Raw genomic sequence first — 72,089 nt, 5'->3', positions numbered from 1 at the left:
TCATGACTGTTTCATGAGACATGACTCAACATTCATACCAAACCTTTCATGAATGTGGAAGACAGAACGACGACAACTTGTCAAAATAAAAGTCCGTATTTGTGTATCTTTGTAAATATTTCATGAATATCTTATGAAGTCGAATGTCACTTTACTATACAAGTTGTGAAGTATTTGTAATCACTGAGTTAACACTGGGAGGTAAATTAGCCTACATTCAGCTGACCCGTATTTGTGTAACCTGGAACGGTTGGACATTTCCAGTAGCAAAAGATGAGAAATCATCTGCAAAGGTTACATCATAAAACAAATATATTTTTTTATGAAACAAAAATTATTTGCTTGACCATGTTCTGTCTTTGGCACTGGAGTAGCCCGTTGACTTAGATGTGACATGATCAGGTAAGAGGTTGGGACCAAACAGCAATGCTGCTTTGCGACTTTGGACTTTTATTTTGACAAGCTCTCATCGTTCTGTCTTCCACATTCATGACAGGTTTGGTATGAATGTTGAGTCATGTCTCATGAAACAGTCATGAATGCTTTATGTGCAGTTTATGACAGCTGCTATGAATGTGCTATGAACTCACCCGTCAAGTAAAGTGTTACCGGGAACTGTTGCCTTCATGATTTCCTTTTACAAGTTTCTTATAAGAAGGAGATATCAATTTCAACAATGACAAGCCAGCTGGAACCTGCCGCTCTCTCCCCCTCTCGTGAGCGCTCAGATGCGTTCCCAATTAAATGGAGTAGCAAAACGTTCAAGTTAGATCTGCTGCAAAGGAGATAACGAGTAGGCATATCATCTTTATACATCATGATGGTTTAACATTGACAGTGTAAACGTTCTCTAAGAAGAGTGAAAAGCAGTTTGCAGTAAAGCTAGCCAATGTCGTCTCTATCGCAGGGAAAAAATAGCAAGCAGTCTGATACCCTAATTAAATGCTCGGCGGGCCTGGATTAAAGTGCTTGGCGGGCCGGAGTTTGCCCACCCCTGGCTTAGTGTGTATATGTGGGTGATGTATCTGTGTGAATCTGTGGGTGTGGGCGTATGTGTATGCATGTATCTGTGTATGTGCTCTATATATTCAAGTGTGTGTGTGCGTGTGTGTGTGTGTGTTTCTGTGTATGTGTATGTCAGACATCCGCCAACATCCAGTGATGTATGTGATGTGTGTGTGTGTGTGTGTTTATTTGTGTGTATGTGCATGTGAGACATCCCCTGACATCCAGTGATGTGTGTGTGTGTGTGTGTGTGTGTGTGTGTGTGTGTGTGTGTGTGTAGTGTGTGTGTGTGTCTGTGTGTGTATGTGTGTGGTGTGTGTGTGTGATTGCTTGTGTCCGTGTGTTTTCATGTCTGAGCTATGGCAGGAATGCGGCAGAGGCAGGGTCAGGCAAGGTCAGCCCCAGGATGTAAACAGCACCGTTTTCTCTCCCTCCGTTTGCCTTTTTCTTCTTAATGGACTGATCCACTTAAAGCAACTGGGGAGGGGGCACAGGGGATCAAGCCTAATCTTTGCATCTCAGTGCACTGATCCTCATTGTGTGTGTGTGTGTGTGTGTATGTGTATGTGTGTGTGTGTGTGTGTGTGTGGCGGGGGGGGGGGGGGGGGGGCGTGCAGGATTCGTGGGAGTCTGTGTTTGTTCACTAGACATCACTGGATGTCAGTGGATCCACACCACCGCATCTGTCAGGTGTGTGTGTGCGCGTGTATGTTCATGTATATGTATGTGTATGTGTATGTGTGTATGTGTGTGTGTGTGTGTGTGTGTGTGTGTGTTTATGAACATGTTAGTATGTGCTTATGTGTGTGAGTGTGTGTGTGTGTGTGTGTGTGTGTGTGTGTGTAGGAGGTAGGGTGAGGAAGGTTAATCTTTAAACTCGCCGTCAGACCCGACGTGAGCTGTAGCAGGGGCAGCAGCCCAGTGTGTTGGAGCTCACTGGGGGACAATGGGGGCCCTGTTCTCCTCTCATGTCCCACTGATTAGAGGGCAACAAACACACTAATTGGCTGGGTTCACATAGGAGGGAACACTTGACAGACGGGGAGAGAGGCTTACACTGACACACACACACATACATCTGCACGCTACTTCACTTTCACAGCCAAAGGGTGGTTGGTTGGCGGGGATGGTGGCTGGTGTAGGTGTACAGATAGACAGTGACACACACACACACGCACACACGACACCAGTGCCTTCTAGGCCAGATCCCTCCCAGATTCAAACCTGATTCAAACCAGATTCATGCAAAATGAATGACAGATTCAGAATAGATTAAAGACAGACCAGGCAAGATCAGATTTGGCCTAGATCTGTGCCAGAATCAGATTCAGATCGGAATCAGCTCTAGGCGACACCAGTGCTAGATCATAGCAGCACTGGACCAGATTCAGTTCCAAAGGCAGCCACTGTAACAGTAGGTTAACAATTTCGGGCAACGAAATTTTGCCTCGGGGCTGTGGACGGCGAAACAGAATATAAACAACAATTCATGCTGTTGATGATGATCATGACGATCAAGACATCATATATTTCATTCCTATTGTAGCATATAGCCTTGCTGCCTGACTAGGCTTACAATAAAGTGCAATGATGTCCGAAAATGCTAGCAGTTAGCCTCAAAATGAAACTTTCGCCAACCCTGTTTTTGCTTGCCTCGGCAACTCGCTCTTATTTTGCCGGAGCAGGGCGAATTTCGCCTCCATTCAACCTCAATGAGAGCGAAGCAAAATTTGCATCAATGGAAACACACCATAACGTTGGGATTCAGCAAGCAACTCAGCATGGCTGTGGGCTAGTCAGTAGGCGCCTGTGGGCTAGTCAGTAAGCGTCCATGGGCTAGTCGGTAAGCGTCTTTGGGCTAGTTGGTAAGCGTCTGTGTACTGGTCGGTAACCTTTTCATAGATATGAACACTGACAATGACAATACTAGCATGGTTTGAACACAGACCCTGTCAATTAGAACTGAGTGTGGGTCTGGAAAAGGTTAATTGACTTATGATTTCCAGCAGGGGCGTAACTAGCAGTGGAATTAAACTTAAATTGGTGCATTAAACTCTTACAAAATCGTTTCAGAAGTGCAGAAATCTTGTAAACGAAAGTTGTAAATGCAGTTGTTTACTCAATTACAAAGAAATACACGTTCATGCCGGATTAGTGATTGTATTTGTGTGCTTGGGTTTTAGGGACATTGGGAATGGGTTTCAATGGCCTCTTGGCCAGACAGACCTGCAGAGCAAATCCCAAATTTGCCAAAGGTTTGTATGGGTATTCCCAGGCTATGATGATACAGAAGTAAAGTGCAAGAAAATGACCACACGGACAACAACCTAAACAACACAACCCTGATGATCTCTCCCTTTGCGCAAAAATGACTGCACTCAGAAAACAAAACTGTTTGGGCAGAGTTCCTTTGTCTACGAAGCAAAAAGCTGGTTTCTGCACCCCCCCCCCCCCCCAGTTCCAGGGTGTGAGGATGTTTTAAATTAGGCCCCGTGTAAGAGAACACCCTCCCCAGAGACCAGGCTCTAATGGGGCATATTTAGGGTCCGTCTGACAGGGCCTTGACACTCGCCTTCTTGGTCGGGTTCGTATTCCACGTTAGGTTTACCAAACCATAAAATTATGTCTGCAGGGAGTTGGAACCATGAGAAAGCTCTGGCTGTGAGTTGTGGTAGGGAGAAGGGGCAGATATAGCCTTCTTGTGCCATCTAGTGGTGGTAGTTAGAAGAAGTGTGATAATGGGAGTCACACTTAGTTCAGTAGACAGGTGACATCACTTACCTGTGAAATAAAATTGAAGGCAAGATGTGTCTAAGATGTGCCTGCCTATTATGAAGCATGAAACTGAGAGACAAATTCTAGCCCAATCTCTACACTGAAAATCAAATAAACAGGAATGTCTGAAAATGCTGGACCACAGCATTTTAAGCTTTGATATATATATATATATATTTTTTTAAGTATATTTTTGGGGGATTTTCATGCTTTTTTAATTTTGACAGGACAGTGGAGAACGACAGGAGGCGAGTGGGGGTGGGATCTGGAGGGGACCACGGGGTGGGAATTGAACCCAGTTCGCTGGTGTATAGTGCAGGTGCCCCAGCCAGTTGCGCCACGGCTGGGGCCAGAGTTTTGATATTTTCATCATATTTTCAATATATGTTTTTTTCAGTTCAATTTCGTTTTAGTGTTCAGGGTACATGAATGGTTATATAAAATTATTAAAAAAAAAAAAAAAATAATAATTCACTAATTTAATTTTTATTTGTTGTTATTAATGTTTTAGTTATGATAGTTTTAGTCATGTAGTTATGATTAGTCCAGAAAGCATTCTAAGCCTAAGAAGTTAGTAAAATCTCTCATTCAAATCAAGTCTACTAGGAGTGTTTTTTGAAAGCATTGTAACTTACAGTAAGCACTGCTTGAAAACCCTTTAGACTTTAGATCTGTGCTCTTAGGCGCTATGGTGCAACTGGTTACCTCACTGGGGTCCACATGCCCACCGGGACCCAGGTCATTTTCCTATCCATCTCCTCTCTCTCTCCCACACATTAAACCCCTCATAGAGAACAACCTTCATCACTGAGAGTCATCGCTAAATGGAGGTGGGGCACCGGCCTGGATCATTAGTGTTTGGACATTTTCACGTTTAGTTGTTTTTTTTAAATGTAGTCTTTCATTCATTTTTTTCTTTATTTCAGTGAAAGTTAGTTTCAGTTTTAGCTTTACAGGTGCATATAAGTCATTTTAGATTTATTTTCAGGAATTTACTATAGTTTAAGTTGAGTTTTTATTTAATTTCAGCATTTGGTTTTGAAGTATAACGAAGAGAGCCGTGATTTATAAAAGTTGAAAAAGGTAAGATGAATGAATGCATGACAGATGCGATATATTTAATTCACTCTTAGGGCTGATTCATAGTCTACACGAGCAACGTGTCAATGTGCCCCCATCAGAACCCTCCTTGCATAGCTATGTACTGTACATTCGCCTTGCTTGCGTAGACTATGAATCAGGCCTTATATTAGTCCTTTTTATTAGGCTAGTGCCTCTCAAGAATTTAAACAGAATAGGACAAAGTGGTATAACAATCACAGTGCAAATCGAAGGGACAACAGAAAACAACATTTTCAACAAAGATTACAACTGTAATCCTTTATCATTTAGTTTGTGTAGGGCAGCAGTGGCCTACTGGTTAGAGCATCGGACTTGTAACCGGAGGGTTACCGTTTTGAACCCCAACCAGTAGGAACGGCTGAAGTGCCCTTGAGCGAGCACCGTTGTAGCAGGCAGCTCACTGCGTCGGGATTAGTGTGTGCTGAGTGTGTTTCACTAATTCACGGATTGGGATAAATGCAGAGACCAAATTTCCCTCACGGGATCAAAAGAGTATATATACTTATACTTTATATACTGTTGCATTTTGTTTGTTGTTTGCATGTTGTTGGTTTTTTGTCATTTACAAAACTAGATGTACCGCATAGCGGTACAAAATATGACCGCCACTCAGTCCTGGACATCCTTTCCGCGAAAATAAATCACACTAATCAATTTGTCTCCATCTTTTACTCCATCCCCCACTCTTGAAACTTTTGTGTATGCTTGTTTGGCATGCCTGTGTGTGTGTGTGTGTGCGGCTGCACAGAAAGTAACCTACTGGCGCTGAAAAGGTGAAGAGATTGTAGAATAGCCAAAGAAGTTGTAGCATTGTTATAAAACCTTTAAAATCTCTAAATAAGTAGGGCAGTTCACCACAGTTCATCCATTGCAACTGGATTGATGAAAGGTCACTTACACCTGTAGGCTACATTGTATTTGGGAAAAGCAAAAGGTATCAGCATAATGAAAAGCAAAAGGTATCAGCATAACCATCTCTGTCAGTTCCATGCCGTTTTCAACAGCTATCAAAAACAAAAGTAATTTTTTGGATAGATTGATTTTTTGTGAATGTTTCTTCTTTTGCATAAGATTTTAGTCATCTTTAGTTCATGTGATACTTTATTGTCAATGCACAAATTAAGTAACAGTAGTCTGAAACTAAATGCTGTTTTACAGTGGTGCAAATAACTGACATGTCCAAATGGGCCTAGATGAAATGCGTCCCTAGACTGTTCATACACATTTTAAAAATCAAAAAATAAATAGCGGGCAGATCAGGCTGGGTTCACCCAGCCTAGTCCATAGGCGCCCGATATTGTTTAATTTTCCGATTGAGATATCCACGCTCTGGCTATTCTAAATGCAAAAATGCATCAGGGAGTTATGACAAAACTGTAACTAACAAACTAGATCCTAATAGAAAGCTGTTAGCTTCCCTAAGCTCAGTGTTGTATAAAGTACTAGAAAGCAATACTTGAGTAAAGTATTGTACTAGAAAAAGACTTTGGTAGAAGTGAAAGTTGCCTTTTAGAATATTACATAAGTAAAAGTCTTAAAGTATCTGATATATACTGTACTTAAGTATCAAAAGTAATTTTCTGATATTTAATGTACTTAAGTATTTGAAGTAAAAGTAAAAAGTAAAAAGCAAGCTGTTTTATTTTGAACTTTTATGCTTTCTTATAATAAAGCATAAAGCATATTCAGGGTTCCCATATCTTCTTAATCTCACTCATCAAATCAAATCACATTCTTTTGTTGGACTTTTTAGGCACAATTCTCTGAAATGAAAAATAAATAACTTATTTCTTTCACAAAAAAAAATGACCTGCTTGTAGGGAGAACATTTTGGTCATGTGGCATGAGCATTTCTAGGGCTTACTCCCCAGGTCACCGTCACTCACACACACACACACAGGCCACCTATGTCCAGCAGCTAATATGCCAGTCATTAGTTGAAACTGAAAAGGTGTCTGTTCATCTTCAAAAGAAGCTGGTTTTCAAAGTTGCCAGAATTCAGTGCCCGGGAGTTTCAGGCCCAAGACCGACCATAGTGGTGGAAATTGGATAAATTAAGCAAACATTTCAGCTCTTACTATCCTGTAGTTTTTATTAGTACCATGGTTCAACAAATGTGTAAAGGTTATATAATAATTCACTTCAACTGAGAAGTTAACACAAAATATTCCACTATTCCACAAGTTACCAAAACAGAAAGAAAGAAAGAAAGAAAGGCCCAAAAGTGAAGCCAGGGATGGATTACTGCACGGGCCTACCGGGCCCAGGCCTAGGGGCCCAAGGGGTCAGGGGGCCCTGAAGCCCAAGCCTTTGCATGGAATAATTGCCTCAATATCAACAAATCAGGATGTAGGCTATGAATCTGATTGAATTTAGTATTGGCATTCCCCAAAATGCACCAGAATACAGGAAATCACATCAAACAAATTAAAAATTTTCTGGGGGAGGACCCCCAAACCCCCCCTCCCACATATATGACAATAAGTGGGGGGCCCTTAATACATCTGGGCCCTGGGGCCCGAAAGTTCATAATCCGCCAATGAGTGAAGCGGCCCAGAGAATTCTCCCGATTACCCACCCCGGGCCTGATTCAGTCTTACTCTTCTTGGACTGAAGACAACTCCTGCGATGCTATGGGATAAATAGCCTTTCACAAGCCGCTAGGGCAGGTAGCCGATGTACAAAAACATTTCTTGCAAATACGGCCACGGGTGTATGACATTATATTCACCACTACCCTGTTCACCGAGTTCACCATTATCTTCGGGGTGGTCGTCTATGATAACGGGAGGTCCTCCAGTAGGTGCTCGTGCTTCCATGACGGTTTCAGTTGTGCATCCTCCTCCTTTAGCAACAAACAAGAACTGAAATAGAGCGCGCAGCGTGCGGAGCGTGCGTAATGCAATCTAGGAGCAGTGATTCGCCAAACCTCCCTTATTGCAGTCGCACACATTTTTTCTAATTTTATGTTTTAGTAACGAGTAACGAAGATGCTTAGTGGAAATATAACGGAGTAAAAGTATACATTTTATCTAGGAAATGTAGTGGAGTAAAAGTGGAAGTTGACATAAATTTAAATAGCGAAGTAAAGTACAGATACGTGAAATTTCTACTTAAGTACAGTAACGAAGTATTTGTACTCCGTTACATTACAACACTGCCTAAGCTACAGGTAGGCCTATAAGGTAGGCCTATTTACAACATAAATTGTCAATCAATAGGTTATGCTGGCGACACAAATAAAATCTCCTTTGGAAACCCATGGCTTACGCCTTACAGTATCAAGCGGACTTAAACTGCCATATCGTGCGAAAGGTTGTATAAATAAAATTCACGCAGCTCCATGAGTCAAGGAAAGCGCGAATGAAGTAGCCACTTCTAAATGGGACCCACTACACAGTAGCTTAAGGTGTGTTGCTAAAGCAGCCATAATGAAATGAAGGTGTCATTGTTTGGATACTTCACACACACGTGCTTTTTAATCTCACAGACTACAACTACCAAGCTGGACCAAAGCACATCGATTCCCCTCTCACACCCTGCACGCACTTCAAACAAATAAACAGGCGTCTCAGTCTCACGCATGTATAGGCAAAACTGTATCAGACCAGTGTAACGTTGGTAAATCTTCCATTGCACAGAATGATTTTTGTAGCACGAGCAACAAATGACAGTCGAAAGATACAATTACAGTGCTGCTATCAATTTGCTTGGTATAACCGCATTTATAGTTTTCTACAAATGCAATCAAATTGGCCTCCATCACTCAACCAACGCTAACGGTAACATTATTGTACCTAGGTCCTTATTGATATTATAAGATTAACGTACCTGCAGTAAAAACCAAGCATGTCCGATAAACATTCTCAGATTTATTTCGGCTTCAAGAAGAAATGGGAATTACATTTCATGTGAACATCGTCCTATCCTTATTAGACGTTCTCTGCGGTAAACTACAGTAGGAAGCGTCCATTGTTTTTCCAACCCACTTTTAACTTCCAACAAAATTACGTCTCACTGCAACGATGCGCCATCTAGTGGACAAACAACTACTTATCGCCAATACTGGAAATGCAGCCATGATGATGATGATGAATATTTGGCTTTCTTTTAATCCTACTGAATTTGTAATTATGTATCGGCCGTTCTAATACCGATAGTATGTGCGTACCTGTGTTTGTGTGCATGTGTATATGTGTGCACCGCCATTTACAGGCCAATGAGTGTACAGTCACTAAATGTACACATAACCTAATTTTTTTTAGACCCCCCCCATGGATGAAATACCCCCAGAGAATGCCAGGTCAATCATACACATAACATTTGGTGCAGTTCTGAACATCTTAACTGAAGATAGGGTGATTAAAGCAGAATAATATTGCATTTTCATTGTTTACCGGGGGGGTGCAAATCACAAATGAGTGATTATGGGCCAGGTTGATGTGGGCCCTTGAGACCAACATACCATAAAAGATTCTTCATCCTCAGTGCCACGGTTCAGGTAGTTATTTAGGAAAAACTGCTTTTTTTGCGGTTCGGGGGGCCCAGCACGGGGGGGAGTGGCCCCCGGGGACGAAACAAAATTTTTCCGTAAAAGTCTAGTGGGGCTACATACCCACCAAATTTCATGTGCCCCGGTGTTTCAGTGTCCCGGGTATCGTTGACCAAAAATTCAGGAAGTAGATGACGGGGGAAAAAAAAAAAAAGAAAAAGAAAAACTTTGACAATCATTGCTTTGCTAGCGGCGGTCATAATAATTTTAGTTTCCATTCTTGCCCCGGATGTGGCCCGTGTCAGTCCCAGATGTGGCCCGGATGTGTCCCATGTCAGTCCCAGATGTGACCCGGATGTGGCCCGTGTCAGTCCCGGATGTGGCCCGTGTCAGTCCCAGATGTGGCTCCCATTGTGAGCTCTTCTCTGCGTCCACAGTGTGTGTCAACATGTGGGTTTTATGTATGTAAGTTATGTGCATGGTTGTGTGCGTTTGCGTTTGCGTTTGCGTTTGCGTGTGTGTGTGTGTGTGTGTGTGTGTGTGTGTGTGTGTGTGTGTGTGTGTGTGTGTGTGTGTGTGTGTGTGTGTGTCTGTGTGATCAGGGTTGTGCATAATTCGAATTGCAATTCTGCTTCCTGTTTGCTACCTCAATTGAAATGCAAGTGAAATTCAAGAATTGAATTGGAATTTAAGAGCCAGTTTCAATTCAATTCTGGAATTTTGCACAACCCTGGTGTGTGTGTGTGTTTGTGTGTCATCTTATTTGTATGACAGTGTGTTACTTGAGCTGTTAGGGAGTCACAGCCGGAGGGTCTACAGTAGACTGTAGAGCACCTGTCTATGTAATTCCTTTCCTACGGTCTGACTTCTCCTCAATTAACCTGGGAATTCTAGAGCAGAGGTTCTCAACCTTTTTGGGGCTAAGGCACACCAAAGATAAAACCACCTCGGACTCCGGTTAATAACTACTGTTCTAGAGCACCTGTCTATGTTATTCCTCTCCTACGGTCTTCCTACGGACCTGTGAATTCTAGAGCACCTCCTTCACAGATGGAATGTTTCAGAGCAGCCAGAGCATTTTCCCCCCCCCCCGAAACACGAAACATAGGCGGAGAGCATACACACTTATACAAATACAGTATGTGTGTGTGTGTGTATGTTTGTGTTATACAGTCCTCTGATTTCTCTCTCTCTCTTACACCTTACACACATACACGCATACTCACACATATACTCTCTCTCACTCACATACATATACTCTCTCTCTCACTCACACACACACACACACACACACACACACACACACACACACACACACACACACACACACACACACACACACACACACACACACTGTTTTATACAGAGATTGTGCAATATTGACGGGGGTAATAGCCGCCATTGCGCCACATTACTTGTCACTCCCTTCATCTTTATCTTTATATTTAATCTGTTTTTCTCCAATGCGAATCTAGATGTCAAAAACAGGAAACTTAGGGGCTGATAACACAGTCAACTCTTACACATTTTATACTACACACACACACACACAGTCTTGTCTTTATTTCATCAATCTGTCTCTCATGCCGTTTTTCCACTGAGAGATGTCGATCTAAATCTTTCAAAACAGGAAGACATGATGTTGCTAAGCCACAGTATACCACACTATCTACTCCCTTGTGTATCTGCAGAATATATTTGTGTAAAATATAAAGTAACGCATGAGGTTGTATGAGATCTGACAATTGTATGTTTCACACTTGAGGCATCTGCACATATACACACTATACACAAACACACACACACACAAACAAACAGACAGACAGACACACACACACACACACACACACACACACACACACACACACATGCACACTCATGCACATGTGCATAGGCATGGGAAAATATGCACATATGGAGGACGAAATGAGTCCTATGTCATGGAAATATATTTGATATAGTGATTTAGAATGCAGAGAATGCAGTATTTTGTCATTTCAACACGGACACATTCCTTAAAACCTCTATCATTCATTGATGTATCTTACTGTAAAACAACCTAGAAGTATGAATTTGAAGGCTAAATGTAAAAAGTTTCAAGCTTCAATTTGTTTGTTGTTGTTTGTGGCCTATTTAAAAACAAAAACATTAGGCTATGCATCAAGCATTAGCAGAGGCGTATCAAGCTTTTTAAAAGTGGGGGGGGGGGGGGGTTCTGGGGGTGCGGACGATATTGGCGGGTGTCCGGGGGTTTCTCCCCCAGGAAATCTTTGAAATTCTGGTTGCTAAACACACCATTTTAATGCAGTTTGGGAGGGACAGAACAGAACAAACAGTGCCCTCTTCTGTGTGGCTCATGTGGCATGTAGGCCTACATTATCTACCTGCTATGACTTCACTGCTTGAAACTACCCTACATGGAGACATATCTCATGTTATAAATCAAGAAATCATTTCAGAAATGATGTTTTGTGCAAAACCATAGCTTTAGGTGAACGGAGATGCAGATCATCTCACTAATTAACTTATTTGTGCAAGCCCGTGGTTTGTGTTCACCCCACAAGTGAATGTTTTTAAAGCTGTCACCACAATAGGCTATTTACTACGATATACAGTAGGCTACCTTGGATGTAATAGACAACAGCTTAATTTCAAGGTATCACTGGGCTATTAATGCATAGGCCTAACTATAATATCTATTATGTAAATGTAAAAGACACAGAATAATGACAGAACTGTAAAATCAAATTAAACAACTTTTGAAGTCTACCCCAATCATGTTTGTATACGTATGCAGAGGGAATATAAATAAATTGTGTTGCATATAATTAATGTCAATTCAAAGACTATGATTAGGCTATGCAGTTTCTAAGTATAAGTACTGTATATATATACACTCTTTTGATCCCATGAGGGAAATTTGGTCTCTGCATTTATCCCAATCCGTGAATTAGTGAAACACACTCAGCAAACACACATTAATCCCGGCGCAGTGAGCTGCCTGCAACAACAGCGGCACTCGGGGAGCAGTGAGGGGTTTAGGTGCCTTGCTCAAGGGCACTTCAGCCGTGCCTACTGGCCAGGACTTTTACAGGCTTTTCCCAAATCACGGAAGAAACGTTGACGCAGCGGTATAGTAGCAGATAATCAGGCAAGTCTTATTTAAATAAACTCCTGGTGCACTTTCTAACTTTCTAATGCCTCGTTTTTGGACTAAAGGTCATCGTTGTACTACTGCAGAAGTTTCATACTATTCAGGGCATTATTAGTGGGGTAATTTACGAGATAAAAGTTGGTACCATTACGACTGCAGAAACTCATTAGTTTCTGACAGCGCTACTCGACCAGGGTTCGACCAAGGGAAAACAGGTTCTGGGAGGGTGTTTGGCTCAGGGTCATTGTGCAAAGGACCCTAGGAGGAAATTACTCCGAACCATCGCTTTAATGATTTGTTAATATGGACAGCTTGTATTTTGTTGTAATGGCACAGTAGACCTGAGGCTCCTAAATGATTCAGCTGCGGACATAAGATAACGTAGGCTTATTAGCAACCATGCAGCTCTAGCTTAGATAAGTTCCCCCTGCTCCTTCCTCTCTCATCTCTCTCTCATCTCTCCCTCATCTCTCTCTTTCTCTCTCTCTCTCTCTTCTCTTTCTTCCACCAATGTCAGCTCACCTCAGACCTCTTCTGATTGGCCATCTCATAAGGTTCATAAGGGACAGAGCTCAAAGGACATTCAGTATCAGGAGCAGAGCATGGATGCTTCCTCAGCATTTCAGCTGCTTGGTGAGTGACACCTCTCACTTTGTCTGTTTGTCTGTTTGTCTGTATACGTGTATGTGTGTGTGTGTGTGTGTGTGTGTGTGTGTGTGTGTGTGTGTGTGTATTTTCTCAGTCGCTTTGGTGCTTTTCTCAGATCAGAATGAAAATCCACAACATTTAGTCATTTTTGCACATCATAGTAGCAATTTCTCCTTCCTCTGAACAAATTGCAAATGCTTTTGGACATGTATCGTTGCTTTGGTGTTTTATAACATTATCATTTGCTTATGTCATATCAGTCAAAATGAACTATACGTATGGATGCTGAATTGTCGTTCCCAATAAAACTAATAGTCTTCATTTCATTGCTTGAGTTATTACAAAATTGTTGAACTAGTTATCAAATTCTGTCACAATACTTGTAGAATTGCAAAGAGCATATAATATACAGTAAAAATGTGAAACATACATATTCAGTGTCATTTACTCACTTACTCCCCTAACTACAGCAATGTGTAACTTTACTGTAGTTTTCAAATGGCTGTACAAGTACTGTATAGTGCTGTTTTGAACATGTTCAGGTAATGTCACCGAGTTCTGACCTTTTTTCTTGCATTGGAAAACACTGAGAGAATAAAGTGTCATAATGAAAACATGACAAAGCCATTTGACCATGTTGTTCATAAACGATGGTGTCAAGACTTCTCGTTTTGATGACACTGGCAGTTTCATTGACATGAATACTTGCTTTTGAGGAATGGACTATCCATTTTAAGCAAGTGACGTGCTTTTGCAGGTTATCCACTAGGTTTTGCAGTTTGCACTAATTGTTTTGAGGAATGCTAACTGCTAACTAACTGCTGTGAAAATGTTGCATGTGATGTGAGAAAAGCACCAAAGTGACTGAGAAAATCTGTAACAAGACCAACTTAGTTTACATGAACATGTGACTTCCTTCTCAAAGTCTTCGACTGACCTTCTCTAATATTTGGAAGATGAGATGTTATCTCACACAACATCCTCATCAACTCCTTGAGCAGGCCCTGAGACCACATATCATCCAGGGGTGCGTTTCTAGAAAGGGTAGTTGGCTAACCAACGTCGCAATCTTTGGAGTTAGAACCGTCGTTCTTGGATTTGGTGCTGTTCGAATTCTTAATTGCAAATATGGTCGGAGAGTTTGGTGGTTGGAATTACAGACCCTGAGCAGTCACACTTGTGTCATTCATTGGTAGCTCTTGTTGGTACTGCCGTCAGTGTCAAAGGAGCCTAACCAAAAATCATGAAGTGATTGTTTTTTTCGTGACTCAGTGATTGGGCTATGCTGTTGGATTAATCTTTGGAGTTTTGGGGCAGCCGTGGCCTACTGGTTAGCGCTTCGGACTTGTAACCGGAGGGTTGCTGGTTCGAACCCTGAGTGCCCTTGAGGAAGGCACCTAACCCCTCACTGCTCCCCGAGCGCCGCTGTTGTTGCAGGCAGCTCACTGCGCCGGGATTAGTGTGTGCTTCACCTCACTGTGTGTTCACTGTGTGCTGAGTGTGTTTCACTAATTCACGGATTGGGATAAATGCAGAGACCAAATTTCCCTCACGGGATCAAAAGAGTATATATACTTATACTTATACTTAGTTCTTCATGAAAAGATATCGAAGATGAATACGGACTCTTATGCTGTTGGGCTTATTGTTCAGAGTTCTTCACTAGATAATGAAGAGGAATACTGACTCCCTTGCTGAGCTCATTCTTGCTACTTAGGCAATGTTAATTTGCATGTTGGCTTGCGTTTTGATTCTCTGAATTGACCTTTGTTGTAGGCTACTGCTACTGTTATGGTATTCACATACTCTTAAACTGTTATGGTATTCACATACTCTTATACTCTCAAAACTATTATTTTGAACTAATGGCATTTCAGAATGGTCTTTGGGTGTACATGTAGATATAGTAATTACATGCATACCGGTAAATACTTCAAAGCCTATTGTTGTGTCTCATATAGGCCTACTCTTAGTCTGCTAAGAGATAATTTACCATTGATCTACCAGACAGACAGGTAACGTGAGCGAAATTTCTGTAGATATACATTTTATGACACTTAGATATTCAATAGACACAAATAATGACAAATATTCATCAGCTTAAAGGAATACGCCACCCCTAGGTGAAATTGGGTCACTCCCCGCAGTCCCTAGAGTTGGAGTAGTGAGCCAAAGCTTTTTATAGCCGACCCAGCCATTGTCCTAATCTGGAAACGGCCCGGTTAGCTTTAGCTTAGCGTTGTCGCTGTAATCGCTGTAAAGATTTTTTATAATTATTTCTTGTAACCTGTACATTCACATAGAGTACAAATATCAATGCAAATTAACACGAAGGGATTTACTAGACCAATTTAGATTTGGAACTATTTTCGGGCATAGCACCGGCAAAGCACCGCTGCCAGGACCAAAGACATCACGCAGCATATGAAAACCCTCAACTTCCGGCAGTACACCAGCGTGACTACCAAGTTCTCTGCTACTAGTACAAACGTGATGTTTTGCGACACAGGTACACTGCTTCCTAGGAACAGGTGTTACAACGTAGTTGTTTGAGTGAAAGTTGTGTCGCACCATGGTAGTTTAATAACGACACAGCTAACTTTTGTAGAAACAGACCCCAGATATGGATGACCGTACATTTGGACCTAAAAAGGACACCTGTATCTTCCCTGCTCATTCCCATTCACTGGCCTCCTGTAGAGGCTACAATTCAATTTAATTCATATAATCTCACCTACAGCATAACTATTGGCTTGGCTCTTATCTATTTCAATTTTATCTTTTAGATTCATTTACTTGACCAGTTTGTTCCTCTCATGAACGTTGGTAGCCTTTGCCCTCTCTCCACAGCAAGAGACCCTAGCGGGGACTCTTTTCATGTGAAGCATGATGTTAATACATTCAAGATGTATTTTCAATCAGCATTTTCCATGTTAACTCATGTATTACAAGCTATATTATTGCAACTATGATGTGTGACTATGACTAGAAATATTCTAAACCGTTATAATCATTAATATAACATAGTGTTCATTTCTTTGTCTCAATGTTTGACGCAGTGATCATTGGACTTCCTCTGTCTAGCCTCACTGAAAGTACGTATTTATGTATGTGTGTGTGTTTACTGTATTTGTGAGTGTGAAAACTTCTACATGCTTTCTGAATTCTCTGGGCTGCTTTATCTCTGGCTAACAGACACTGAGTCAAGCACACAGATGCTTACATGTGCAAGTCCCTTTGCTTTTCATAAGGCTTCTGGTTCAGCTGTATAGACGCATCTCTGTTCTGTGTCGCTAGTTTATCTTTATCTGCAGTGTAATCTGCAATGTGTAGAGCTAGTACCTCTACACATTAGTGTATTAGTGTGTGTTTGATTGCTTATGCTCTGCTTGTGCAAGACAAATATAAGTAATAGCCCACATCAACATACAGTATGTACAATACATCTGTCAGATGGTCAAACTGTTACAACCACAGTGCCCCCAGCTGGCTTTGCACTGCAAGGGGTGTGGGTTGTGCTGGGATATATCACCTCATTGGCCACAAATAAGAGCTCATGCTGAAGAAAATGGCACCCCTCCTATAGACATTTGTACAAATTTGGCAAAGTTGACTAAAAACCGGTATAAAAAATAATCTGTTGGAGATTTATTGTAAACTCATAATAAAACAGATTAGGAAAAATCCAACCTTGAAGGGAAGCAAATGTATTTTGAGAAAAAGGAAAATCTCACAAATAAATAAATATTTTTAACTAAAACACGTTGCTCACAATTATTGGCACCCCTGAAAAATCTTATATACAAAACCTAACAGAAACATTTTCCTATCTAATTTCAATTTATTTAAGTTAATCAGAGTGTCTGTGAACTAGTTCATGACTTTCTTTTTCACTATTGTATGAAAATAAAGTCACACAAAGGCTACAGTACATTCTCTAGTCATTTTTCAACATCGGAAAGACAAGTGAATGCCCTAAATTGAAATAAAAAGAAAGTGTTTCGACATTTGCAAGTCAGAGAATGTCTATGACAACTATGTACTTTGTTGAAATGCCTAAATTTACAGTGTCATGAACACATGACACTGTCATGACACATGAACTCTAACACCTAACCCTAACCTCTAACCCTAACCCTAATCCTAATCCTAATCCTAACCCTAATTTGTTATGACAAAAACCAGACTTGGACTCGAGTCAGACTCGAGTCATGATTTTAATGACTTCAGACTTGACTTGATAAAATTCGGCATGACTTCCGACTCGACTTGAATACTATTCACTCGAGACTTGACTCGGACTTTGCCTCTTTGACTTGTGATGACTTGACATGTCTCGAATCAAAAACTAAATTTCCTGATCGTGGACCAGTCACCCCGCTTTCCCTCCGCGACTAAAAAAAAAAAAAAAAAAATAGCGGAGACAAGCGGCCAGAGCACAGTTCCGTACTGCCGCTACCCCCACACGGATTACGCACTGTGTGTAGGGCACCAAGAGACAGAGGAAGGACCAACATTTAGCCAATCACTGGTAGCTTTACTGCAAACTGATTTGCACTCTTGTTAGAGAACGTTTAATGTCAAAATGCACCAACAGCATGTTACATAAAGATGATACTTTTCGAGTCCTCTCCATTAAGATCCAACTTGAACTTATGCTAGCCTACTGCATTTAATTGAGAACGCACGAGAGGGAGAAAAAACAAGTAGGTTCCAGCTGGCTTGTCATTGTTGATGATGATTGATATCTTCTTTTAAATATAAGAAACATATAAAAGGAAATCGTGAAGGCAACAAATACGAGATTAGAGGAGATTGTGAATTTATCCGGTTCTCACTAGCCTACTGTACTGTTATAAACTATGAGATCCAGGTCACTATGACATACTAGCTGCACTCACTGTGATTTGGAAAGTGGACAAGAATATTATGAAGAGTTGTCTTTGCCTTTGTGTAATGGAACTGGTGAGTCTTGAAGTATTTACATGAAGCACATGATATGCCGATTGAAACGCCTTCCACTCAGCTACTGTAGCTAGGTGGCTACTGGCTACCAGGCTCATAATTTACTTTTAATTGCAAAGAGAAAATGTCAAGCAAGCATCATGTCATACATGCTTCTCTTTCCAAAGGAATGAAAGCTGTTTGTGCCAACTTAATATCATGCTTATCATTGTTAATATTGTGCTATACATGTGGCACAAACAATGTTTGAGTTTGTGGACTAGCCATAGGCTATATTTGAATGGAGCTGGTAAAAAAAGATCATTATGAGAAAGTGTGGACAGTGGCACACAATGACACAATGGGCTTAAAGTGACAGTGCACCATTTACAAATGAGATAAACAGCATCAAATGTGTAGTATTTCTTAAGAAATGAATACTTTAAAACAAAATTAATGTCATTATTATATTTTAAATAATATAAAAGTGTTGACCTTGGCTTCCCTTATGAGTCGCCACTGGCAGACAACCTAATAAATAGTTTGCAGGCAAATCTGTGGCCTAGCGCAGTGAACTGCCATCAGTCAAATTATTACTCATCCTTACAGTGGGCTCCGCAATTTGGAAAAACAATATATATATTTGCAGCTGTGCTGAGTGTCATGTAGCTATCCGTTTTGTACAGATTACTCAGGTATGCACATGTGTATATTACACAGGTATGTGCATGCATATGTCGTAAAAGATTACAAGACAGAAACATTGAACATATTTTAATCTGTATTTATAAAAAAAAAATACTGTGGATTAGATGGAAGTGCTAAAATTATGATCGATAGTCTAATAATAACGATAGTAACTCGTTTTTTCCATTGGTTTTACGGGGTTTTACAGATTAGAGTAATATTGTCAAATAAGCCATTACTTCAATTCATCGTGTTTCTTTACTCTCTGACAACATATGGTGATCATTTTTGGAATGGTTACAGTTTATTTTCCATTATTTCCTACATACTGGTCCTTTAAGTGAAGAGTACCTGATGACTTGTTTAGGACTTGAAAAAGATTGGGACTTGGACTTGGACTTGGACTCGACTTGGCTTTGATGTGACTTGGACTTGGACTCGACTTGCCCTTCTCTGTATTTACTTGGGACTTGACTTGGACTTGACTGCTAAGACTTGGGACTTACTTGTGACTTGCCAAACAGTGACTTGGTCCCACCTCTGACAAAAACCGAATGACACTTAATGACCGAAGCGTTATGTCATAAACGTTTATGACACGTTTATGACTGTGTCATGTCACTCTTATGTTAATACTGTCAAGTAAAGTGTAACCAAAAATTCCATAAGAACCACTGTTGGAGAGTTACAAAGGTACAGTATCATCTTGGGATCACCAAGTCCCTAACAAAATCTTCAAAAGTGATCTCACTGCTAATAGATTATTAAGAGGGCATGCCAGGTAAATCCCTGCCCAGTCATTTAAATACCAATGTAAACAGCAGGAGTTACTGAATGGTACAGTGACTTTGTCTGTAAGTGTGGTCTATTGTCAGATGAAATGAAAATTGCGCTCTTTAGCTAGAAACACTTGAGGTGTGTTTGGCGTACATAGAAGATGGCTATACTGAAAAGAACCCCATGAGAATTATGGTGGTGGGGCTGTGCTATTGTGGGGCTGTTTTTATTCCCAAAGGCCTTGGTAACCTAATTAAGGTGCATGGTATCATGAACACCAAAAAAACCTGAACATTTTGAAAGGAAATCTGTCAATCTCTGCCAAGAACAAAGCCAATATGGTTTTCTGAACAACAAAATCAAGCTTTGGCCATTGCCATCTCAGTCCCCTGATCTAAACTCCATAGAAAAACAGTGGGGTGAGTCAAAGAGGAGAATGCACAAGTGTGGACGAACGGTATTAATTCCCTTGCTTTGTATTCTCTAACTTTATGGGGTGTCATAGGAGAATATTACAACCTGTCTTATTGGCAAATGGAGGCTTAAGAAGGTATTACAAGCAAGGGTTACCAATAATTGTGAGCGACATGTTTTTGTTAAAAATATTTATTTCTGTATGAGATTTTCCTACTCAAAATAAATTTGCTTCCCTTCAAGGTTTTCATTGTGAGATTACAATAAATCACACATTATTTTTTATACCAGTTTTTAGTCAACTGTAGCAGAGATGCCAATAATTCTGGAGGGTACTGTACAACTCATAAATGCATAAATAAGTATCCCAAATATTAAAAAAATTACAGTGGAAATGATTTCCTTAGGTGCAAATGAGACAGAATGTAACATAAAATTATTTTTTACTACTATTTTTTCACTCTTGCCTGTTTAAGGGTTAACCAGGCTATCCTCCATGATCAAATGGATCGAAATTGGAATGACATTAGACAATCACCTGCATTTACCACATAGCTAAATCTTTAGCCTACATTATTACAACGATAAATAATCTATTCATAATTAAGTTATCTGGGTTTATATTCGGCAGTGAAAATGTTTTAGATTTGTGAAAAGAGAATGAATAATGATTTAAATTATATTATTGCATCCATTTGAACAGTTGCAAACTTATGAAAATAGGTGAAATGTTTTTGTTGGATGTAAGGAACTAAAAGGTCTCTTGAAGTCCTATGACTGACAAAAGGATGTATATCCTTTTAATATGACCAAATAAATATTACAATACATAAAAAAAAACTAAAAGCAAATACTTCTGTACTTCAACTTAAAAGTCTGACTTTCACTTGTATTGGAGTAATAATTGATATGCTGTATCTATACTTTCACTTAAGTAAAGGAATTCGTCCACCTCTGGTGACAATCCTCACAACATTACTAGCATATGTTGCTCTAAGGAAAACTAGATGTACCGCAGAGCAGTACAAAACATGACCGCCGCCCAGTCCAGCACATTTTTTCCACAAAAATAAATCACGCTGAAAGGCCTATATGATTCTAACTGTCTCACTAAATTGCATTATCCACACTCAATTCTCACTGATATCTGCTAGACAACAAGTACCAAAACATGATTAGTTCATAGATTTCACATGTAAAATTCATTTTATACAACCCCACCTCCATCTTGCCTGTTCATAATTCTGAGAAATTCTTGAATTGTGTGCATGTGTGCATGTACATGTTTATGTTATGTGTGTGTGTGTGTGTGTGTGTGTGTGTGTGTGTGTGTGTGTGTGCGTGTGTGCGTGCTTGTGTGTGTGCCTGCGTATGTGCCTGTGCATGCAAGCGTACATATGTCATACGTATGATTACTGTGAATGTATGTGTGTGTGTGTGTATCTGTTTGTGCACATGTGTGCACATGAAATGGGTTAACATGACCCCTGGAGGCAAACATACGGAAAAAAATGGTCATCCTAGTCCCTACAGTTCTCAAGATATTCACAGAGAACTGGGTCTGCCCTACCCTCCTTTCGGGGGGTCCAGTCCAGCGGGGGGGCTACAGATCAAAACAAAAAACGACGGTTCCATGCTATCCATGTGGGGTTACATGCCCACCAAGTTTTGTGTACCCCGGTCTTTCAGTGTCCCGGGAATCCTTGTTGGTGTACGTAACTAAATGTACACATACATTATTTTATTGTAAGGCCCCCATGAACGAAAGTACACAAAACTTGGCATGCATTCGGAGGGTGTCATAATGATCCTACACTTTTAATTTCGTGCAGTTTTGATCATGTCAGCCAGAGATATTGTGAAGAAAACACCTAATTTTTTGCTTTTTAATTTTTAACTAGGTGGCGCTATACATGAAATAAGTGGTAATGGGATGGGTTGACATGCCCCCTTAAGACCAACATACATAAAAAAGGTGGACCTCCTAGGCCAGTGGTCTCCACTACCACACAGGTAGCCCGCGGGACGGCTATGAGGCGCCCCCAGCGCACTTTCTAAAAATAGCCAACAGGTCGCCTGCAGAAAACGCTCAATTGTGAAGTTTTCAATAGATATTTAAGACCAGAACCATTTTTAGCCATACATCTGTAACATTAAATTGATATTGGTGATACCTTACAAATTGTAGCTGCGTTAAATTTTAGCCTTTGGCTCCAAATCCGTTTCCCATTCAATCTTTAAACAACAACGGAAGCGGAGCGCATACACGCTGCTCACACGCATAGACAATAAAAGGGGAAAAAACTTGCTTGTCTGGTGTAGCCAATGGAAGCATATCTTTGCAAAAGTTCTGTGGCCATTCCATGTTCGTCAAATACGGTTCTTGCATGATTGTTCAAGGACTGAAAAACAATTGCTTTAGCTCACAGGCCTTTTCTCCTCCGTAGGCAACTGCCGTATAATAGTGCTGAAAATGTTATAGCATGCATGACTGAGCAGGACTGCGCATTACCCTTTTTTTGTCAGATCATGGATCATTTCAGGTGTGCAATAACTTTAAAAGGAGTTTTCATATGTTAGGATGGTGTGGGCGATTACTATTGAAATGTTAAAACCGAATTGTCCACTGAAAAAAAAAAAATTCAACACATGAACTGGTTGCTATTGACTCGTCTATAGGCTTCCACAGTCTTGGTAAAGCTGCCGAAGCTGAACATTATCCAAAACTCCATTTCTCAGACGAGCGTCAATTTCGGAGCTTGCATGCTACCACTCCTTCCTTCTCAAATGACTTGAAAAGGCTGTTTGCACAATTTCACAAATAATCACACGGACCGAAACATACCTAACATGCCAACTTTTTCCGGGTTTATCACGTATTTTCCCTCGCTGTCTTGCCGTTTTCATATTTCCCCGTAATATCCCATATTACTGTAATATTCTCATAACATTAGTCCTGCCATCTGGCCTGTCGCTGTGTTGTCCTGTTGTTACCCCCTTGCCCTTCCAGTGAAATAGATGTATTCAAATCATCATTTTGCTTGCTTGAATGCGAACTTATAGTGATGTTAACCTATTTAAGTTAACAGCGTGGTTGTCGTGAGAGCACGATTCATTGGCGCTTGCAGTGTTCGGCCGTAGGCTATGTCTACGTGCGCACCTGCCTATCAGGCTACTCAGCTAGTAGACAAAGAATTTCCCCTGTTTGTATATTTACTCCAAGTTGGCCTAGTATAACTTACCAACTCTACACTGTAGACCATAAACTGGCTATTTTTATGAAATAACCAAATGTATTTGTTAAACTTTATGAAGCAGAATTCTGCACTTCTACTTGGAACGTAGGCTAACACATTTTTGTTTGCGAACGAGAGAGAATGACAGTGACAAATTGCACTTGTTGCTGGTTACCAATAAATACTATATATTTTTTTGCAAACAACAAAAACAGAAAGGATGGAGACAGCAAAGCTAGAGATGGGCAGGAACAAGGTCAATTGGTAAAAATGCTTGTCAAAACGTTAGGAGCTGGATGTGTGGATGAATTAAGCACAAGTATGCTTTACTATGTTAAGCATGCACACTGTTTAAAGTTAGGCTACACGGTAAACTACAAGTAAACCAAAGGTAAATTTAGCTTTTTTAGGGCTGGATAAAGTTGACCAAATGAATATAGGCTGTTAGGCGTGAATAAAGTAGGCCCTAGGCTACTTTGTTGCTCCAACCCTTCCAACGTGTTGACATTTTCCGTATTTTGCGTGAGAAACCTAACCTGGCAATAGCCAGATGAATTTCGCTCCGCCTAGCTCCACTCATCCATCTGGAACCGATCCATTGAAGTGTTGCTTCAGAAGGCTGGGCCTAATCAAAAAATGCTTGCATATGATTGAATAAGCCACTTGTCCGTCATCTATTGACGTGCTACTTCAACCACTCACATCGAAGCCAACCCGTGACGCTAATAACAGACTCACAGTCGCTTCTACACTATGTCACATCTATGAAACTCCCGCCCTGCGTCCTGATTGGCTAAACCATAAAGTTGGTTGGAGAAATCACTCTCAATGGAAGAGGTCCCAGATGGATGTGAGTGAAGCTAGGCGGAGCTAAGCGGAACACATTCATCTGGCTAGGGTCAGGTTATGAGAAACCCGGGAAATCGCCCTTATTTTCAATGTTCGATGTTGACAGCTATGGAACGAAAGAGAACGTTATATGGCGACAGAAATCAACAATCAAACAAGCCACTTTGATTTTTTTGTTGTTTTCATGAATACAAAAGATGGGTGACCCTCCTTGACAAAAAAAAGTTGGGTGACCCTCCCCTCAACAAAGAATAAAAAAAAGACATGACCCTCCCCTTATTTTCCTCCGGTGGCCCCTTCAATAAATAACAAATAGTCCCTTATTCGGAAGACTGACATCGCAGGGACAAATGTGAGGAAACCTCACAAATAAGTGCAATTCCATTTACAATCCACTTACAGTAGAATACATTACTGCATTTCTAAAACATTTAGGAGTTACTTTACATTTATTTGGACAGGTTTTGGGTTGGTAGGTTGGTAGATAGGTTTTATATTTTGGAGAGGGTAAAGACCATTATTTAGATTCCCATAAGAAAATGCATAATATTGCCCAGAAATTAAGTCAGGATGCTTTGCTGTAGGGTATAATACATGAAAAAAGTAAACACACTTGATATTCAGTAATTGATGTGTTGTTTTGTATTTGATGATTTTGGATAGGCTATGAGACACTTGGAGATGCCTAAATATATACCATGTAAAATCTGCTGTGTAACACCTGTAAACCTTTACCTGTGTTTTTCAAAATTTACACACATGCTCAGATGTGAATAGTAGGCCTATACTGTAGCAGTCTGATTCCAACTGTTTATTCTTTGGTCACATAGATTCTACATGCAAGACGACAGCTCAGGCTGATATCATGCTGTTGGTGGACGGTTCTTATAGTGTTGGAATATTGAACTTCCAAACCATCCGGACATTCATCAGTCATGTGGTTGACATCTTTGAAATTGGCCCAGATCGAGTCCAAATTGGTGAAGTTTTCACAAATTGCTACATTTACTGAATGCAAAAATCTCCCTGTTACATTAGGTCTGTGTGCTGTATATTGTTGTTTAAGTAGTCACTTTTCTATCCATTACTAGGTCTGGTTCAGTACGCTGGGGCCCCACTTACTGAGTGGCACCTGAACACACACAAGACCCGAACTGAGCTGTTGAGGGCTGTGGCCGACCTGCCATGCAGAGGTGGCAACACTATGACAGGTGCACCGAGACTTAGTCATGTTTAGGTGTTTTTTTTTTATTCTGGTAGAATTCAACTGACATGCATTCTGACATGTATTATTATTACAACCATAGACACAAATTACATTGCATAGAAATGTCCTTGTCTAGAAATCGTTACTCAAACTTCTATCACCTTGCAGGCTTGGCCTTGAACTATATCCTCCAGACAAATTTCAAAGCCAGTGTTGGAATGCGAGAAAAATCCAGTAAAATGGGAGTGCTAATCACTGATGGCAGGTCACAGGATGATATTATTTTCAGCTCCCAGAATCTTCGTGATCAGGGCATTGAGATGTATGCTATTGGTAAGCATTTGTTCTAATGAGGATAAAACGTCCGGTTAGTACTGTAATCTCGGTTCTAAAGGAGAATACGAGACATCACCTATGGGAACTTGCCTCTGAGCGTACTTAATTACTGAACCCTTTTTAATCAATGCCCTTAAAGGCGGCGCCCAAGAAGCTAGTGGAGTGTGCTCGCAGACTATCTGGGGGGCTCAACGGTGTTTTAAGCCCCCAACATAGTCTTCAAGGCAGCGTTGCATGGAAGGCACTCCCCACCCCCTACAGTTTCAGCCAGTCACTGCACTCTGCTCCTTATGTATCCTCTGTAGGCTAAAGAGGGAAAGGGACTGTCCAACTTGTTAAAGTGCTCAAACCCAGCATCTATAATGGTATGGAGGTGCATAGGGCATGGGCATCTTGGACATGTGGCAAGGACAATCAATTTTAATGATGTACACAGGTTTTGGGCAACATATACTGCTGTCCAGACAATGTATTTTTCAGGGAAGACCATAAATATTTCAGGAAAACAATGCCATAATGAATTTTGCACACATCTTCACACATATAATGAAAAACACAATTAAGAAGACCCCAGACCGAGTAGCTGAAATCCTATATGGGGCAAGAATGGGGCAATTACATTATCACATAGCGAAGGCTCCAATTCAACAAGCTAGCCATGAATTTGTTAACACAGGACATCTGAACAAACAAAACAAATGTTCATCAACAATCAAATCATTTTCATTAACATTTGGGTATTTTATTTAACTGGTTAGCAGCTCGCTACGGCTATGCTGTATGGCTAGGTTACAAGTTTGTTTACTGTAAAGGTTATGTTAAGATGACAATATTGCAAAGTGTACCTTTAAAGTGCAGTGCAGTGACTGAGGATGAGTGATTGCATTATGTAAAGCTGTTGTCGCTGGTAGGAGCATTATCCTTTTCTTGTTGTTTTTGACAAATTTGCCCCCCCCCCCCCCCTCTAATTCAGGAATTACCTACACTGTGTTACTTTATATACTGTAAATGATGGTGTACTGGTCAACAGGTGTGAATAGCGATGAAAATGAGCTGAGGCTAATTGTCTCAGATCCTGAGGAGAACCATATGTACCTTCTGAAAGACTTCAACTTGCTGATCAATGCTAATGATATTATTACCAACATTTGCAACAGTGTGAAATGCCCAGGTGAGACATTTTACGTCACCATTTTCCCCCTGATTCAGTTTCTTTCTTTATCTCCTCCCCCTCCCCCGTTTCTTTTGCTCTGTTCCTCAGTAGAGAATCACATCAGATAGACCATAATTAGATATCGAATAGAAATCAACCTGTGTTTAATAATGATTAGTAAAGTACTTACCTGGATCATTCAAAGTGATTCAAAGATAGGAATACACCAACACTTCTAGCTGTCATGATCTTTTACATGAGACATTGATTTGGAAGCAGAATCCTCTGAATAGTAAAACAATGATGACCGAATAGTGTTAACATTTCTATGTGCGTGGAGTTCTAATACAATTTTGTATATCCTCCAAACACAGAGACTATATTAGAAATGCAGGTCTAATAGTAGGTGTCCTTCATCACTGACAACTCTGTCTGTCTATTCGTTAGGTGCTCAAGGAGGAAGCAGCCCCACTGTGTTCTCCAGTGCAGGTGGGACAGCTACTCTACCCTGTGCTAATGTGCTTGATCCAAACTGCTCCTCTACTACATGGCTTTATAGCAGCACTAGAGGTAGCGCAAGGTTGTTTGTATATGGAAAGACTTTAGATTCTAAGACTTTAGCCACACACAGAGCTGGGAGACTGAGTCTGCTCTCTGACTGCTCTATCCACATCACTAATGTCACCACCGAGGATGCTGGACTCTACATCTGTCAGCAGTTCCTGAGAAAGGATGGACCACGACACGCGTCAAAAGCTCCAGTTTATCTCACTGTGCTTCAGGGTAGGTTTCCTAATAGTTCCAGTTTATCTCATTGTGCTTCAGGGTGGGTTACCTAATAGTTCCAGTTTATCTCACTGTGCTTCAGGGTAGGTTTCCTAATAGTTCCAGTTTATCTCATTGTGCTTCAGGGTGGGTTTCCTAATAGTTCCAGTTTATCTCACTGTGCTTCAGGGTGGGTTTCCTAATAGTTCCAGTTTATCTCACTGTGCTTCAGGGTGGGTTTCCTAATATTTCCAGTTTATCTCACTGTGCTTCAGGGTAGGTTTCCTAATAGTTTTGGCAACAGTTCACTTCACACAAGGCACATGCACTACATTAAAAGTGTGTTTGTAATATTTAAGGAACACTTTTCAAATTAATATTCATCATTATGATCATTTGTATCCATTAATGATTTCTCCTGCAGTGTCTGCTTCCCCGAAAGACACTGAGATGGATGCAGGCAGTCATGTGACTCTCACCTGCCTCCTGCACACACTTGACAACTGTGGAAAATCAGTGGCAAATAGAGGAGTCAGTCTGAGCTGGGTGGATGAGGCAGGGGCTGAGGTGAAGAACAACAACAAAGACCGGATCTGCAGAGAATCTCCCTGTTCCATCACCCTGACGACGGAGCTCCGAGATCCAAACCAGAACCACACTCAGAGGACATGGACATGCCAGCTGACTGAAGAAGGGCAGGTTCAGACCTCTGTTAACTACACCATCGGAGTCAGAGGTAAGTGATGATCACACATTTTTCATTTCAATTTATCAACAAGAGATGAAGTGAAGTAATTACACCAGTGGGAATACTGTAAACTATACAATTACACTTTGAATCTAATGATAAATAGCTAGATGAATATTATATATTTCAGGGGCCGTATTCACAAAGCCTTTTATCTTACCACTAGGAGTACTCCTAAATCGCACTAATTTTAGCTAGGAGTTTTCTCTTAAAGGTTATTCACAAAGCCTTTCAGACCTACTCTTAGTAAGGAAAAATAACAACTCCTAAACTAAGAGTGAGTCTTCGTTGCTATGGATGACGTCATTACTCATGCACGAGCTTGACTGAAGTAGCCACCTTGATTGGCTGATGATTGTAACGCGGGAATGATTCCAAACACCTCCCTTACGATGATGAGTGACAGGTCTGAGAATGCGTGCGCTACACAAGTAGTGCAAAGGACGGAAGATGATGAATAACTGAATAAAAAGGCCTAGCCTAAATGAATAAAGAGTAAGGCGAAACAAATAGCCTAGTAGCATAATGAAACATACGGATTGATGCAGTAGCCTATCTTTGCAACATTATTAAATTAATCTGTCACCATATGCCTATGCCTATACGTTTGCAAAGAGGAGAACATTTTAATTTGATTCACAATGAGACATATTTACATGTTGAGAATGAGTAGTTTTGGTTGTTGGTGGCGTTATTGCATCCTTAGTTATGCCTACAATGCAAAATTGTTCCCTCGCGATTGGAAGCTCCTGTAGCCGCATAGGATTTCAAAACATCGCGACACGAAATGCCACAAAAAGCTGTTTGTGAATAGATCTTAGGGAGTTAGGAGTCCTCTCGACTTCTTTTAAGCTGTCCCAGACTTAGGTGCTACTTTTAGGTCTAAAATGCTTTGTGAATTACTTTTAGTGAGAAAAATTAGGAGTCCTAAAGTTAGGCCCATTATTTTTAGGAGTTGCTCCTAAATTCGCCAGTTAGGAGCTACTTTTAGCCTTAAAATTCTTTGTGAATACGGCCCCAGGGCTGTAGCCTAATCAATGAAATTTTGTATTATAGGACTATAATATTGGAATGACCTATTGGATTTTGTGTTATAGGACTATGCTCTTTGGATTTGTATAGTATATGTATAGTCTAGGACTATAATCTGAGATTATGTGTGGACTGTAATCTATGTTGCATTGTAGTATTATAATCCATGATTACTGAGTGCAATGTCTTAAAATCTATTTTTTATTGGATCAGGTGACTCCAACAGTTCCATTCTAGTACCATCCTCTACTCCTGGAGCCTTATCAGACTCTTCAGGTAAGTGTGTGTGTGTGTGTGTGTGTGTGTGTGTGTATGTGTGTGTGTGTGTGTGTGTGTGTGTGTGTGTGTGTGTGTGTGTCTGTGTCACCTCAGGTCACAGACTCTCTGTGGTCACACACTTCTCTCTGCTCATATCTGTTCCTTTCTTCCCCTCTCCCTTCCCTTCCCTCTCTCTCTCTCTCTCTCTCTCTCTCTCTCAGTGGTCCATGTGGCTGTTAGAGTTGCTACCACTATCAGTCTGTTTGTGGCTGTGATCATAGTTGTGCTCATCCACTGGAAGAGATCAGGTGAGTGGACTACTGCAGATACACACTACTCCACACATTCCTCTGACTGATACAACCTGTCCTTTCTCTCGTAAAACACACACATACACATTTTATTGTGTGTTTGATTTTCATGAAGGCCCAGTATACTGCAGATACACACTGCTCTCCACACTCTTTACTCTACTGATGTGTGTATATCTCGCTCTGACTGATACGACTCCACCTGTCTCAGTGTAGAAGATACTGATATACTCTCTCTCTCTCTCTCTCTCTCTCTGACTGTCTCTGTTTCTCAGGTGATCCTCTAGGCACCAATTACCTCTGTTAGAATTAAATACACACCTAAGCATTTGTATCTTTGGTGTTGATAGAAACCTGTTAATGTGGTGTTCTCCTCTTTTTCTTTAAGGGCCATGGAGTTCCCTCTCTTGCCACCAGAGGTCTTTGTAGCGTTGTTGTTGTGTTGGGTTCTTAACACCCAGCTGTTACCACACAGAACCCATATCTCCATCAACTGCACTCAAACCAGAGGACAAGCCTGATTTGAATAGGATGTTATTATAGGAAGGGAAGGCTGAAACCTTCAGTTGTGTATGTGAGGAAATTATGTTTCAGTTGTTTATGTGAGAGCATTTCAGTTGTTTGTTTAAGTGCTTTTCAAATGTGTATGACGGAGGATACTTTTCAGCTGTGTATCAATGCATTTTATAAGTTTAGTGTTTCAAAAGTCTACACATTTACGCAGAGATGTTCAGTTGTGTATTTGAGCAAATAATGTTTTTTTTATTGATCGTTTTTCGTTTGTGTATGTAAACGCTTTTCACTTCTATGTGTGTGAGCTTTTCAGGATATCATTTAAATGCATCATTTACATGTATTTATTTGGTAGACACATTTTTCCAAAGTGACTTACAGCAATAGAATAACATTTAAGCTATTCACATTTAAGAGGGGGTGGAGAAGGAAAGAGAGGGAAGAGGGCTTTCAGATTATTATGACCACCGCGCAGTGAAGCGGCGGTCATATAGGTTTAGTCAGATTTTTTTTTTTTTTTTTTTTTTTTTTCTTTTTCGCATGCCCAAATTTCCGTCAATGAGTCCCGGGACACTGAAAGACCGGGGTACACGAAACTTGGTGGGCATGTAACCCCACATGGATAGCATGGAACCATCGTTTTTCGTTTTGATCTGTAGCCCCCCCGCTGGACTGGACCCCCCGAAAGGAGGGTAGGGCAGACACAGTTTTCTGTGAATATCTCGAAAACCGTAGGGTTTAGGAGGACCATTTTTTTTTTGTATGATGATCTCAAGGGGCCATGTCAACCCATTCCATAACCACTCATTTCATGTATAGCGCCACCTAGTTAAACACAAAAAAGTAAAAATGAGGTGTTGTAATTGAAGGTATCTGTGACCTAACATAGTCAAAACTGCACGAAATTGGAAGTGTAGGATCATTATGACACCCTCTGTATGCACGCCAAGTTTCGTGGAATTCCGTTCATGGGGGGCCACACAATAAATTAATTTATGTTACTATACACCAACTGGCCTGTAGGTGGCCGGAGACAGTTTTCTGTGAATATCTCGAGAACCGTAGGGCCTAGGAGGTCCACCTTTTTTATGTATGTTGGTCTTAAGGGGGCATGTCAACCCATCCCATTACCACTTATTTCATGTATAGCGCCACCTAGTTAAAAATTAAAAAGCAAAAAATTAGGTGTTTTCATCTCAATATCTCTGGCTGACAAGGTCAAAACTGCACGAAATTAAAAGTGTAGGATCATTATGACACCCTCTGAATGCGTGCCAAGTTTTGTGTACTTTCGTTCATGGGGGGCCTTACAATAAAATAATTTATGTGTACATTTAGTGACGTACACCAACAAGGATTCCCGGGACACTGAAAGACCGGGGTACACAAAACTTGGTGGGCATGTACCCCCACATGGATAGCATGGAACCGTCATTTTTCGTTTTCATCTGCAGCCCCCCCGCTGGACTGGACCCCCCGAAAGGAGGGTAGGGCAGACACAGTTCTCTGTGAATCTTTTATGGTATGTTGGTCTCAAGGGCCCACATCAACCTGGCTCATAATCACTCATTTGTGATTTGCCCCCCCCCCCCCCCGGTAAAAAATGAAAATCAGTAGGATTAAAAGAAAGCCAAAATAAATATTCATCATCATCATCATGGCTGCATTTTCAGTATTGGCGAGAAGTAGTCGTTTGTCCACTAGATGGAGCATCGTTGCAGTGAGACGTAATTTTGTTGGAAGTTAAAAGTGGGTTGGAAAAAACAATGGACTCTTCATACAAGGACTGTAATTTACCGCAGCGAACATCTAATAAGGATAGGACGATGTTCACATGAAGTGTAATTCCCATTTCTTCTTGAAGCCGAAATAAATCTGAGGATGTTTATCGGACATGCTTGGTTTTTACTGCAGGTACGTTACTCTTGTAATATCAATAAGGACCTAGGTAATGTTACCGTTAGCGTTGGTTGAGTGATGGAGGCATTTGATTTATTGCATTTGTAGAAAACTATACATGCGGTTATACCAAGCAAATGTATAGCAGCACTGTTTGTATCTTTCGACTGTCATTTATTGCACGTGCTACAAAATCATTCTGTGCAATGGAAGATTTACCAACGTTACACCGGTCTGATACAGTTTTGCCTATACATGTGTGAGACTGAGACGCCTGTTTATTTTGTTTTAAGTGCGTGCAGGGTGTGAGAGGGGAATCGCTTTGATTACAGCTTGGTAGTTGTAGTCTGTGAAATTAAAAAGCACGTGTGTGTGAAGTATCCAAACAATGACACCAAAGATCCTTGATTACTAGCTCCGCTTTAACCCTCTCTGATGACACCTTCATTTCATTATGGCTGCTTTAGCAAAACACCTTAAGCTACTGTGTAGTGGGTCCCATTTAGAAGTGGCTACTTCATTCGCGCTTTCCTTGACTCATGGAGCTGCGTGAATGTTATTACAACTTTTCGCCACGATATGACAGTTTAAGTCCGCTTGATACTGTAAGGCGTAAGCCATTGGTTTCCAAAGGAGATTTTATTTGTGTCGCCAGCATAGCCTATTGACAATTTATGTTGTAAATAGGCCTACCTTATAATCCTACCTGTAGCTTAGGGAAGCTTTCTATTAGGATCTAGTTTGTTAGTTACCGTTTTGTCATAACTCCCTGATGCATTTTTGCATTTAGAATAGCCAGAGCGTGTATATCTCAATCGGAAAATTAAACAATATCGGGTGCCTATGGACTAGGCTGGGTGAACCCAGCCTGATCTGCCCGCTATTTATTTTTTGATTTCTTAAAAGATTAAGCTTGGTCTGATGAAAGCCAGACTAGCCATGGACCTCAGTTAAACAATGCAAGGGAACATGAATCAGCCTATATTTGCACTAACAATAACGGACAAAAGCTCTTCAACTTTGGCCCGTTAAAATGTGTATGAACAGTCTAGCGACGCATTTCATCAAGGCCCATTTGGACATGTCAGTTATTTGCACCACTGGTTAGATGTAAAACAGCATTTCGTTTCAGACTAGGCTACTGTTACTTAATTTGTGCATTAACAATAACGTTTCAGACTACTGTTACTTAATTTGTGCATTGACAATAAAGTATTACATGAACTAAAGATGACTAAAATCTTATGTAGAAGAAGAAACATTCACAAAAAATCCATCCATCCAAAAATGACCTTTGTTTTTGATAGCTGTTGAAAACGGCATGGAACTGACAGAGATGTTTTTGTTTAAAAATACATAAAAAATAAATAAATAAATAAATAAATAACATTATGCTGATACCTTTTGCTTTTCCCAAATACAATGTAGCCTACAGGTGTAAGTGACCTTTCATCAATCCAGTTGCAATGGATGAACTGTGATGAACTGCCCTACTTGTGATTGTTTAGAGATTTTAAAGGTTTTATAACAATTCTACATCTTCTTTGGCTATTCTACAATCTATTCACCTTTTCAGCACCAGTAGGGTACTTTCTGTGCAGCCGCACACACACACTCAGGCATGCCAAACAAGCATACACAAAAGTTTCAAGAGTGGGGGATGGAGTAAAATATGGAGACAAATTGAAGTGTGATTTATTTTCGCGGAACGGATGTACAGGACTGAGCGGCGGTCATATTTTGTACCGCTATGCGGTACATCTAGTTTTATTTTTTGTTGGTTGAATCAGTTTTCCCTTCATGGTACTGACCAAAATGTATTAGGTGTACAGTTTGTTTCACCTAAATCCATATAATTCCCATTCATTGCAATGGGAAATTTACTAAAGAGGCTGTAGAAATATTCAGCTGCGAGTTTGGAAAGTCCATCACACATTTTTGTCATGTGAGGGCATAGACAAAGAAAATAAAACAGGTTTAGTATGATGCCCTGTCGTGGGCGTGGAACACTGGCTCATGGACTAAGTGGTATATGAGAGCAAATCAATTTGTAGTTGTTTACGTGAGAGTGTTTTAGCTGTATGTTTATGTTTGATATATGGTTCGGTTTCACATAATATTTGAGAGTAATTTTTCAGCTGTGCATATGAAGGCATTATGTATGTGTGAGAGCTTTTTTAAATAGGCTATGTTACACTATTTTCATAGGAGCTTTTCAGTGGTATATGGTTGCAAATTATTTTCTTTTTGTTTAGTGGTTTAGCTGTGTATTTACACAATGTTACCAAGTGCCACAAGGGGGCGGTAAAGTACCGGACTACTGTAGCCCACTGAGGGACAGTGCTGCCCGCAAGTCTTGTAAACACAAGCCAATTTTGTTTAAAGCCATACAGTAGATAGTTACCACAGATTTAATCAGTGTCAGTGATGTGGTCCCTCTGCAACTCTAGTTGACAAATGAAATAATTTAAGATATGGATTTGCTTTCATTGTTTTTGTTCATGTCCTCATTGTATGTAGGCTATGTAAGGAAATGAAATGAAAATGCATTATATAGCCTAATCAATTAGCCAATGTATGGTTATATTGTAATTTTGTGTTTTGTGAATTGTTTTGTTATTGTTTGCATTTCTGCTGGCATTTTTGATGTGACCTTGAGTGTCTTGAAAGATGTTTTATAAATAAAAAAATGTATTCTTATTAAATACCCATGGCCAGTAATTCAGAGAGTGAATAGGTTTACTCTAGTGGAGTAACTATTGGAGCTGGTCAGGGGATGTCAACAGAGATGTGTGATGTTTCATGCTGATAAGCCTAACTATCTTCAAGAATATATATAAAAAAAATTTAGCCGGAAGAATTCAGCCAAGTTACAGTATGTGCATCATTTGTTCTATGAAAACTTCAGTTATTTGCTATGACCAATTGCTTATTTTCCATTTTTTGTTAACAAAAAATAAACTGTTTGGTGGTTTAAAATACATGATTTAGTATTTATTATGACCGCCGCGCAGCGAAGCGGCGGTCATATAGGTTTAGTCAGATTTTTTTTTTTTTTTTCTTTTTTTTTTTTTTTTTTTTTTTTTCTTTTTCGCATGCCCAAATTTCCGTCAATGATTCCCGGGACACTGAAAGACCGGGGTACACGAAACTTGGTGGACATGTAACCCCACATGGATAGCATGGAACCATCGTTTTTCGTTTTGATCTGTAGCCCCCCCGCTGAATTGGACCCCCCGAAAGGAGGGTAGGGCAGACACAGTTTTCTGTGAATATCTCGAAAACCGTAGGGTTTAGGAGGACCATTTTTTTTTTGTATGTTGATCTCAAGGGGCCATGTCAACCCATTCCATAAACACTCATTTCATGTATAGCGCCACCTAGTTAAACACAAAAAAGTAAAAATGAGGTGGTGTAATTGAAGGTATCTGTGACCTAACATAGTCAAAACTGCACGAAATTGGAAGTGTAGGATCATTATGACACCCTCTGTATGCACGCCAAGTTTTGTGGAATTCCGTTCATGGGGGGCCACACAATAAATTAATTTATGTTACTATACACCAACTGGCCTGTAGGTGGCCGGAGACAGTTTTCTGTGAATATCTCGAGAACCGTAGGGCCTAGGAGGTCCACCTTTTTTTTGTATGTTGGTCTTAAGGGGGCATGTCAACCCATCCCATTACCACTTATTTCATGTATAGCGCCACCTAGTTAAAAATTAAAAAGCAAAAAATTAGGTGTTTTCATCTCAATATCTCTGGCTGACAAGGTCAAAACTGCACGAAATTAAAAGTGTAGGATCATTATGACACCCTCTGAATGCATGCCAAGTTTTGTGTACTTTCGTTCATGGGGGGCCTTACAATAAAATAATTTATGTGTACATTTAGTGACGTACACCAACAAGGATTCCCGGGACACTGAAAGACCGGGGTACACAAAACTTGGTGGGCATGTACCCCCACATGGATAGCATGGAACCGTCATTTTTCGTTTTCATCTGCAGCCCCCCCGCTGGACTGGACCCCCCGAAAGGAGGGTAGGGCAGACACAGTTCTCTGTGAATCTTTTATGGTATGTTGGTCTCAAGGGCCCACATCAACCTGGCTCATAATCACTCATTTGTGATTTGCCGCCCCCCGGTAAAAAATGAAAATGCAATATTATTCTGCTTTAATCGCCCCTATCTTCAGTTAAGATGTTCAGAACTGCACCAAATTTTATGTGTATGATTGACCTGGCATTCTCTGGGGGTATGCCAAGTTTCGTAGAATTTCATCCATGGGGGGGGGGGGCTAAAAAAATTAGGTTATGTGTACATTTAGTGACTGTACACTCATTGGCCTGTAAATGGCGGTGCACACATATAAACATGCACACACACAGGCACCCACATACTATCGGTATTAGAACGGCCGATACATAATTACAAATTCAATAGGATCAAAAGAAAGCCAAAATATTCATCATCATCATCATGGCTGCATTTTCAGTATTGGCGATAAGTAGTCGTTTGTCCACTAGATGGCGCATCGTTGCAGTGAGACGTAATTTTGTTGGAAGTTAAAAGTGGGTTGAAAAAATAATGGACACTTCCTACAAGGACTGTAATTTACCGCAGCGAACATCTAATAAGGACAGGACGATGTTCACATGAAGTGTAAGTGAGGATGAAGTGAGGATGTTTATCGGACATGCTTGGTTTTTACTGCAGGTACGTTAATCTTGTAATATCAATAAGGACCTAGGTAATGTTACCGTTAGCGTTGGTTGAGTGATGGAGGCCCATTTGATTGATTGCATTTGTAGAAAACTATAAATGCGGTTATACCAAGCAAATTGATAGCAGCACTGTTTGTATCTTTCGACTGTCATTTATTGCACGTGCTACAAAATCATTCTGTGCAATGGAAGATTTACCAACGTTACACCGGTCTGATACAGTTTTGCCTATACATGCGTGAGACTGAGACGCCTGTTTATTTTGTTTTAAGTGCGTGCAGGGTGTGAGAGGGGAATCGATGTGCTTTGATTCCAGCTTGGTAGTTGTAGTCTGTGAAATTAAAAAGCACGTGTGTGTGAAGTATCCAAACAATGACACCTTCATTTCATTATGGCTGCTTTAGCAACACACCATAAGCTACTGTGTAGTGGGTCCCATTTAGAAGTGGCTACTTCATTCGCGCTTTCCTTGACTCATGGAGCTGCGTGAATGTTATTACAACTTTTCGCCACGATATGGCAGTTTAAGTCCGCTTGATACTGTAAATCGTAAGCCATTGGTTTCCAAAGGAGATTTTATTTGTGTCGCCAGCATAGCCTATTGACAATTTATGTTGTAAATAGGCCTACCTTATAATCCTACCTGTAGCTTAGGGAAGCTAACAGCTTTCTATTAGGATCTAGTTTGTTAGTTACAGTTTTGTCATAACTCCCTAATGCATTTTTGCATTTAGAATAGCCAGAGCGTGTATATCTCAATCTGAAAATTAAACAATATCGGGTGCCTATGGACTAGGCTGGGTGAACCCAGCCTGATCTGCCCGCTATTTATTTTTTGATTTCTTAAAAGATTGAGCTTGGTCTGATGAAAGCCAGACTAGCCATGGACCTCAGTTACACAATGCAAGGGAACATGAATCAGCCTATATTTGCACGAACAATAACGGACAAAAGCTCTTCAACTTTGGCCCGTTAAAATGTGTATGAACAGTCTAGCGACGCATTTCATCAAGGCCCATTTGGACATGTCAGTTATTTGCACCACTGGTTAGATGTAAAACAGAATTTCGTTTCAGACTACTGTTTGTGCATTGACAATAAAGTATTACATGAACTAAAGATGACTAAAATCTTATGTAGAAGAAGAAACATTCACAAAAAATCCATCCATCCAAAAATGACCTTTGTTTTTGATAGCTGTTGAAAACGGCATGGAACTGACAGAGATGTTTTTGTTTAAAAATACATAAATAAATAAATAAATAAATAACATTATGCTGATACCTTTTGCTTTTCCCAAATACAATGTAGCCTACAGGTGTAAGTGACCTTTCATCAATCCAGTTGCAATGGATGAACTGTGATGACCTGCCCTACTTGTGATTGTTTAGAGATTTTAAAGGTTTTATAACAATGCTACATCTTCTTTGGCTATTCTACAATCTATTCACCTTTTCAGCACCAGTAGGCTACTTTCTGTGCAGCCGCACACACACACTCAGGCATGCCAAACAAGCATACACAAAAGTTTCAAGAGTGGGGGATGGAGTAAAAGATGGAGACAAATTGAAGTGTGATTTATTTTCGCGGAATGGATGTACAGGACCGAGCGGCGGTCATATTTTGTACCGCTATGCGGTACATCTAGTTGTTTTACTTTTCACATTATATGTTATGTGCTCTATCTGAGTCTGTGCCTCAACATTTTCAAGGAGCAAAAGCTTGATCAGAGAGACTGTTCAGCATCACTGTCATTCAAACTGGACACAACAAGTAGTTTGTATGCACTGTAATAAGAAACCAATGTATAACAGCACAGCACATTTTGCATGCACTGTAGCAACAAAGAAAAAAAAATATTGACAGTCTACATTTCAGTTAGAATCCCCTATTTTAATTTGACAATGATAACAGTGGACAAAAGCACAAAGTACTATCCTAATTCAAGCGAAAACAAAATTGGAGTTATGGAATTTCATCTTCAGGTTATATAGTCTACTGTGGGCCCTATTTTGAGTGCAAAGCGTGTTCTTATCACGAAGCAAAGCGTATTCCTATCTTACACTCAAACGTTTGATAACAAAACCACCCCGAATGTGGACTGGACAACCCCTAAATGTATTTAAGCTATTTGCCAGTGACAATGCATTTTAGATCGCCAAAATTGGGTCCAGTATGTCACCACTGTGCAAACTCATGCCTTTTATAAATGCATATGTGCTAACAGTACATCAGTTGAAATACTTTAAACGTTGTGGGAAAGGGGTATATCGCCAGGTTTAATTTGCAAGTTCATGTTTTTTTTTTTCTTAGTCCAGAGCAGGCTTCACTCAGTTTCTTATTCTTTCTTAGAGTGTTAGGCCAAATGTAAGTAATATCAAGAAAGAAAAAAGGCTGCACTTTGCATATAAAACGTGTATACTGTAGTGCAATAAACATGTTTTGTGTGCAAAGTGTGGCCTTATTACTTCTACATTCATAGAACAATAAATATACAGCCAACAGTCCTTTGGCTGTATATTTATGCCTTTTAACCCTCAACCCAAGCTGAAATAGAATTGCCTCTCAAAAAATTATAGATTGATTAATAATCATATATAACTTATCATGATGAATAGCATTTATAATAATCAAACTTCATCAATTCATAAAATATCAATGATCAGTAAACCATGTGCATCCTAGCACAATTTACAGTTTTGAAACACAGCTTGAATACACCTGCTGTTTTAAAGTTTAGTTTAGTTATTTCTACAGTGAAGGTCCTGGCGTCTATGCCCTGGGTTTGGCGTAGCACTCGTAGGTGCGAGGCAACCGGCCAAAGCTGCTGCATGTAGGGCTGGCATCGATCTCCTCTGGGGGCTGGGTGCCCACAAAGGTGAAGCGCTGGAGAAGAGAGGTGAAGAAGACGAAGAGCTCCATCCGTGCCAGTCCCTCGCCCAGACAAATACGCTTCCCTGACACGCAAGAACCCAACAGGTTAATAGAGGGAGAGCTCCATCTATGCTAGACCCTTGCACAGACAAAGTGTTTATATGCATAGGTCTATGTGAATTCTGTGTTGTTATATATTCATATAAAACTATCTTAATTGGCTGAAGTGATGTTTCTAACTAATCAGTGGAAACTCCTGTTCACATACTATTTCAAAGTTTTTTTTTTTTTTAAGTTATTCTATTACAGCTGCATAGGATTTGACAGTTTTACTCAGTCACTTTGGTACATTTCTCTATCTATCTAGAACTATAGTGTATGCTTCCTGATCTCATACAACCTCCAACACACAGTGAAGTGTAACGTTTTAGTTTGTACTGTTGTCAGAGTAAACATTGTCAACATGGCAGAGCAGTTTGACTATCTTGTTCGTAAAAGTGACACGGGAACTTGCCATACATATTTATTGCTATAAATATTTGCTTTTGAGGCATTTTGAGTAAATTATACTCTTTAGCAGGTGATGTGTGCTGCTGTTTGTATGAAATGTTTTGAGCATGCTCTTACTGCGGTGCAGATGTAATGCTGATTTGAGAAATGCACCAAAAACTGAGACAAATACCCTTGCAATATGTTATACTGACATACCTAATCCAAAAGGCATGAAGCCATCATTCTTCTTAAATCGTCCCTCTTCATCCAAGAAGTTTTCGGGGCCAAAGTTATCTGGGTTCTTCCACAATTTGGAATCAAAGAGAACGGAAGAGAGCAGTGCGAAAACAATAGTGTCCTGCAGGAAAGAAGAGCAAGGGGAACTTGCTTGGAACAACCCCTCAACATTAAGGTTCACATTTGATTTGAGAGACCGCATTTACATTCATGTCTAATATGTGTCTTCTTGTGTGATCAGATTACATAAGTGTTCAATTCTAAGTACAAGTGTAAACAACCACCAAGACGCATTGTGATCAGATCGTTCAAATCACTTGCCAATGTGGTCAGGCATGCATGGTACATATATTAGTGTTGATGTGCCCCCATAAGTGAAACCAAATTCCAGAACAATGTGTAGCAGCACATATCTGTAGTTTGGTATACTGTGTGCAAAGGTGACCTTTCCCCAGAATGCTCTCACCTTGGGGATGTACTAGTTCTTGAACTCCGTGTCGACAGTCACCTTGTGAGGCACAGAGATGGAAGCGATATCGCTGGGCCTCATGGATAACAGCGTCTGTGTAGGGCATCTTAGACCTGTCGTCCATGGACGGACTTCTGTCCTGTCCAATCACCTCATCAATCTCCTTCTGGACACGTGTTGAGAGGGAACATTCCAAATATTTATTTATTCTATTAGAGTACAGCAGCTGCAGCTCACCAGCATCATCTTGCATACTGTTAAAGTCAGTGTGAAACATGCTGCTTGTGTTACTGTAATAGTACACTTTTGGTCACCGCTGTTATTGTACTATATGCTTTACTGTAATGAGGTACCATTAATAGTCTCTATATTTTAGGAATTACATGCTTATTATTTCTACAGCTGCAATAAATAAAGCCATAGTGTATATACAGTATTTAGAACAAAAATATAAGTAAGCATAGCAGGTCAATGTCTAGATAGATAGACAGATGTCTAGATTGATAGATTGATGGAATAATAGATGGAGGGATGAATAGATGGATGGATGGGTGGATGGATGGATGGATGGATAGATGGATGGATGGATAGATGGATGTCCACAGACATATAAAACATAGTACAAGCGGTCTCACAACCCAAATGAATAGACATGGGAGTAAGTGAACAGAAACTCCCACATTCATCTAAGGAAACAATCATGTCAGTTTGAACCTTGTATTTCCGGATACTTGATCATCAACAGTAACATTTGTCTCAGGGTTGAGGAGGTCGTCTCAGTCCCGGCTGAAAACAGGCTCCACACACTGCCCAGCAGATTGTCATAGTGAAACTCACTATTTGGGGCGTCCTTCTCCTGAAAAAAAGAGCCACAAGTGGCCAAAGATGAGTGATCATACATGGAGTCCTATCCCTATCAGTCTATTTCAATCAAAAAGGTTGACAAGGGTTGAAAAGTTGAAAAAGGGGTGAAACATCCTATTTATTGTTTTTATAACCCTTGAACAAACAATGAAAATGTAAAATATTATAAATCCATCTAATTTAAGCATTGTTGAGCAATCTTTAATTTCCAGGCACTGGGTTCCCACTTCATAACACCAAAAGTCCCACCTTTGGTACCAAGCTGAACATGGGGGCTTATGAACATGCCACTGGAGTGTAGCACTGTAGCTGCTTGGCAGCTCTAGCTGTTGGCTGCAGCAACTTGAGCTAAGTAGAACCGATTGTTTTCGAAGGTTTTTGTACCGACAATGCTCGGTGTCCTCACGGCGTGGCCTCCATTTTGGGGGCTGGAGCTTTTCGTTAATGTATCTTATAGTTTCCTGTCATATTGTCTCCACTGTTGTCCCTTAAGCCAATATCACCATCATCTACAAAACTTTTATTCCATCACTCCCCCAGTGTCTGGAGTCATGCGATCAAATCTTAACAGGTTCAAATCAAAAGATGAATTACCTGTCGATTCCAAGACATTAAGATTTAGTGCAGATTTAGTGACAGCATTATTCCACGCCACTTTGTCCATATAGATGGTATCTTTACAATCATCACTCAACAGCAGATTCTGCATTTTCTGATAGATGAATAACATGACTATATGTTGCCATTCCACCCTATTTCCAAACAGCCATTTACCTGAACCATTTTAATCAAGAAGGCCTCCATGTAATCCTGTGGCATGGAATTGGCATCCAGGTGCTTCAGTCGAATGTTTGACTGCCTTCTCACGTACTCCCTGAACTTCTGAAGCAGGGCAAACATGTGTCTGTGTTTTCCAGGTAGATACTCCACAATTCTGGGAAAGATGTTGTAGAGCTAGAGGAGATTTTGTTTTTACACATAAAGGCAATAACTGACATCAGAAAGTTCATACTGTAAGTAACACAATGGTAATACAATACAAAAGTAACAAAAAATACTAAATCTGACACTCATTACCATTATACAAAATAGAGTACTCAAGCGAAGCCAATAATTCTCACAAAATTATTATTCTAAGTAACTTGTTTTGAAAGATTCAGTACCATGCCAATTGGGCTACACAGTACTTTGAAGTAAGAGCAGACTGCAGTGTAGAGCAGCAGGAACTCTGTGTCATCGTACTTTAACCGCTGCCCAAACACAATGGTGCATATGCCATTGGACACAGCTTTACACAAGCACTCATTGGGTTGGAAGACCGCACCTGCAACAGATATTTAGTTGTGTTGTTATTCATTTCCATTTAGCTGTGCAGTTAATTGTTACCTGAAATGAAACTGAATTATTATGTCATTTTATTAAAGCGGTTAACCTTGTAAATCATTTAATTCTTTGTTTAAAATCTTGTAGCAATATTAACTAATTCATTCTTTCCACCAGTGATGATTGATTGATTGATTGATTGATTGATTGATTGATTGATTGATTCATTCATTCATTCATTCATTCATTTATTGAGTCATTCATCCATTCAACAGGTGCCCTCTTGTGTCAATGTTTGGTGTCTTTAAAGCAAGATGATTAGACTTGGTTATACTGAGTACACTACTAGTTTACTACATCATACAACACACAGCACACAGTGTGACATGATCCCCTCACCCTCATGTTCCCCGAAGGCCTTCACCACTCCTGGCCTCCTCCTTCACCCTCTCCTCTATGCTCCTCCAGCCCATCCCAAAGTTCTTCAGCGTTGTGACGGCGTACCGATGGATCTCTCTCCAGCGGTGACCATTGCTCGCCAATATGCCTGTGGAGAATACAGAACCACGCTGTTTAACACTAGAACTGCAAGAATGTCCCAAAACCACCCTAAGCAAAGGGTAAGAATTCAGACCAGTCAGCCATTATGATAGATGTTTAATGTGAAGTTAGGAAAATGCTGTACAAATGTAAAAATAATAGTTTTAAGCATGTAAGAATGTGTAATATACTCGATTCTACATGTTGGTGTGACTTCGGAACACGACAACATTTTGGGAAATTAGCTTATTCAGCATCTCCTCCAGAATTAGATAAGATGATACGGTAACACTTCACTTCAATGAATTCTTTCATACATGAAGTAGACTGGTTGAAGGTACAGTCACTATACCAGCAGGTTTGCATAAGGAAGGCTATAGGGCCAGATGTAGCAGCAACTGGAATCCATGCATTTCCACAGAATTATTTTTGGAATCTGATCCCTTATCATACCTGTTCATTCTTACTCGTTGCTCGACTTATCGTGACTAAATTCAAGATGGCTGCAAACGCTAAACTGTCTGTATAAATCGTCTTGTAAGTAAACTACCAGTGCTTTTTCAAAGTTCTCAATGTCTCGTTTTAAATGTCAGGGCCCTCGGAAGTCTACCAATGAAGTGTGGAGATACATTGAGCCTCGTAAATGGTGTAAAACAGTGATTTATTTGCATGGCTAGCCCGATGCCGAAGCACCACCATTGAAAAAGCTGTTGGTAGCATCGGATAACTAGCGCCAGATTTTGGAGTGCAGGGGACAAGCCGAGGTGAGCTATGAGACATACGTTCACACTCGGTATCATGTTTCAACACACTTTAGGTCAATATCACACCGGAATTCTCCTTTAAAGGAGGAATCCGGCGAGTTTTCACACAGATCTCCGTTTCTCAAGGTCACAGAGTAGTGTTGGTATGAAAAAAACTGAAAACAATCAATTTTACTAAGCTCGTGTTGCTACAGCCAGCAGCTAATGCAGCCAGGCAGCTACAGCGCCATACTCTGGGGGCATGTCCATGGGGGCTCAGGGACATACCCCCAGCATGTACTGTAGCGCTGTAGCTACCTGGCTGTGTTAGGAGTGGACGATTTGCTGAATACAAATATGACCTTAAAAAGTAAGTAGGGTAACTGTAGAATAATTTTCTGACACAGAGAAGATCATGGTGACCATGTTGTACCTGATGAGTACATGGTGTTCATTGTTGTCTTTGGTGTAGAGAATTTTGATACAGAGGAAGATGTGGGTTTAATACTTGTTTGATGAAACAGTGAATTATCTAACTCATCATAGTAATTATATTAATTCCTACTAATGAAGCAGAGTGTCCTATTACAGGTTTTAGTACTTTCAATGCAACATGAAAAGTAATGACAAGCATTGTGTGTGTAAAGATCTGGTGACTAAATGTGACTCGAACTGTAAGTATACCCTCTCTCTATCTAAATGCAGCTACCTGTGTGTGTGTGTCTGATGGGAGTTCAGCCCCTCCCGTTTCCCTTGTGGTGTTTGAGGTTCTGAGAGCTAATAATAGCTGAATACAATAGGTTTGCTCTAGTCTCTCTCTCTCTCTCTCTCTCTCTCTCTCTCTCTCTCTCTCTCTCTCTCTCTCTCTCTGTGTGTGTGTGGGGGTGTCTGTGGGTCTTTGTGTGGGTGTATACAGACATCCCAAGTCTCCCGGAAGTTCAGGGAGTCTCCCGCATATTGATAACGGCTCCCTGATGCCCGCAAAAAATTAGATAAAATCTCCCGGAATCTAGAGCGAGCAAACGCGCGCACACGAGACCGAAACCTCAAATCGTGTGTGTAGCGCGCACACGACGGAGATGGAGAGAGAGAGAGAGAGAGAGAGAGAGAGAGAGAGAGAGAGAGAGAAAGGTAGTGCTTGGGTGCCTGTTCAAGACAGAAAGCATCCTGATTGGCCTGTTTCAGTTCAGTTCAGTAGGAACAGGAGCGTCATGGCAGAGGCAGAGACCCATTTCACATCAGACTACACGAAAGTGTACCCTTGTCATAGGAGTGCAAAATAACGATAGTCTTGCATTTTGCACTGTTTGTAACAGTGACTTTAGCATTGCCCATGGCGGGTTAAATGATTGCAAAATACATGTTTAAGGGAGTTTAACAAACTCTAGGCTATTCATCACTATTTCAGTATCTAAGAAGGCTAAAGTAATTTTTTATATTTATTTTTATTTATTTATTTATTTATTTTTTTTTTTTTTTTTTGGGGGGGGGGGGGGGTACCTCCCTGAAATGGCATATTGCAGTTTGGGATGTCTGGTGTATATATGTGTGTGTGTGTGTGGGGGGGTCTGTCTGTGGGTCTTTGTGTGGGTGTATGTGTGTGTGTGTGTGTGTGTGTGTGTGTGTGTGTGTGTGTGTGTGTGTGTGTGTGTGTGTGTGTGTGTGTGTGTCCTGGGCTTAGTGATTTAGTTTCACTTTCACCATTATTATGCTGTATGGCATTCACGCCTAGTGTGCCCTCTTGTGTTCAAACTAAAGAAATGCATTTATTTACGGCCTCACCCAAAACAGTGGCTTTGGAGTGGTGTGTAAGTGCTCTCATGACATCGAATTAATGAATTCACAGTAAAGAATTTTCATATCAAACTGATTGCCTAAAGGTGATGTACATATTATGATTATTATTGGACAGTGTTTATGTTGAGTTATAAAAGCTAGTTGCATACTGATATCTTGAGTTTGACATGCAGCTATGACCTCAGCATGCTCAGTGTTATGTACATGTAATACCCAGGTCTAAATGAAACGATAGATAGTATACCTTTTTTGTGATTTGGATTCAAACTGTCTTTGTGGTCATTTGACCTTTATACTCTGTATCTTATACTGTATACTCTGTTACACATCTGGTGTGTATGTTATATTCTTTCACTGTTGTTAATGTTTCTTTGTGGGATTGTAATTGACAGCTTAGTGATAGGAACCGTGTGAGGGCCATAACACTGGCTATGCAGCTCCTGTGAGACTAATGTCCTTGCATTAGACACACACACTCACAGCTCAGAGTCATTCAGTATCAGCACAGCATGGAGATCTCAACAGCATTTCGGCTGCTCAGTGAGTAACACATTTGTATATATTTTTTTCTCTATAGAGCTGTATATATTCTGGTCGCTTATGACTTGTCTAACGTTAATTGAATGCTTTGTTTCTTTACATGAGATGAGTAAGCCTCATGTGTAACTGTGCACACAAACACATGCATACACTTGTACATAATGCACTTAACATTCAAGGTATGTCATGCAGTGGTAAATCTAGTGAACAGGATACAGTATGTCTCTGGTTAACACATACAGCCTGACATATAGAGAGGAACTGGAATGAAGCGCGTATATACTGACCAAAATCTCACCGCATGTTCATCAATGAGGTGTATTCCTTTTTATACTGTATACATACAGGTATATTACTGTATGTACATAAGTGAGTGGGGGAGAGAGATGGGGAGGGATTGGGAAATGACCCAGGTCCCCGTGGGCACTAATGCCAGTTGCACCACAGCGCCCCCAATGAGGCGTATTCCTAACAGTGGCTTTGCATGGCAGGGTGCTACAGATGCCGTCCTCTATGCCACAGATTACAAATCTGCAACTCATGTCAAATCTAGTGATAATGTGAGTACTGTATGTTATGGAGTTAAATACAGTTCTCATTCCAACCACACTGGTAGTATGTGCAATGTGTAGGACTTTTAGCACTGGAGAAGTCACTATTACATTTTCACTATTACATCACCTCTAAATGTGTATTCAGGCTGCATTGCCTGCTGTCCTTACCCACTCCCCATCTCTCTCTCTCTCTCTCTCTCACACACACTTTCTCTAATATAGTCTTAAACAAAGCAAAAATATGAATTTACAAAATGTGTTCACTAGTAACTGACCGAGTAGAGAAAGATGTCACCAACCCCACTGGACACATGTTGGTCCCCCTCCTCTTCAGTCCAGGTGCCCAGCGCCGGCAGGGGTGTTGCATTTGCAGCTGCAGTCAGAGCCTTTCACACCATTTTGCAGAGTGTTATGGGAAATTTCCAGTAATTAGACAACACTTTAGCTATTAAATGTCTGCTCGGGTTGTTGGTGTTTTACTGGCTATACTTTAAAGAAATGTAGACATGGATGATCTGAGTTAATTGTTTTGAGTTACTTTTGTCCATGACCTCTGATGTCAACCTCCCTTAGGGTTTCAGAATAATAACAGCTTTCTTTATCATGACAGCTCTTTTATTTTCATTTAATGTAATCCATCAAGAATATCCTGTTTATCCTGTTTTAGTCCTATAATAATAATAATTGTAATTTTGTCTACGACAGACTTGTTGCTCTCACGCTCGCTAGGATGCTTATGTGTTTGTAACCCGTCTCTGCCATACGGTCGGCTTGCCTGTGTGATACTTTTTGCCTCTTTGTGGATACTTAACTTTTACCACAGTGTGTGTTTTCAGGGCAGTTTGTGGGATGATCTGCTGGGCAAAGTGTGACACGCTATTGCTCATAATTTTGAGAGCGTCTTCAAACATTTGCATCTAGATAGGCTATAAAAAGCACACTGATGACATACAATGCCAAATTAAACCCAATTCTAGTTACCATTCGCCATCATTGCATTGAATAGAACTGCATGTTGTTGTGCATCCATTTGAAAAAAAAATCTTTAGGATCTATGTCTGTACAGTATATGTTTATATGTTAACTTTTATAGTATGTCTGATAACAGTACATCATAACATACATCACTCCTTTCATATACTTAGAAAAAACATGTTTCATATATGAGCTACCTTTCAATGCTTACTGTAATATGTTGTGTGGCTGTATCAATATTATATCAATAACGGGAATCATCACTTTTGTGACCTTGAAAATGGTCACACATACACAGAGCGAGGCCTGTTCTGTCTGTATGTTGGCTATTGTGTGCCTCATCTATTTTGAAAACTTGGATTATTTTAAAACAGACCTGTGATGTCATATCCTTTTCTTCAGGGCCTTTCAACATCACTGACCACGAAACTGTGAAACTAATGCACAAACAAACACCTCCTCTAAATAAAGACATAATGTGCTTATTAAAATCAGGCAATATAGAGCACGGAGACAGACGTACTGAGAGGTTTTACTTCAGTGGTGCACTCCACACACACGCACTCAGACAAAGAGGAAAGGAGAAGAGAGGAAAGTGAAAGAGAAGAGGAGAGAAAAAGGGAGGATAAAGGAGAAGAAGATGGCGTCCATCCCCTGTGCTCTGTTGCTGTTGCTGATCTGCCCAAGTCAGGTCCACATGGGTGAGTTACTTAAGCAATAAGAAGCCGTAGGTTGCACTGATTATAGAACAGCGAAGTTGTGCTTAATGCCTAAAACCCCCCTTAGCTGTTCTGCAATCAGTGAAACTGATCAGTGATGGTTCTGCAGTGGTTTTAAAATGTGGCATCATTGTCAGAATACACCAGTGTGTTTTGTGGGGAGAGAGAACGAGTGATGGTGTGTTGTCATTCTGAATCACACAGTATGAATGAAAAGGCATGTGACTGAAAGTGTAGATTTCTCAGTCCTGTGTCCCTAAAGCACAGAAATGAGATCAGACAGATAGAATATCTATGACTACTTTATCAGTGTCAACTCTGTCTGTCTATTCGTTAGGTGCTCAAGGAGGAAACAGCCCCACTGTGTTCTCCAGTGCAGGTGGGACAGCTACTCTACCCTGTGCTAATGTGCTTGATCCAAACTGCTCCTCTACTACATGGCTTTATGGCAGCACTGGACCTATTGATGAATTATTTGGACATGGGAAGATAAAACCTGAAAACGCCAAGAACAGATCTGAGAGACTGAGTCTGTCCAACAACTGTTCTCTCCACATTACCAATGTCACCACTGAGGACGCAGGACTCTACACCTGTCAGCAGTTCCCCAGAGTGGGTGGACAACAATTTGAAGATGATGCTCCAGTTTATCTCGCTGTTCTCCATGGTAGGTTTCTTGTCAATATATAGACACAGGCACAGGTTGCAATATCTAAGGAAAGATTCTGAAGATTTCATTCAAGAAGTCAAACATCACCAAAGCTCCTGTAAGCTGATATGATTAATTGTAGGTTGTTGCTGTGTAGTACTCCTGATGCAGTCTGATGATGTCATTTCCTCCTGCAGTCTTTGCTTCCTCCAGAGAGACTGAGATGGAGGCGGGCAGTCATGTGACTCTCCACTGCATCCTGCACACACACGACAACTGTACCAAATCTGTGGGAGATAAAGGAGTCAGTCTCAGCTGGGTGGATCAGACAGGGTCTGATCTGAGCAACATCACCCACCGCCAGATCAGAACCACATCTATGTGTTCCACCACACTGACGGTGGAGCTCAGAGCTAAACACTCCACTTCCACACAGAGGACGTGGAGGTGCCAGCTGGCTGCAGGAGGGCAGATTCAGACTACTGCAACCTACACCATCAGAGTTAAAGTTCAGAGATGGTCCCACACTTTTCATTTCACTTATCAGGAGGTATGTTTCACAAAAGCATCGTTAGCAGCATACATGTTTGGAACTATGTAAGAGCCACACAATTGTTACCCAAAACAATAGTTTATACTATTTTTTTTCAAAACACTCAACACAATTAACACAACACCACACCAAAGTAGTGGAATCCCTCAGATCTTTCGCTAAATGAAACATTTCAGTCAAAACTATACTATTATTTATCAAAACATTATTTTGTTGTCATTACAAACACATCCATCGTATGATCTGATTATGTTTGAATCAATTAACACAAATATACTCAATGCATAAAAGGATATAGGATATAGACTTTTTGTCTTCAGAAATATTATTTTGACCGCCGCTAGCAAAGCTAGCGAAGCGGTCATATAATGATTGTCAAAGTGTTTTTTTTTTTTTTTTCCGTCATCTACTTCCTGAATTTTTGGTCAACGATACCCGGGACACCGAAACACCGGTGCACATGAAATTTGGTGGGTATGTAGCCCCACTAGACTTTTACGGAAAAATTTCGTTTCGTCCCCGGGGGCCACTCCCCGATGTGCTGGGCCCCCCGAACCGCAAAAAAGCAGTTTTTCCTAAATAACTACCTGAACCGTGGCACTGAGGATGAAGGATCTTTTATGGTATGTTGGTCACAAGGGCCCACATCAACCTGGCCCATAATCACTCATTTGTGATTTGCACCCCCCCCCCCCCGGTAAAAATTGAAAATGCAATATTATTCTGCTTTAATCGCCCCTATCTTAAGTTAAGATGTTCAGAACTGCACTAAATTTTATGTGTATGATTGACGTGGCATTCTCTGGGGGTATGCCAAGTTTCATAGAATTTCATCCATGGGAGGGTCTAAAAAATATTAGCTTATGTGTACATTTAGTGACTGTACACTCATTGGCCTGTAGATGGCGGTGCACACATATACACATGCATACACACACAGGCACCCACATACTATCGGTATTAGAATGGCCAATACATAATTACAAATTCAGTAGGATTAAAAGAAAGCCAAAATATATATTCATCATCATCATCATGGCTGCATTTCCAGTATTGGCGATAAGTAGTCGTTTGTCCACTAGATGGCACATCGTTGCAGTGAGACGTAATTTTGTTGGAAGTTAAAAGTGGGTTGGAAAAACAATGGACGCTTCCTACAAGGACTGTAGTTTACCGCAGAGAACGTCTAATAAGGATAGGACGATGTTCAGATGAAATGTAATTCCCATTTCTTATTGAAGCCGAAATAAATCTGAGGATGTTTATCGGACATGCTTGTTTTTTACTGCAGGTACGTTAATCTTATAATATCAATAAGGACCTAGGTAATGTTACCGTTAGCGTTGGTTGAGTGATGGAGGCCAATTTGATTGATTGCATTTGTAGAAAACTATAAATGCGGTTATACCAAGCAAATTGATAGCAGCAATGTAATTGTATATTTCGACTATCATTTGTTGCGCGTGCTACAAAATCTGTGCAATGGAAGATTTACCAACGTTACACCGGTCTGATACAGTTTTGCCTATACATGCGTGAGACTGAGACGCCTGTTTATTTGTTTTAAGTGCGTGCAGGGTGTGAGAGGGGAATCTATGTGCTTTGATTCCAGCTTGGTAGTTGTAGTCTGTGAAATTAAAAAGCACGAAGTATCCAAACAATGACACCTTCATTTCATTATGGCTGCTTTAGCAACACACCTTAAGCTACTGTGTAGTGTGTCCCATTTAGAAGTGGCTACTTCATTCGCGCTTTCCTTGACTCATGGAGCTGTGTGAATTTTATTACAACTTTTCGCCACAATATGGCAATTTAAGTCCGCTTGATACTGTAAGGCGTAAGCCATTGGTTTCCAAAGGAGATTGTATTTGTGTCGCCAGCATAGCCTATTGACAATTTATGTTGTAAATAGGCCTACCTTATAAGCCTACCTGTAGCTTAGGGAAGCTAACAGCTTTCTATTAGGATCTAGTTTGTTAGTTACAGTTTTTTTCATAACTCCCTGATGCATTTTTGCATTTAGAATAGCCAGAGCGTGTATATCTCAATCGGAAAATTAAACAATATCGGGCGCCTATGGACTAGGCTGGGTGAACCCAGCCTGATCTGCCCGCTATTTATTATGACCGCCGCACAGCAAAGCGGCGGTCATATAGGTTTAGTCAGATTTTTTTTTTTTTTTTTTTTCGCATGTCCAAATTTCCGTCAAGGATTCCCGGGACACTGAAAGACCGGGGTAGACGAAACTTGGTGGGCATGTAACCCCATATGGATAGCACGGAACCATCATTTTTCGTTTTGATCTGTAGCCCCCCCGCTGGACTGCACCCCCCGAAAGGAGGGTAGTGCAGACACAGTTTTCTGTGAATATCTCGAGAACCGTAAGGTTTAGGAGGACCATTTTTTTTGTATGTTGATCTCAAGGGGCCATGTCAACCCATTCCATAACCACTCATTTCATGTATAGCGCCACCTAGTTAAACACAAAAAAGTAAAAATGAGGTGTTGTAATCGCAGGTATCTGTGACCTAACATAGTCAAAACTGCACGAAATTGGAAGTGTAGGATCATTATGACACCCTCTGAATGCACGCCAAGTTTCGTGGAATTCCGTTCATGGGGGGCCACACAATAAATTAATTTATGTTACTATACACCAACTGGCCTGTAGGTGGCCGGAGACAGTTTTCTGTGAATATCTCGAGAACCGTAGGGCCTAGGAGGTCCACCTTTTTTTTGTATGTTGGTCTTAAGGGGGCATGTCAACCCATCCCATTACCACTTATTTCATGTATAGTGCCACCTAGTTAAAAATTAAAAAGCAAAAAAATAGGTGTTTTCATCACAATATCTCTGGCTGACATGGTCAAAACTGCACGAAATTGAAAGTGTAGGATCATTATGACACCCTTCGAATGCATGCCAAGTTTTGTGAACTTTTGTTCATGGGGGGCCTTACAATAAAATAATTTATGTGTACATTTAGTGACCGTACACCAACAAGGATTCCCGGGACACTGAAAGACCGGGGTACACGAAACTTGGTGGGCATGTAACCCCACATGGATAGCATGGAACTATTGTTTTTCGTTTTGATCTGTAGCCCCCCCGCTGTACTGGACCCCCCGAAAGGAGGGTAGGGCAGACACAGTTTTCTGTGAATATCTTGAGAACCGTAGGGCCTAGGATGACCCATTTTTTTCCGTATGTTTGCCTCCAGGGGTCATGTTAACCCATTCCATGTGCACACATGTGCATAAACAGATACACACACACACAGAGATTCACAGTAATCATACGTATGACACATACTCACACAGTAGACATATGTACGCATGCATGCACATGCACAAACATACATACGCAGACAAACACACAAGCACGCACACACACACACACACACACACACACACACACACACCTACACACATAAACATAAACGTGTGCACGCACACATGCACACAATTCAAGAATTTCTCAGAAATTAAATTATGTCAAGTCAAGTCAAGTCAAGTTTATTTATATAGCACATTTCATACACAGAGGTCATTCAATGTGCTTTACATAAACAAAACCAAACAATAATAACAAATAAAAGCATAGAAGGGCAATATAGTCAAAGAATAGTTAAAAGGTAAAGATCATAATAAAAAGAAAACATAAAACACAAAGTAAAATCATTTAAAAATAAAGAATAATTAGTAAGCAAAAACAAAGGCAAAAGTAGTAAAAAAAAGTAATAAAAGACAAAGTAGAATAATTATCAAGGCAGATTCAGAATTTGTAACTCGGCACAGTTAGCAGAAAGCATCTGAGAACAGTTTGGTCTTAAGTCTAGATTTAAAACTAGCTACAGTTGGCGCCTTTTTAATGTCATCCGAAAGTTGGTTCCACAGCTGAGCCGCATAGCAGCTAAAAGCTGCTTCACCATGTTTAGTTCTAACTGTAGGTTTTACTAGCAGGTTTTTCACCTGGGACCTGAGAGGACGAGAAGGTGTGTACTGCTGAAGCATGTCTGACAAGTATTTATGTCCTGCTCCATTTACTGATTTATAAACAAGCAATAGTGCTTTAAAGTCAATTCTGTGACTTACTGGAAGCCAGTGCAAGGACTTAAGAATTGGAGTAATGTGGTCAGTTCTTTTAGTTTTTATTAGAGTCCTAGCTGCTGCATTTTGTATCACCTGAAGCTGTTTAATAGTCTTTTTAGGAAGGCCTGTGAACAGTCCATTGCAGTAATCAACCCTGCTGGAGATAAATGCACGAAGTCATGTTTTGACATCAGCCCTCTGAGTTTGGCAATATTTTTGAGGTGGTAAAAAGCTGATTTAGTTATCGCTTTCATGTGGCTGTTGAAATTTAGATCACTGTCAATTAATACACCAAGATTTTTAACAGTATCCTTTGCCTTAAACCCTTTTGTGTCAAGGAGAGTGGCAACCCTAAGTCTTTCCTCATTTTTACCAAATATAATTACTTCAGTTTTTTCTTTGTTCAGCTGAAGAAAATTTTGAGACATCCAGGTGTTGATTTGTTCTATACACTGACACATAGATTCAAGAGGACCATAGTCGTTTGCTGATAGAGCTAAGTAAATTTGTGTGTCATCTGCATAGCTATGATATGAAATCAAATTATTTTGAATGATTTGTCCAAGTGGGAGCATATAGAGGTTGAATAATAGTGGCCCCAAGATCGACCCCTGGGGAACACCACAGGTCAAGGACGTTGGTGTTGAGGTACAGTTTCCGATGGCAACAAAGAAGCTCCTTTCTTGTAGATATGATTTTAGCCAGCTGATAACTATGCCTGTAAATCCAACCCAGTGTTCTAGTCTGTGTAGTAAAATATTGTGATCAACAGTGTCAAATGCTGCACTAAGGTCCAGTAGCACTAGGACTGATGTTTTACCTGAATCTGTGTTGAGGCGTATGTCATTGGAAACTTTAATGAGAGCTGTTTCAGTGCTGTGATTTGCCCGAAAACCAGACTGAAAGTAATCAAAATACCCATTTGATGTTAGGAAGGTGGTTAATTGATTAAAGACTACTTTTTCAATAATTTTGCCAATAAAAGGAAGATTGGATATGGGCCTGTAATTGTTTAGCATGGAGGCATCCAGGTTATTCTTCTTGAGAAGTGGCTTTACAACAGCTGTTTTCAGTGACTTAGGAAAAATGCCAGACAGCAGTGATACATTTACAATTTGATGGACATCCGCCGCTATGAGGTGAAAAACAGTTTTGAAGAAATTGGTAGTGGCAGAGTGTCTAAGACACATGTGGAAGAGCTGAGATTCTGTACTGTTTTTTCAAGTGTTTCGTAGTCTATCAAGCTGAACTCTGACATCAAATTTAGTTTCCCTCTGTTTGTTGCTGGAAGTTCAGGTTGTTGAAGTTCAGGTTGTTGGTTGTTGCTTGCTCAAAGAGAGCACTTGTCTGATAATTTATGATTCTCCTTTTTACCATCATAGCTGTGTTTTGAGTGTGTGGGGACATAGACACATCAAAGAACACGCAGAAATGATCAGATAAGGCCAGGTCTTTAACAGCTGTAGAGACATCGAGACACTTTGTGATAACAAGGTCGAGGGTATGGCCGAGAGAGTGTGTTGGCCCCTGTACATGCTGTGTTAGGGAGAAAGTATCGATTAGTGCAATGAATTCCTTGGCATAATTGTTTTCAGGATTATCCACATGCAAGTTTAGATCCCTTGATATAATAAGACAGTCAAACTCTATGCAAACAACTGATAGCAGTTCACCTAGCTCTTCAAGAGAAACTTTAGCTGAATGTTTTGGAGGCCTGTAAATTGTCAGTAATAAAATCTGAGGAGAAGACTTAATGCATGCACACAGATATTCAAATTAAGTAAAGTCACCGAATGACGACTGATTGCACTGAAAAGACGTCTTGAAAATTGTGGCTATCCCCCCACCTCTTTTATTTGCTCTGGTAGCACTCAAGAAACTGAAGTTTGGGGGAGCTGATTCGATGAGAGTAGCAGCACTGTTTGCTTGATCTAACCATGTCTCAGTTAAAAGTACAAAATCAAGGTTGTGTGTGCAAATTAGATCATAAATTAAGAATGATTTGTTTGAACGAGATCTGATATTTTGGAGTGCTAGTTTGCTGTAAGTGTTGGGGAAATATGATCCATGTGGGAAATCTGAGGTTGATGTGGTACGGGTAGGAGATTGGACTGGTTTACCCTATAAGCTCGATGCATTTGTGTTCTATTTCTTGTCAATACAGGAATAGAGAATGTCATGGGCTTACTGGGTCCCGGCATGTTCTCAAAACTACTGTCAGTACCATTTATATTGCAGGGACCCTGAGAATATCATGCAATACAGTCATCATATAATTGTCCCCTGCTGCTGCCATCTGTATTTTCCACTGCACATTCCATGCTATATGCCGGCTGAGAAAATGAACTAAGAGGTTGCTGCTGCTTAAGAGATCCTTCTAAACAGGGAGGGGGAGGGCGAGGGGGTGGAGGTGCCCTTCGCTTCTTTGGTGCTAATGATCTTGGGCTAGTAAAACTCTGCATGGCTACTGGTACAGTAGCAGTCTCTCCATTCTTGCAGGGAACATCATGTGCTTGGGTGGGGATGGTGATGGGTATTCAGGGGATCCTGTGGAGTTTGAGTGGGTGGTGGGATGACGGGGTGGGGATGGTGATGGGAGATGGCCTGGTGGGGCCTTTGTGTGGCCTGGGGAGTTTGATTGGGTGGGGACGTGATTGGGTGTGGGTGGTGATGGGAAATCAAGGAGGTTGGGGTTGAAAATTGACCCAGAGTCTCCATCTGCCTGCTGAGGTTCTGGAAAGTTGGGGGTGGGGTTGTATAAAATGAATTTTACATGTGAAGATGGGGGTGGGGTTGTATAAAATGAATAAAATGTATAAAATAAATTTTACATGTGAAATCTATGAATTAATCATGTTTTGGTACTTGTCTAGCAGATACCAGTGAGAATTGAGTGTGGATAATGCAATTTAGTGAGACAGTTAGAATCATATAGGCCTTTCAGCGTGATTTATTTTTGTGGAAAAAATGTGCTGGACTGGGCGGTGGTCATATTTTGTACCGCTCTGCGGTACATCTAGTTTTTTGATTTCTTAAAAGATTGAGCTTGGTCTGGTGAAAGCCAGACTAGCCATGGACCTCAGTTACACAATGCAAGGGAACATGAATCAGCCTATATTTGCACGAACAATAACGGACAACAGCTCTTCAACTTTGGCCCGTTAAAATGTGTATGAACAGTCTAGCGACGCATTTCATCAAGGCCCATTTGGACATGTCAGTTATTTGCACCACTGGTTAGATGTAAAAAAGCATTTCGTTTCAGACTACTGTTACTTAATTTGTGCATTAACAATAACGTTTCAAACTACTGTTACTTAATTTGTGCATTGACAATAAAGTATCACATGAACTAAAGATCACAAGGACTAAAATCTTATGTAGAAGAAGAAACATTCACAAAAAATCCATCCATCCAAAAATTACCTTTGTTTTTGATAGCTGTTGAAAACGGCATGGAACTGACAGAGATGTTTTTGTTTATTTATAAATAAATAAATAAATAAATAACATTATGCTGATACCTTTTGCTTTTCCCAAATACAATGTAGCCTACAGGTGTAAGTGACCTTTCATCAATCCAGTTGCAATGCACACACACAGGCATACGGATGCACACACACAAACATGCACACACACAGGCATACGGATGCACACAAACAAACACACACACACACGCACACACTTTTGCTAGCGTTCGAGGTATGTCACGCAGTGGTGAATCTGCACTCCAAAAAAATGATTTTTGGTCCTAATAAACAATAAGAAATAGTTTTAGATAAAATGTAACTGAAATTCTTTGAGTAAAACATTTATCTATGCAAAACACATAAACATAATGAACATGGTGATGCAGGATATGTCTCTGGTTAACACGTGCAGCATGACATATAAAGGGGAACTGGTACATGTAGTGTCATGTTTTTTGCTCAGGCTCTCTCAACCACACACACACACACCACCACCATACTCATAACACACTCCTCTTTCAAACAGTATGGATGTGGAAATATGTTTGGACCTGAACATATATTTATATATTTACACTTGTATACTGGACTTCATATCTTTATACTGTACTTAACTGATATAACTTCTCCCAGACACTTTCTGTATTTACCACATATCCCTTTACAAAGCTGAGTGTGGGGAGTTTTTTTATTTTAATAAAGTTGTTTATTTTACTGAAAAGGTTTTTCCTTGAATCTTATTTTTGTACTCAGATTTGCATATTGTGTGATGTGTCACAAACACACACACATACACACACACACACACACACACACACACACACACACACACACACACACACAAGGTGACATAACATGCAGGCATTTTGTGTTTGTCTGAAAGGTATCCTTCAGTATCAGCACAGTTAACTCCTGATTCATCTATACAGTAATTTCCTGTGTCATTGGGAAATGACCCGGGTTCCCGTGGGCACTTGGACCCAAATGTGGTACGGGCACTAGTGCTAGTAGCGCCACAGCGCCCCCCAATGAGCTGTATTCTAAACAGTGGCTTTGCATGGCAGGGTGTCTACAGATGTCCTCTATGCCACATGAGTAGAATTGTGTTGTGTGTGCATTTAAAAGTCTGTTCATTTCCATGATACATATATGATAACAATGTGAAAGCAATGCAATATGAATCCTTTCATGTACTTATATATGAGATAGCTTTATATGTTTACTGTAATATGTTGTGTGGCTGTATCAACTGGAATCATCACTTTTTTGTGAACTTTAAAATGGTCAGACATACACCGAGAGAGGCCTGTTCTGACCGTATGTTGGTTATTTTAAGACTTGGTCACATGTTCCTATATGGCAATTATAAAGTGGCCCTGTGATATCATATCCGTTTTGTGAGGGCCTTTGAACCTCACTGACAACTGCTGGTACATCTGGCTTGGAGGCGTGAAAGCCCCAAACAAGCGCTTCCTCTAAATAAAGACGCAACACGTTTCTTATAATCGGACAATATAAAGCACGAACGCTAAGGAGACAGACAGACTGAGAGGTTTTACTTCAGTGGCGCACTCCACACACACGCACTCAGACAAAGAGGAAAGGAGAAGAGAGGAAAGTGAAAGAGAAGAGGAGAGAAAAAGGGAGGATAAAGGAGAAGAAGATGGCGTCCATCCCCTGTGCTCTGTTGCTGTTGCTGATCTGCCCAAGTCAGGTCCACATGGGTGAGTTACTTAGGCCGTAGGTTACACTGATTATAGAACAGATAAGTTGTGCTTCATGCCTAAAACCGCCTTTAACTGCTCTGTAATCAGTGTAACTCAGTGATGGTTCTGCAGTAGTACCGACATGACTGAACTACATGTCAATGGAACATTAAATGTCATTTTGAAATGGCAGAAAAAAGATGTAAGTGGAATATTTTTAAAATGTGGGATCATCGTCAGAATACACCAGACTACTTTATCAGTGTCAACTCTGTCTGTCTATTCGTTAGGTGTTCAAGGAGGAAACAGCCCCACTGTGTTCTCCAGTGCAGGTGGGACAGCTACTCTACCCTGTGCTAATGTGCTTTATCCAAACTGCTCCTCTACTACATGGCTTTATAGCAGCACTGGACCTTCTGTAGAATTGTTTGGACATGGGAAGATAAAACCTGAAAACATCAAGAACAGATCTGAGAAACTGAGTCTGTCCAACAACTGTTCTCTCCACATTACCAATGTCACCACTGAGGACGCAGGACTCTACATCTGTCAGCAGTTCCCCAGAGTGGGTGGACATCAATTTGAAGAAGATGCTCCAGTTTATCTCGCTGTTCTCCATGGTAGGTTTCTTGTCAATATATAGACACAGGCACAGGTTGCAATATCTAAGGAAAGATTCTGAAGATTTAATTTTTAAGTCAAACATCACCAAAGCTCCTGTAAGCTGATATGATTAATTGTAGGTTGTTGCTGTGTAGTACTCCTGATGCAGTCTGATGATGTCATTTCCTCCTGCAGTCTCCGCTTTCTCCAGAGAGACTGAGATGGAGCCAGGCAGTCATGTGACTCTCCACTGCCTCCTGCACACACACGACAACTGTACCAAATCTGTGGGACATAAAGGCGTCAGTCTCAGCTGGGTGGATCAGACAGGGTCTGATCTGAGCAACATCACCCACCGCCAGATCAGAACCACATCTATGTGTTCCACCACACCGACGGTGGAGATCAGAGCTAAACACTCCACTTCCACACAGAGGACGTGGAGATGCCAGCTGGCTGCAGGAGGGAAGGTTCAGACTACTGCAACCTACACCATCAGAGGTAATGGTTAGAGATGTTACCGTAACCCAATCTTTTCCCAACAGAAAATAATAATGCATCCTGTACTATATGAGCTTGACAGTGACTAATGGCTTATCAGTATATGGTGAACTGAACCTGATTGGTTAGGTTGTTCCTTGACATATCAAGATTCCTCAACAAAACATGTGTTTGTGTTGTTATTTGTCCCCAAATCCAGGGACCACTGCTTCCACAAACTCAGGTAAGACATGCCTTACAACTAACACTAACGCTATAGTTATCATGGGCTATACAAATAGGCCTACTGAATGAGGACATTGTGTAAATGTGTAAATATCACATTGCTATATTTATTTCATGCTTTATATACCTCTTGGGTTTTGTACCTTTGCATTGGAGTCAAGCGACTAAGCATTTCACTACATATTGTACTTTCTATATGTTGCGTGACAAATAAAAATAGTTTTGATTTGATGGATGCTACAGTAACTGGTGTCTTATAACAAAATAGGCTTATGTGAATTGCTAACCATGTTGTATTTGTCTTCAGATAGAAGGTTCAGGTATATTAAACATGTGTGTGTTTTCACTGTTCTGTCCTACAGGTGTTAAGTCTTTTCCTTCTTTTCTGTCCAGGTGTTGCGCTGATTGCTGGAGTTGGTGTCTCAATTAGTGTGTTGGCTGCTGCTGCACTGATTATAATTGTGGTGATACGCAAGAGAGAGATACGTGAGTATTTCACCCATTCTGACATCATTTTTTTTGTCGTCTTGGTCTGTGTGTTGACTTTGTAAAGTGAACTTGAGTCTGAGAATATAAAAAAAACTATTATTATTATTATTATTATTATTATTATTATCTTGTTCTATATACTGTACTGTATAGTCAAAGGTTTCACTGGCAGTATAGCCTGCTGTAAACTATTTATACCACACTAGTGGCCACTGTGGATACTGTAGTTTCAGGCTCTATAATTTTAATCTTGTTATTGTTATTTCAGATGCTGAGGGAGAGCACACCTTAGTGAGTGAAAAATTCATATTCTTTTTGTTCCACAGAAATAGTCCTTCTGTATGGCACTGGGTTTAATGTGTAGTGAGAAATGTGCAGGTACGTTTGACACAGATCTATGTGATGGATAATCTGACACATTGTTTCCACAGAGTCAAAGCAGGACCAGTGCCACAGCTCTCCAGTCTGTTCCAGCAGTAAACTCCTCAGCTAATGTAAGCTAATGACACACTGGCATCACTCATGTCCATCTGAGGCACAGAATGGATGCAACCGTTACGTCTGGATTACTTGTTAGATAATTGTAGCCTGACCACGCCCATCTAGCTCTTCACTTTGTGAATGAGTTTGGTTTAGCAGGAAAAGATAATTTTGGCCATTGAAGAATACTGTATTCTATAGGTTTACTTGTCATACTTCCTGTTAGATATGCCATTGACACAGTGTCAGATAAAGTATATGGTAGGAGCAGGCTTCACTCAGTTTGAGAGTGCTTGGCCAAACTTAAATGTTAACTCAGAAAAAAAGGGACCGCACTTTGCATATATGTGTTTTATTGCACAGACGCGTTTCGGCTTAGCGCCTTCCTCAGTGTGCTCTGCAATAAAACACATATATGCAAAGTGCGGTCCCTTTTTTTCTGAATTGACACAGTGTCCTCATAACAAATTCCTCTTTCTCTGCCTCTCTCTGTTTTCTGTACAGGAAGAGGAAGGAGCTGATCTGCACTATGAAGCCTTGCAGCACCTCAACCCAACTCCAGCTGGGCCTTCTGCAGTGAGTCACTACTCATCAAGTTTGTTTATCCTCATGTTCATACTCCTCAGTGTGGGGTGAGATATTTGTTTGTTTGTGTGTTTGTTTGTTTGTTTGTTTGTTTGTGTATAGAAGCAGTCTGAGCACACTGTGACCTACAGCACCATCATGCAGTTATCAGGTGGTGAGGACCAGAGCAGCAGACCTGTGGACCCCAATGCTGTTTATGCCACTGTTCAGAAGAAGGATAACACACAGAATTAACACACACAATACATGCACACACATACACTCACACACGCACAAACAAACACACACACACACACACACACACACACACACACACACAAACCTCAAAATACTCAAAATGTCAGTGTCACTGATAAGGTTTCCTTTTTTCCTTTTTCCTTTAAAGATACATGCCTTAAAATATACAGACGACATACCAGACCTCTGTATAAATGTGTCATATTGTTAACTGTGAAGATACTAATTAGATATTAGAAAGGCATCTACAGTAACTCATATCCTTCATGTGCTGTATATCATATCCTTCATGTGCAGTATATTGTATCCTACATGTAACTTATCATATTCTACATGTGTAATTTATATCATATCCTTCATGCTGCATTTCATATTCTACATGTGCCGTAGGTCATAGGTCATGCACATGCATACTGTATGCATATCATAGACATGTTTCTATGAGTTTGACTTTGAATCCTCAACTCTCTTTCTAATTTGAAGCCCTTTTAGATCAGCATTATATTTCTAATAAACACACTGTATATAAACAATTAGCTATTGTGTTTCGCTGTGTTTTAAACAACTTTGAAATAAAGCCATTTCATAATAATACATTACAGTAATACAGTCTTTCTTCCAACCAGCTATGAAGTATGTATATATATTATGGCAGGCCGTTTAGGAAATTAATGTCAATATATGTGACCCTGCAAGGCGAAACCAGTCGTTTTGCGCACAGTGCTATTTTGAGAAAAAAATCCACGATAAACAAACGTACAGGTTAAAATGTCGAATTTCACGTTTTCGCATAATTCGACAGTATACAGTCTACACTTTCGTATTGTGAACAAATTTCACGGATAAACATAAGTTTTGACTGTTAAACTCTGACTTTATTTAGGTGAAGATTAAACACATTATATAGTCATTCCATTTGTCCACGCTGCTATAAGGTTTTACAGTAGAGCTAAAATTTACTCATTAAGCTACTCGTTACTCAATCAGTGTCAGCTCTGTACACAGCTCTCTACACTCTCTCTTCGGCAGATGTAACCGAATATGAATGTGAAAGACTTGCCTTTCAGGGCATGAACGGTCAAAAGCCTGAATTTTTAGAAATATCCTGGCGTCATTTTACAGACCAGGAGACGTTTTCCATTGACGTAGCGCATTTTAAAAGTAGGCCTACACAATCTGTGTAGCCTACACATAACTTCTTCTCCCCGAAATACTAGCCTGGCTAACGTCAGACCACATCTCATTGAGATGGGGTCTGGGAACTAGACATTCATTTTCTCGTATTTGAAACGTGGTTTACGAATGCCCACAGCCGTTTATTGGGCGCTCCGAATGTCTATCAAATGCGTCTGTACATAGCACATAACGGCTTCGGTGTGTCGTCATTGTCTTGCTGCCCTCCCTCCATTCAGTGATTGGTTCCTTCGTTGAGGTGAAAACGAAGTCCATAGAATCCAGGCTGCCTAGCAGCGTGAATTAAAATCGCGCGTGGGAAAACCCAGGCTACCGAAATACATCAATTATATTCTATAGTGACACCTTATGACCGTCCCAGGTATTAACTAGGGGGCAGAAAAAGACACCTCACTCGGTTGATGAAACTGGACATAGTCAGTCATCCGCTTCAAAGTCACGCTACCGTAAGGCTAATAATAACTGTGTCCTCACACTAGTTCCGTGTCATAGTGTAGTTCCATGTCAAATCAGCCTAGAAAATCGCTACATTTGATTTTCCGTTGGTCTTATTACACTTTCTAGCTCGAGAGGAGACCAGTTTTAAATAGGAAAATTACCGGAAATCTTAGTCACTTTTTTTTTTTTTTTTAACTTTATGTTTATTGGGTAAAATTACACATTCATATACATCAATATGACATTTTCGTTTTCAAATACAAAGTTGTTTACCACATCTGGTAACCCAATATTAAACAAAAAGGAAAGAAAAAAAAAAGAAAAAAAAAGGGTTTAAACAAAGAAAAGAATATCTCACACACCAAAGACAAATAAGTAAATAAATAACTAAAAATGCACACACCAAAAATAATGTACAAGGTTAGTCCAGAAACAATGAGTCCAGTTGCTACATTTACCATTATACACCATCTTTGCACAGCATGACATCTGACACTATTCCTGACAATTAAGTTTCCCAAATATGCCTAAGTCCCATCCTCCTTCATCAGTTCCAACCATGGTGTCCATCGTTCCAGAAACTGTGCTTCTTGTAATCTTAGTTTATAAGTTATATTTTCCATTATGTAAATTCCTTTAACTACTGACTTCCATGTCTCACATTTTGGGGGGTCTGTTTTAAGCCAACTAAGTGTTATTGTTTTCCTGGCTGCTACAAGAAGGATATGTAATAAATATTTTGTCTTGCCATTCATCCCTGCATCTGGAACATCCCCAAGAATGGCCAACACTGGTTCCCTAGGCAGCCAAAGGCCAAATATATTATCAAGGAAATCAAATATCTCCCTCCAAAAGTTATTTAAGACAGGGCATTTCCAAAATATATGGGAGTGATCTGCTGACTCTTCCCCACAGTTCCTCCAACATGCACCTGTTCGGCTGGGATCCATTTTAGAAAGTATATGGGGGGTTCTAAAAAATCTGTTGACTACTTTCCATTGGAACTCTCACCATATGCCAGCATTGGTGACTCTATGTATTTGCAAGGAAATATTGCCCCAACTCTCCTCACTAATTTCTATTTCTAGCTCCCTTTCCCATTTATGTTTAACATGTAGAGTGTTTGTTTGCTCCATGCTAGATAGCACATTATATAAATTAGAAATGGGTTTCCCTGTATGTCTTCCCTCTTGAATCTTCATCAAGTACTGCTCAATCGGAGAGCCCAATGTCCTCAGGCCATCCCAGGTAGGGTGCTTGAGTAGAAAGCTCCTTATCTGAAGATATCTAAAAAAGTCTGATCTAGGTATATCAAATTCCTCAACAAGTTGTTCAAATGTTTTTAACTTCTGAGTCTCAATCAGCTGATGGACAAATGTTAGATTTAAGTATTTCCATCTTCCGTATCCCACATCTAATTTTAAAGGAATAAAATCTTTGAGATACTCTATACTTGACAATCCTGATATGTCGCCAGGGAGATCAAAGGTTCGCTGTACCTCTCGCCATGCATTAAGAGTAGTTTTTGACCATCTGTTCAAAGTATCTTCTAAGGATTTATTCTTGGTAAATGAGGCATATGCCAGTGGTACCGAGGAGCAGACTGATTTCTCCATCTCTAGCCACCTTGTGTCCACCTTATTTGTAATCCAAATGGTTAGTGCCCGTAGTTGACAAGCCAACCAATACTTTCTCAGGTGGGGGAGACCCCATCCTCCCTGATGTTTAGGCAATTGTAGCACTTTGTATTTTACTCGCGGGCGTTTTCCCTGCCAAACAAATCTGGAGATGAGACGGTCTAAAGTTACAAACAAACTTTTCGGTGGTGTAAGGGGCAACGTTTGAAAAAGAAATAGCAGCCTAGGGAGCACATTCATTTTAACACTCTCTATCCTACCTGAAAGTGTAAGGGGGAGCACAGTCCATCTACTAAGATCAGCAGATATTTTGTCCATTAATTTAGTATAATTGGCTTTATATAATTTATCTAAATCATGGGGAATGGTAGTGCCTAAATATGTAATACCATCCTTAGGCCACTTAAATGGGAGTGATGATCTAAGATATTGTGTGATAAGTGGATTTAGTGCCAGAGCTTCTGTCTTATTGACATTAACTTTATATCCTGAGAGGTTTCCAAATTTAGTAAAACAGTCCATTAGTCTAGGGATTGAGTTTAAAGGGTCTGAAATATAAACTAATATATCGTCTGCATATAGGGAGATTTTGTGTGTTTCATTGCCAATTTCAATTCCTTTGATAAGTGTATCTTCTTTTATCATCTGTGCTAATGGTTCAGTGACTAAAGCAAAAAGGAGGTGAGAGAGGGCAGCCCTGGCGTGTTCCCCTATGTAGACCAAAAGGTTGTGAAATATGTCTATTAACTCTGACCATGCTTTGTGGGGCAGTATACAATAGCTGTATCCATCCAATTAGCTTAGGGCCAAAGCCAAATTTATCCAAGGTCTTAAATAGAAATGGCCATGATACACGGTCGAATGCTTTTTCAGCATCGACAGCCAGTGCCATGCAAGGATAAGCGTAGTTTCTGCTGCCTTCCATAACATTAAGCAGTCTTCTAATATTATCTGGTAAGTAGCGACCGGTTATGAACCCTGTCTGGTCAGGTTGTACTAAAGTATCAATAACAGACTCCACTCTTTTAGCTAGTATAGATGTTAATAATTTACAATCTGTGTTTAACAATGCAATTGGTCTGTATGATGCGCAATCTGTAGGATCCTTATGCTCTTTAGGTATTACTGAAACTATTGCTTCCCTCCAAGTTAAAGGTAACTCCCCTCTCTCAAAGGCAGAGGAGAATGCTCTTTCCAAAACTGGGCTGATGAGGTCAATGAAAGTTTTGTAAAATTCGTTAATGTATCCATCTGTACCTGGACTTTTATTATTCTTTAGGTTTCTAATAGCATCCTCAATTTCCTGTTTAGTAATCGGCCTGTCTATGAACTCAGATGAAATATGATCTATTTTAGGTAAGTTTATGGAATTTAAATAAGAATCAATTAATGTTGGATTGCCATCAGTGTCTTTGTCTGAGTATAAGTCTTTGTAGAATGTTGCAAATGTTTCTGAAATCTCATCTGGCTTAGTTAGGAATGGTTTGCCAGGGTCGTTACTTTTGAGTTTTTGGACAGTAGCTAGACTGCATTTTCTCCTCAACTGGGAAGCCAGGAGACGACCCGCTCTATTCCCATGCTCATAATATTTCTGCTTCAGGAACCTTAGGTTTCTTTCAATTTTTTCAGTCAGGAGTTCCTCAAGTTCCTGTTTTGCCTGTTTGAGCTTCTGAAGATTTTCAGTGGATGTATTTTCTTTATGTTGTTTTTCAAGGTCATGTATTTGCTTTTCCAAATCATTCTGTTTAGCTTTCCTTACTTTTTTTATAACTGAGGCAAATTGAATGATCTTTCCCCTTAACACCGCCTTTGCACCTTCCCAGAGTATAATTGGGGACATATCTTCTTTATCATTAAATTCTAAGTAGAGGGCAAACTCCATTCTCAGAAAAGCCTGAAATGATGGCATCCCCAACAGAGAGGCATTAAGCCTCCATCTGCTGGAGGACACTGCCTTTCCCACATCCCAAACCAATGACACTGGTGCATGGTCTGACAAAGTTATGTTATGGATTTGACAGTCAACTGCTCTATATGATTCATTTCTAGGCATAAAAAAATAATCAATTCTAGAGTAAATTGAGTGGGGGTGTGAGTAAAATGTATAATCTCGACCCTTTGGGTGTAAATGTCTCCAAACGTCGATGAAAGCAAATTCCTCACAACAATTGTTTAGTGTTCTACTCATTGTTGTTGGATGGACAGAAGACATGGGGCTCTTATCCAAAAGCGGGTTTAGCATGGTGTTGAAATCCCCTCCAATCAGTAATATACCTAGTGCTTTCTCTAATACTAAATCAAATATGGCTTTCACAAATTGTGGGCTATTATCATTTGGGGCATAAACATTTAACAAAGTTACCCAAACTCCACTTATTGTACCATTTACCAACACATACCTCCCCTCTTTGTCTTGAAACTGAGAGTCAAAGCAGAATTGAAGTGATCTACCTATCAAAATTGCTACACCTCTCCTACGTCCAGATGAATGGGAAGAATAGAAAACCTGTGAAGCCCATGATGTAGTCAGTTTCTTATGTTCAGCATCGGATAAGTGTGTCTCTTGGAGGAGGGCAATATTACAGTTCATTCGTTTAAGTTGGTCTAGTATTTTCCTTCTTTTTATGGGGCTATGCATGCCCTTAACATTATATGTAACTACTGTACAGCTTGACATATTGGGATTTGGTGTATATCAGCTTGAATGCAGGAAACATTGCAACCGTTGTTCTTAGGCATTTTACTCCAAGGTGTGTGCGTAACATATAAAAGTGGTAAAAGAAAACAAACAGAACTATTTACAGGAACATGAAAAAAAACAGTAACTTCCGCTTGTTGACCCATGCCTTTATGAGTCAAGATCCCTGCCTCCTACCCAAACTAAGAGCAGCGACAGAGAAGGAAAGGAGTGACCAGACCGTCTAAGTCTGGGCCAATACTGTCTGGTGTTAAGACAGTAACGCAAGTTATTAATGAGATCCTTGCGTTAGTTTTCCCCTGAAAGTCCTTATCGGACTACCCACTATTTCAATGTAGATGCTAGTGGATTCACCAAAAGGTCCAAGTTGTAAAGAGTATCAAATTATTATGAGTAGTAAATTATCAAATGAAAACAGAGCATACTTTTTTTTTAAAGTAAGGCAACCTTGTCTTAACTCTCTATCCCCAACAAAAGATTGTTCATTAAGGGTTAATGTCCCATCTTTTTTTTTTGTTTTTTGCGCCTGGAATGCTCCACCGTGCTTGCAAATAAGTCTATACTTTTGAGAATTGTTCCAACATACTGTTTTAAAAATAAAGGAAATAACCAGAAGTAACAGGATAATGGTGGCAAAACATATTAATCTCTGCATAAGTCCAAATAAACACGTGAAAACCAGTAAGGCACCTCGTTATTACAGCATCTCGTTATTAGCGCACACAACGTGAGAGTCAGTAAGGCTGAATGTCTTTGTAAGGGGTCCTATACCTCAACTTAAAGTGAATGACAAACTTACTTCATGTCTGACGCTCTCTACCACTTCAAGCTCGTCGGATATTTAACTAGAAAGGGCTTCAATATCTTTCACCAGGGTGCGCGATATTTGCTCTCCGCCTGGGCGAAACTGGCTCATCCATCCCAGCTGATGTAGCTCTTTATCCATAATTTCGGCCTCTGACAATCTTACGTCGATTCCCAACTGCTTAAGTCGTTCTGCGGCCTCCCACGCTGAGTTGAAGGTTACTTCTCCGTCGTCCAAGGTAACTCTCAGCACTGCTGGGTATGATGATCTGAATTTAATGTTGCGTTCCTTCAGTTGGCGTTTAATCTCTCCATATTCCTTGCGCTTACGCTGCAGTGCTGCTGAATAATCATTGTCCAATGTGATACGGCTACCCTCAAATTGTATGTTTTTCGTATTCCAACCTTTATACAGGATGCGTTGTTTTGTTTGAAAATGAAGGAACTTCACCACAATCGATCTGGAGGAGTTGGGTTCAGTAGGCTTTGACACAAGGGATCTGTGTGAGCGCTCGATACCTAGATCTTCTTCTGCAGGGATATCCAGAGCCTTTTTTAGCAGATTTGCCGTGAACACTAGCATATTCTCATTGCCCTCCATTCCTTCCTTCACCCCATAGATCCGTAAATTGGACCTCCTCGAACGATTTTCAATGTCCTCGCAGTGTGCTTCCAAGCGGCGTTGTTTGCGTATCATGTAGGATAGTAGTCGGTCTGTTCGAGCTCCCTGGTCTTCTATGTTGCTCACTCTTTGCTCAACTTCATCCAGTCGCTTTTCACATCCTCGAATTTGTTCATTCACACCTTTTAAGGACTCCTCAATCTTCTCCAACCTTTCCGATATGTCCTTTCTCATTCCTTTCATCTCAGTCAGAACTTCAGCCATCAGCCCACTTGCTGCGCTGGCTGCTTCATTAGCTACTGTTGCGCTAGCCTCTGGAGTGGCCGTGGATTTATTAGCTACTTCGTTTCTGTTACGTCTGTTTTGGTTCATTTTTATAGTCAAAAGTAAAGACAAAGTAATACACTTACTTATAAGTGAGAAACCACTTTAAATAATTTGTAAACTGTGGGTTAATAGTCCTAAGGTCGGCAGCTCAATTACCAAGCAGCCATCATGCAGGGGGCGGAAACGGAAGTCATCTTAGTCACTTTTAAACGTGATGCTAGCAGGTGAGATGCTAATGGACTGCTTCGATTCAATGATCTATGCTAGGCTGGAGCTAAAAGTGGTATCGCCAGACTCGGCTGGATGAACTGGAGAAAGGTAAAAATCAATTGTTTAACTCAAGGGGAGGTGGAAAATGAGTGCAATTCCCCAAATGGTGGAATATCCCTTTAACTGTACATGCACCGAACCATGAATATGCCACCAAAAAAAAATTAAATAGCCTAATAATAACTCCACGTGGGTATCAAACCACTAGCCTCCTAAATGAAACTGCTTGCATGATAACATTCATCTACCTGCTTGCGCCAGGAACCAGCTGACAGTGTGTTCAGAATCTTTCCTTAGATATTGCAACCTGTGCCTGTGTCTATATATTGATAAGAAACCTACTATGGAGAACATTGAGATAAACTGGAGCATCATCTTCAAATTGATGTCCACCCACTCTGGGGAACTGCTGACAGATGTAGAGTCCTGCGTCCTCAGTGGTGACATTGGTAATGTGGAGAGAACAGTTCTGGAACAGACTCAGGGCCAGATGTACGTACATTTGCGAACGTAGCGTTATCAGCGTCATGGACACACCGCAGATTGTGAACGCTGTCAGACCCAAGTTTCCGTCTTATTTATCAATCTTTTAATCTTTAGTGTAAACTGCGCATCATGAAATAATACCATACATACATGATAAGATGTAAACAAGCAGGGAGATAATGAAGATCAGTAGTTCTTGTCATGAGCCCTCTCACTCCACACAGGGTTACCACCTTAATTGGTTTCCATTATCTTCCACTCTGCTCACCACTCTCTCTACTCAGCCTAACTAGCTCCACCTGTCCCTGCTCTGCTCTGCTCTAATTACTCTGCCAGCTGCGCTGCATTACCCACTAACCTCTCCCAGTATTTAAAGCCCTGTCTTTCAGCTCTCCTTGTCAGATCGTCTGCAAAGCTCAAACCCGGAACCTGTTTGCTCGCGCTTTTGGCTGACTCTTGTTTTGTGACTCCGGACCTGCCTGAATCTTGGCTACTCTTCTGCCCCAGAAAACCAGACCTGCTTTCTGCCGTAACGACCCCTGACTACTCTTCGATCCCGGTAACTCTGACCAGCCTTCTGCCTTGCTACTACGAATTCGGATTTCCCTTAAACGGTACTTCTGCCTCGTTTCATCTGCCCTGTTGTGTCTGTGTTTCCCCCCCCCCCCCCCCCCCCCCCAGGACTTCCGGACCACCCACCACCGGCGTCATAGGACGCATCGCCGCCACTGGGGGGGGACAGACACAGCACATTGGACGGAACCCCTGGAACCCCTGTAATCCCTGTTATTCCTGGTAACCCCTGGAACCCCTGGAGCCTTCACTCACTCCCTACTTCCCTTTTCCC

At 40.5% G+C, this 72,089-nt stretch overlaps 1 protein-coding gene and 1 pseudogene across 1 annotated transcript; one reads left to right on the top strand and one right to left on the bottom strand.

The window, feature by feature from the left end:
* The first annotated feature begins 13,156 nt into the window (after positions 1 to 13,156).
* On the top strand, positions 13,157 to 63,338 carry LOC121711288. The gene is made up of 14 exons (XM_042094748.1): positions 13,157 to 13,181; positions 16,256 to 16,291; positions 24,934 to 25,083; positions 25,195 to 25,314; positions 25,479 to 25,643; positions 26,677 to 26,817; positions 49,515 to 49,844; positions 60,445 to 60,756; positions 60,950 to 60,973; positions 61,369 to 61,461; positions 61,733 to 61,755; positions 61,896 to 61,958; positions 62,449 to 62,520; positions 62,632 to 63,338. Exons 3-14 carry the CDS (start codon positions 24,969 to 24,971, stop codon positions 62,761 to 62,763), a joined length of 1,590 nt encoding a protein of 529 aa, XP_041950682.1. The 5' UTR covers positions 13,157 to 13,181; positions 16,256 to 16,291; positions 24,934 to 24,968; the 3' UTR covers positions 62,764 to 63,338.
* Positions 39,823 to 45,047, bottom strand: LOC121711936 (annotated as a pseudogene).
* Positions 63,339 to 72,089: the final 8,751 nt, after the last annotated feature.

Source organism: Alosa sapidissima, chromosome 6, assembly GCF_018492685.1.
Source record: "Alosa sapidissima isolate fAloSap1 chromosome 6, fAloSap1.pri, whole genome shotgun sequence".
Taxonomy (NCBI): Eukaryota; Metazoa; Chordata; class Actinopteri; order Clupeiformes; family Clupeidae; genus Alosa; species Alosa sapidissima.
Note: the sequence above shows the minus strand (reverse complement) of the source record. Positions and strands in the feature narration are given on the sequence as shown.

Coding starts and splice junctions, on each gene's coding strand:
- LOC121711288 (XM_042094748.1), top strand. CDS start 24,969: ATGCTGTTGGTGGACGGTTCTTATAGTGTTGGAATATTGAACTTCCAA. Junction 60,757..60,949: donor CTACACCATCAGAGGTAATG/GTTAGAGATGTT, acceptor CCCCAAATCCAG/GGACCACTGCTTCCACAAAC. Junction 62,521..62,631: donor CTCCAGCTGGGCCTTCTGCA/GTGAGTCACTAC, acceptor GTTTGTGTATAG/AAGCAGTCTGAGCACACTGT.